This window comes from Hibiscus syriacus, unplaced genomic scaffold (assembly GCF_006381635.1).
Source record: "Hibiscus syriacus cultivar Baekdansim isolate YM2019G1 unplaced genomic scaffold, ASM638163v2 tig00111197_pilon, whole genome shotgun sequence".
NCBI lineage: Eukaryota > Viridiplantae > Streptophyta > Magnoliopsida > Malvales > Malvaceae > Hibiscus > Hibiscus syriacus.
This window is the reverse complement of record NW_024063013.1, coordinates 52,579-124,667: the sequence shown is the minus strand read 5'-3', so window position 1 is coordinate 124,667 and position 72,089 is coordinate 52,579. Positions and strand designations below refer to the sequence as shown.

Sequence of the window (72,089 nt, the reverse complement as noted above, 5' to 3'; positions counted from 1 at the left end):
AGCTCAATAACCATTCTTAATAAAATTCCTAGCCAAGCACTCATAATTTTTTTTATTAATCTTGTGTATGAAACAATATTTATTCAAAGATATCTTTCAATTATTTGACACTCATACCTTGATATTCATGGTTTTCGAACTCAATATCTCAAAGAATGACAACAATTTATTTACTACCAGATCGATTAATTCGTGCAAACACTCAAATATCTTTAAACACTATTAACATTTATTCATTTTATTAAATAAAAAAATAAATTTTAAAATATCATTTTATTTAATTCTTATATTTCTATAATATCAAAATTATTTATATATTTCACAAGCCTAACTATATTTGTGTTATATGTTTTTATATTATAATATTATTAATTTTCTTTTATATTTATTTTTAAAACTAACGTATTGAAACCACGGATGTTTGTATATCATTTAATGTTTTTTTTATTTTTCATTAATATAAAAAGCTTACAAGTGTTATGTGATAGTATCTATTTTAAAGATTATCAATCATTTGACAATTCACGCTCAAATATCCTACAGTTTTGACACTCAAATATGAGACCTTTAAGAATAATAAAAATTCCTTTAGCAATTGATATAACTTAGTTCGTACTACCATTAAATGTTTTTAAAGTGTTTATATTGATAATAAATGATTAGACTCAGGGTCACATTGACGTAGCTTTTGAAAAGTAACTTTTAAAAGTGTTGCACAAAAGTGTAATTTAAAATTCAATTGTTTGAGATTATTATTAAAAACTAAGTTTGAAAAGGTAAAATATATATTATAGACATTATGTTGTAAATTAAAACTATAATATTTAAGTAATATTTACACTTATTAATATTATGATATATTAAATATATCAACTTAAAATATAATTAAATATAAAAATATTTTAAGATAACTCATTAATAATATTTTTATATATTATATATTTTATTAATAAAAATATATATTATCGATACTTTTTAACATATGAATATAAAATTATTATGAAATAATAATTTAAATTCTTGTTTTTGAAAAAAAGAATATTAGAAAAAATATTAGTAATTAAAATAAATTATTAAGTAATTAATTATTTTTTAAGGATGTTAATAGTAAATTATTAAAATAAAATGCAAATACATTATTAAGTGGAGTTCATGCAATAGTAAGGGTAAATTTATAATTTGCTTCCAAATGTAAAATTGAAAATGAAAAAATTATAAATCCTAGCTTTTGTTGTTGGTTTAAAGCCACCATTTTTACCATAATTTTTTTTACCCATTTGGCATTGATTTGGCGGTAAAAAAACATTTTATCCAAGAGTGCTTTTATAAAACCACGTCGAAGTGTACTTGTGGACTCTAATTTTCGTCCGACCACGCATATTATTTTATTATTTTTATGGTATAGTACCTACAAATATATTTATATTTATTTCCATTTCATTTTTATAGGTCTCTAATAGCCCCAACATGCTCCACACGTGAAGCACACGCCACATCAGTTTCCAAGCAGCAATATGGTCCCCCACTTTTCACACAGAGGCCCCCAACGATGGCTCTCCTTCTACGACAACATCTCGTGGCCACATGAGCAGCTCCATCGAGACCTTATACTCCAGTCAGCACCAAATCAATGAAAAAAATCAACAAATCATCACCAGAAAAACTGAATCCCACTAAATCTACTTTTAAAAACCACTAAACCCATTCAAATAACATAATAAATCCCGCAAAATATAGGTTTGATGTAACCTACTCCACCACTAAACTCTCATGCTGGCTGCTATATAAGGAGGGGGAAACCCAAATGCTTGAGGGGGGAGAGAAACACGATGGGGACCAAAAACACATTATCAGTTGAGACTGATTACACAATACCTACAGCGAACCAAAGAACGCAACAACAACCAACAGTAAGATCGAACACACTAAACCGAGAGAGTCATCGAACCCAACACAAAGCAAACAAAGCAGCACACAAAAAAACCACCAAAACAGTTGGCCGAAACCAACCACACCAAAAACGAAAAAAGTAAAACCGTAAAAGGAGAAGCTTTTTGCCTCATCAAGGGTCAACAAGAGCTCCAAGAGTGTGGAGGAACCCTCATCGAAGGGAAAAGGGTACCGAGAAGTGAAAAAGTCGCCGGAAAAATGGTGAGGATCAAACGGTTTTTTGTAGATCTACGATTATTAGTGTTTACTTTAGAGACTTATGGCTCGGTTTCAAGTTCAAGATGACGAGGGGAACATTTTGAGGCAATTTGGGGTTTTTTGGCCGCCAGTGGTGGCGGCAGACGGCGGATGACCACCAGGGTGGTGGTTGGGCTTTGATCAGTCACTGGGGAAAATGAGAGAATTTGAGAGAGTTTAGAGGGTGAGGGTTTTGTTATTTTGAGAGAGAGAGTAAAAATGAAATATTTGGGCCTTTTTTTTATTATATATGACCCGCTGGGTCAACCCGCTTCAACTCGACCCGGAGGGTGAGATCCACGTGTTTTCGAGTTAGAAAGGGGGGTTATTATTTAATCATTACTTTTTTTGTATTATATATTCTATATTGTTTTAATCCTTTTTTCATTTTTATTTCCTTTTTGTTTTATTTCTTTTTTTATTTATTCTTTTTCTTTTTTAAAATAACCTTCTTATTTATTATTATTATTATTATTTTATTATTATTTTACTATTTTCTATTTTTTTTAACTAACTTTTGTTTATCTTTGCCACTTATTTTACTTTATTTTATTATTATATTAATGTATATATATATATATATATTTCCTTTTTTTGGTATTTTTTCCCTTCTCACAATCTAACATCTTTCGACATTTTCATTGGTAATTTCAACCAATCAAGGTAAGCAATTAGAATCAAAAAATTTTAATTCTCGCAAATTAAGATAACCGACAAATTAATTGGTATCGAAAGGGTGATTCAAGGGTGTGAATCCTTCCTTGACCGTAACTGACTCCCAAACCTGACACATTTATGGTAAAACGTAGATTAGGTAAGATGGTGTCCGGCCTACCTAAATATTTTTAAAATGTTCGGTGCCGACTCTAACCCAATTATTCAAGTCGAAGCCCAATTCCGAGGCCAATCGAAAGATGGTTCTGACAGCTTGGCGACTTCGCTGGGGACTGGTAAGTGAGTCAGGCCGAAATTATTTTTCGGTTGTCTTTTTGTGCGAAAATTGTAAATTTAAATTTTAGATTATTTATTCGATTCCAATTATTTACCTTTGATTATTTTTCAAATACATAGTTGTACTAACGTTTTTTTCAATGATTTCATATTTTTGAAATTTTTTATCTCAGGCTCTATACCTAAGCTCCGAACCCTTTTAAGTGGGGGGTAAAAGCGACGCCATCATGAGACTTTATTCTCCATGCGGGCCTAGCAAGTAACATTCGGGATTCATATACCTTATGTCTTCGTGTGAATTTATTCACCGTGCGGGCATGAGACAATGTTTCCTCTCGAGATTAACTTAGTTCACAAAAGCTTGTAATAGGCTTAGGACTAGGGGTCTGGTAAGACCAAGGGGGCACCAGCAAGGAGAACTTGGGTACCTTTCTTTAGAACCTAAACTGGGAGATTACAGGGAATTAGAGCCCACCCCAAAACCTCATTTCAAACCCTAGGCTATCTTGATATTATTTCCTGCTCTATTTCATATTCAAAGCATGTGAACTAGAAATTTATGAGGTTAGGACTTGTTCAAAATCAACTTGCGGGATATAGATCATGTCCGGGTAGGAATAATAAGCATGTGGGGTAGGACTTTTATTTTCATTATTGTTTTGATTATTATCCATACCTCATTAACTATTTTCATTTTTGTTCTCTTTCATTTTACGTTCATCATTTGCATCCATTAAAAGAGGTTTTAATCCAAAAAACATGTTCATTAAATGTAAATAATCTGCATTAATGGATAAAGGGGTTATAATACAAGAGATGAAAAGCTCAGAAATCCAGCTATGGTCAAAGAATACCCAGGATGGACCAAGATTTACACTGTGCACACCAGAAGTCGACTTTTCGAGAGGGGGCAAAGGTTGTAGGGGCAAGACGAGAAAAATTGACTTGGAGAGTCCCTTCAAAGATAACATGTCATTTTTTGACAAATCTAAGAAGCAAGCTTCGGATAGTTCCTATCGATGGAGGGCTCCAATGACGCTTTCATTAGGAACAAGCTCAGCAGAGAGTGAAACCCGGAGATGCAGTCATTCGAGATTTTTTGGAGCAAGCAGCTCATTACTTGCACAGTTTAGCCAAAGGAGCCGGAACGGTTCGACAGGATATTCAACCGATGACAAAAAAAGATGGAAGACGAATTAATTTGTCAGAGGCTGTTTGGGATCTATACCATCAAAATGTTTTTTCTCCTAAGATGTAACACTTTTGTACCCAATAAGGATTATTTATAATAATAGACACATTTTTTGGATCAATGCCTCGAACATTGCATGCATTATGCATTTAAAACATAGTTTTGTATTTTGTTACTTTCATTTCTTTACATTCGCATTAACTAACGAAAGATGTCTCATCAAAAGGGAACAAACACCGGATTTACCTCCACAAGCTTCAGACACGTGTTATCCCCATTCAAACCGAAAGGAAATGGAATCCAGAATTGCTCAACTTGAAGAGAACATGCTAAGGTTACAGAAGGATCTAGAAGAAAAGATAAATTGAAATAGGCAGAGTTCCCTAGATGCAATTACGAAAGGCCAAGAGTCCTTGGTCGATCAGATCATTGCCAAGTTAGCTGGCCTGTGTTAGATAAGTGCACCTGGGGCAGGTTCATCGGAAGGGGTAACTATGTCACCTACCCCGCAAGTAGTTGTCTCACCCAGAATCTTATTAGGAGTTCAAAATAATTTGGATGGTTATCGCATTCTGAAATTTGGGGAAGAAGTCAAAACGACCATTAAACCAGGAGGTAGGTCGAGTGGAAAGCCTTCCCCGAAGAAGAAGGAATGAGAGATCATATGCAAATCAAAACCAATTGCAGTTGTATCATCTTCTAGAGAACCAAGGAGAGAAAATGAGCATTTCGATCCCATTCCCATGACATACATGGAGCTCTACCAACAACTGTTTGACGCACATATGGTGTCACCCTATCCAAAGACACCTCTAAAGCCCCCTACCCCAGGTGGTATGACAAAAATGCGCATTGTGAATATCATAGCGGTGTTTCGGGGCATGCTATTGAAAATTGCCTCGCCTTTAAGAGAGTTATCCAAAGAATGCGCAACAGGAGTTGGATTCATTTCAACAATACAAAATCACCCCACATTGCACATAACCCTCTTCTTAATCATAAAGAGAATGAGGAAAGTGCAATCACTGAGGAAAATGGTAAAAAGGCCAAAACCAAAGTTTCCGAAGTGAAATAACCTCTTGCTTGGGTATGGAGACAAATGATAAATGCGGGGTTTCTTGCACCACATCCTAGCACATCAGATTCCAAAGGTGACAGTCATTGTTGTTATCACAATGAAGATAGACATGATATACAAGAATGTGCCGAATTTAGAGCCTTGATCCAGCTAATGATTGACAGAAAAGAGCTGGAATTTTACGATGAAAGCAATGACACTCCCAAAGTAGAAAGAGTCATGGCAAGTGGGGCATTCTGATGAGTCCTTATTCAATTTTGAGGCATCTTGTTTGAATTTTTTTGAACTTTCTCATATTTGGAACTCGTTTTTGAACTTTCTTTGGATATTTCAATGAATTTATGTGGAGCATTGAATCAACTTTACAACTTGAAATTCTTTTAATATAAACTGAATTAAAAAACTCTGTAAATGATTCAGAGTTACATATATTTGACAAAGTAACATGATAAAAAAGTGACTTTGACTTTACCCATGAAGATACGCTCAAACACCGTACCCTACTCTTGCAAATAACCAATATAACATTTTTCTCTCATAAGGAAATGAAAAGAGGCTTGGTATTTAGATGTGCATAGGTGCGGACAACATGGGGCATCTTTTGTATATGACATTATTATACTTTTTGTTAAAGACGTTCAGTGATGATAATGATCTTCACAGATGGAATAGTTGAGTAAGCAAATCTAGTTTTGGTCAATTGTTTGGAAATTGAGCTCTAAAGATGAGATTTCTTGACTTTAAAAAACATCTAGACTATAACAAGTTCTTCTTGACAAACTTAAGAAATTGGATCCGTATACCCAAATTCTAATATTATATATATACAATAAAGTTTGAGTTGTCCCTCTAAAGAAATTGGTTAAACGCCCCGACTTTATGGATAATATTCAGCTAGCCTGATAAAGGTGATTATAATATATATACAATGATATTAAGTTGTCCCTCTAGAATAATTGGTTAAACGCTCGACTTTATGGATTCAACTAGCCAGACAATGACAAATTTAAATAAGGAGTTTCAGTAAAAATGGACTAAGGGAGTTAAGGAACACCTGTTATAGTCAAATTTACACGAGCACTCAAGAATTTCATTTTTAGACCGATATTTCTGCACTACCTTTGTTAGAGGATCTTCCAAAACTTGAACAAATGAAAGATTTCAGAGAACTGAAATAAAAGGTCTAGTAATTGATAATGATGGTTGCGTTATTTTGTCCGCATCCAATTAAAATGCAAAGCCAAAGAAAAAGCAGGTTGCAATAACCGAAAAAAATGACATTTGTTTATGGATGAAACCTTAGGTCAACCTAAAGCCAACTCATCCACTTGAATATTTTTCAAAGAGTTATAACTCTGAAAGCATTAAAAGAGCTATTGATTCCTTTGATATTCTTTGAACTCATGTTTATGATTTGATTCGATTTGATTGCGAGCCTGAATTAAGGGGCAATATTTTACAGAATTCCTCTATTTTCATATCCTTTTTTCCCATCTAAATAAGAGAAAGGAAAAAACATTTTCAAACATGACAGTCTAAAATGTGAAAGGCTGCAACCTGAGAAGAAAATGGGGCATGATTGATTCCAAGGATCAAGATCGGCAAACAAAGCACGAGACTCCGTCCAAGGCTAATTCATATTACATGCATCTTAGACATACTTAAGAGCATTACATTTATCATTTTTCACATGCATAATTGTTTTTGCAGCTTTCAGAGTCAAGTTTCGACTTCATGACGAAAGATACTCGATTTGAAAGCTCCTTTAAAGATCAATGGTGGTTGCTTTACTCAGCAGTGAGAATCTACACCTTAACCAACTTGACATATCTACAGATCTCATAATCAATTTCAGATGTGTTCAAGAGCCAATTCAGAACGAATCCATATCAGCTTAACTCAAGTAGCAGGTTTCCAGTTAATTTTTTCAAGCCAAATTTTAATTCCACAACGGAAGATATCCAGCTGATAGAATTTATCAGTGGGTTTTCCCGTGAAGGGGAGTCATCCAAAAATCATATTATTTGGTTCAAAGCCGCTCAAAGGAACCACATGAAGAATAATGATCGGCTTAGACCCGTGAAGGGAAGCAATTTTTTTAAAGAAACTATTAGCAGCATAACTCAAGGCTAGAAGGGTTATCTGCCAATAAAAGACCTTCGAGTTTAACTACGCTCAACTCCAAGGCACATCATTTGCAACATAGCTCAAGGCAAGAAGGGATATTTGCCAACAAAAGACCTTCAAGTTCGACTATGCTCAGCTCCAAGGCATATCGTTTGCAACATAGCTCAAGGCAAGAAGCGCTATCTGTCACCAAATGACCTTCGAGTTCGACTACGCTCAATTCCAAGGCACATCATTTGCAGCATAACTCAAGGCTAGAAGGCTTATCTACTAACCAAAAACCTTCGAGTTCGACTACGCTCATCTCCAAGGCACATCATTTGCAACATAGCTCAAGGCAAGAAACGCTATTTGCGAACAAAAGAACTTCGAGTTCGACGCTCAACTCCAAGGCACATCATTTGCAGTATAACTCAAGGCTAGAAGAATTATCTACCAACCAAAGACCTTCGAGTTTGACTACGCTCAGCTCTAAGGCACATCATTTGCAACATAGATCATGTCAAGAAGGGTTATTTGCTAACAAAAGACCTTCGAGTTCGACTATGCTCAACTCCAAGGCACATCATTTACAGCATAACTCAAGGCTAGAAGGGTTATCTGCCAACCAAAGACCTTCAAGTTCGACTACGCTCAACTCAAAGGCACATTATTTACATCATAACTCAAGGCTAGAAGGGTTATCTGCCAATAAAAGACCTTCGAGTTCGATTACACTCATCTCCAAGGCACATCATTTACAGCATAACTCAAGGCGAGAAGGGTTATCTGTCAACCAAGACCTTCAAGTTCGATTACACTCAGCTCCAAGGCATATCATTTACAGCATAACTCAAGGCGAGAAGAGTTATCTGTCAACCAAGACCTTCGAGTTCGATCACATTCAACTCAAAGACATATCAAATTTACAGCATAGCTTAAGTCGGGAAAAGCTATTTGTCAACAAAAATTGTCGAGTTCAATCCCATTCAGCTCGACGACACGTCAACCACATGGTGGAGTTAAGAAACTATTTTCCAGTCGAGTTTTTAAACCAAGGTCTTTAAACCGAGAAGAAGACTGGGGTTGACTATAATTTGGCAATGAGAAGCCACATTCTGGACTACGACTTCAGTTCAACATGGACTCGACTTTGCGACAAAGGAACCATCCACAACTCAATTCGATAGGGAATTATTCTTAATTGAAATATCAAAGTCAATTTTTAACTCCACCGACCGAAAATTGTGTCTTTTTATCTTTGTCCTATTTTTTGTTCCACGAAAAAGGATAAATAGGGGCAGCTGTGGAAACTAATTTTTGCCCGACCACGCATATTATTTTATTATTTTTATGGTATAGTACATACACATATATTTATATTTATTTCCATTTCATTTTTTATAGGCCTCTAATAGCCCCAGCATGCTCCACACATGAAGCACACGTCACATCAATTTCCAAGAAGCAATATGGTCCCCCACTTTTCACATAGAGGCCCCCAACGATAGCTCTCCTTCCACGACAACATCTCGTGGCCACATGAGCAGCTCCATCGAGACCTTATACTCCAGTCAGCACCAAATCAATGAAAAAATCAACAAATCATCACCAGAAAAATCGAATCCCACTAAATCTACTTTCAAAGTCCACTAAACCCATTCAAATAACAGAATAAATCCCGTAAAATCCGGGTTTGATGCAACCTACTCCACCACTAAACTCTCATGCATGTTGCTATATATGGAGGGGAAACCCGAAGGCTTGAGGGGGGGACAGAAACACGAAGGGGGGGAAAAAAACATTATCAGTTGAGACCGATTACACAACACCTACAGCGAACCAAAGAACGCAACAACAACCAACAATAAAAACGAACACAGTAAACCGAGAGAGTCATTGAACCCAACACAAAGCAAACAGAGCAGTACACAAAAAAGCACCAAAACAGTTGGCCGAAACCAACCACACTAAAAAACGATAAAAGTAAAATCGTAAAAGGCGAAACATTTTGCCTCATCAAGGGTCGACAAGAGCTTCGGGAGTGTGGAGGAACCCCCATCGAAGGGAAAAAGACACTGAGAAGTGGAAAAGTCGTCGGAAAAAGGGTGAGGATGGAATGGTTTTTTTGTAGATCTACGGTTATTAGTGTTTACTTTAGAGACTTGGGGCTCGGTTTCGGGTTCACGATGACGAGGGGAACATTTTGAGGCTATTTGAGTTTTTCGACCGCCGACGGTGGTGGCCAGAGGCGGCAGCTGACGCCGGATGACTACCGGGTGGTGGCCGGTTTTATCAGTCACCGGGGAAGGGAGAGAATTTTATAGAGTTGAGAGGGTGAGGGTTTTGTTATTTAGAGAGAGAGAGTAAAAATGAAATGTTTGGGCCTTTTTTTTATTATATATGACTCATTGGGTCAACCCGCTTCAACCCGAATTCTTCTTAATTTCACCCTCTGATTTATTGTTATTTCAATTCAGTCCTTTATGTTTATTTTATTTATTATTTAATCAATACTTTTTTTGTATTATATATTCTATATTGTTTTAATCCTTTTTTCATTTTTATTTCCTTTTTGTTTTATTTCTTTTTTAAAATAACCTTTTATATATATATATATATATATATATATATATTCCCTTTTTCTTTTTTCTTATTTTTTCCTTCTCACAATCTAACATCTTTCGACATTTTTCAGTGGTAATTTCAACCAATTAAGGTAAGCAATTAGAATCAAACATTTTAAATTTTAATTCTCGGAAATTAAGACAACCAACAAATTAATTTGAACCAAAAGGGCGATTCAAGGGTGCTAATCCTTCCTTGACCGTAACCGACTCCCGAACCCGACACATTTCTAGTAAAACGTAGATCATATAAGATGGTGTCCGACCTACCTAAATGTTTTTAAAATGGTAGGTGGCGACTCTAACCCAATTATTCAAGTTGAAGTCCAATTTCGGGTCCAATGGAAAGACGGTTCTGACAGTACTGTATCTAGGACTTGTATTTAAAGCACTAATTTATATATTATCAATGAACATTAATATGATATGTTATTATCAGCAAAATAGAAAATGATATTTAAAATTATTAAAATAAATATAATTGTTGTAATTTTGTGTGATTCACTAGAGATGATTAAGCCTTGCATACCTATTTCGTTTTATGTTGAATTGATCCAAAGCTATTTACTGCTCACAAAACAAAGCTTCCCAAATCTCGATGAAGCCCTCCACAATAATTCCATGAAACTCAATCGAATTCAACGAAAGAAAGCACTGCAACAGCTGCTCCAATTCCTCCACTTGGAACATCTGCTTCTCCGTTATCATTTCCATCATTGACCTCTTGAAATCCTCGTACGGATCCTCCGATCTCTTCACCACCGCTACGCTCTCCCCCACCTTCCCTTCCGCCCTCCACGGCGGATCTCCTATGTGTTTCTTTGACCAGAAGGTTCTTGTCTCTTCATCATCTTCCCATTCCTTAGTTTCTTCTTCTTCTTCTTCTTCTTGGTTTCCATGTGAGAGTCCTCAGCCAACTCAAACGACGATGAATCGTCCCAAAGGATCTGGAAGTTGATATTAGTGTTTCGGTCTCGGCATTGGCCTTCACATTCTCCATCTTATTTCTCGTGGCTGATGCTATCTTAGGTGATAAATGGCGTTTCATAACAGAGAAGTCTGGTGTCGGAGGAGGCGGAGCAGGGAGGTTCAGGTTCCGATAGCCAACGCCTAAAGCGGTAGGATTCACCGGAGATAGGCGGCCAATGGAAGGGAATGGAATGTCCGGCAAGTTGGTAGGCTTGATTGATCGACATAATCGGAAAGATAGTAAAAGACGAGAAATTTTGAGCTTGAAACGCTTAGCCATGTCTGAAAATTGGGTGTTTTGTTTCCTTGTTTACGAATTCCTCATGCCTTTAGTGTTGAAGACGATTATATTTATATAAGAGAGAAAAGGCCGGCTTTATAGAAAATAAAATATTAAGTCACGAAAGCTAAATAAAATTGCTGGGATATGGAAATTATGTCTGTACTCAATAATTAGGTAAGTGAGCAATGTAAGAAATTCATCTTTGTAAAATTCTACATAACTGTATCCATTAGGACGATTACCATTTATATACACTGTATCGAATGCATGCACGCACACACACAAATAATAATTTCTAAAAACAAATTAAATCTAATGCATGCGTGCATATCATGCTGTTTAAATCTACATCACTAACGGAGAATAATATAATCAACTTTTGAATATGCATGATGATTTTTTTTTATCCATAAAAATTTGTTGAGTGTTGTTTTAAAAATATCTTGAATGTTTTTTAATAGATGTTGTTAATTAAAACGGGAAATATCCAAAATTTCAATGAGAGTCTATGACTATATCATAAATTAAATATATAATTTAGACATTTCCTATAATATTGAAATTACTCGTTTTAGATCATATAATGACTATTCATGAAAAATGTTAAAAAAGAATAAAAAATAGATACGAACAAAACTAACTATATCGACAAATGAACCACAAAAGGTGATTAAGCTATTGAAATACCATCTAGAATCGCAAATCAGAATCGAGCGTCATCAGAAACTATCCACGAACGTAAAATGACATATCTAAATTCAATATGAGGGTCCATAGTAGGAGAGATCAACAAAATTACAATTAAATGTCATTTTGATCAGTCGTGACGTCGTTAAATCCAATTCTTAGACAACAAAAAATAAAAAAAATGTCAAACGACCGAGAATGAAGACAAAAAAACATACCACAAAAACATAAAAAATATATCAAAAAAATTAGAAATGTTGTTATTAAAAATAAAAAAAAACAATAATTTAATCTATAAATGGCACAAATCCTAAAAAGGAAAGAGGGAGATCTCCTAGGGTTTTCCAAACTTATTTTGAGGTTTTTTTATAAAAAAAATATGAGAATTATCTGTAATTCTAAAATATATTGAATGTGTAAATATACAGATTTAAATTCCACCAAATCTAAACTCTATTGTTTTATTTATTTATGGACAAACCTATGGTTCTCGATAAGTCCGATGGAATCGTTCATATAGTAATGTGAATAATTGATGCATGTTTAAGAGGACCACTTGAATAATAAATTTAGGACGCTTTAATTGAATTTATTAGATATCATTTTAACATTTAAATGAATTAATTATATATTATTTTAATATCTTTCATTTTGGATAATAATAATAATATTATTATATTTAATATATTTTTATAATTATTTTAGCCTTTCCAAATTATAGTTCAATTATTTTTGTAGTATTTTTAGAATCATATTTGTTGCATTAATAAGATATATATAATGGAGATTTTAATTGAATAAAGTAACGATGAGTTTTTTTAGGGTTGATTTATCCACTTTGTTTATTTTTATATCATCGTTATTACTAATCACAAATTAATTAGAGATTATATAGATAAAATTACTTGATTATTATTATTAATTAAAGTTATTTTTTTCTACATCAATTCATATTTTTATATTCCGTAACAATTATACTTGATCATAAAATTTTCATGTGGCTCTTTGAGAGAATTTTAAAATTAAAATTCAACGGAAATACTTTGAAAATACAAAATTAATTTTAAGAGATTGAACCGGTAACAAAAATATATATATAGTATTATATATTGTGTGTTGGTTGTTATTTTGTTATCAAATATGATGACAGGTAATGTGGGAGTAGTTGCTGTAGCTGAACGCCTTGCAGCTAACGGACTTTGCTTTCAAATGCTGACACTAATTGCTTTTAGTAATTTCATCATTATCGTTGGACCAAGAAAACTGAGAGTTACGGATTATTCACTTCTCCACCCCAATTTGATTGAATGATAATAATCAATTAATCATATGAAATTACCTGTCAAACTTATACTTTACTTGACAATTAATATACCTCTAAGAAAATGTTTGATTAGATTATCTTTTAGAATAATATTATTGTATTGTGATATTATTTTTGGGAATGTTATATCACCTTATTTGGTTTGTTTAACAGGAATATAAGATTACAATGTTTAGTTTGAGAAATATAAAATTAATTGAATGTATTTTTTACCAAATTATTATTGTGATATATGTTCTTTTAATAATTTAAATTTTAATATAAATTATAGGTAAAGTACACAGATGGTCCCTCAACTATAGAGTGTTGTTTTGGTGAATCCCTCGACTATTAAAAGTTACACAATAATCACCTGACTATTCATTATGTTCCAAACTCATTCTTTTCCTTTTAAAATGGATGGTATTCTGAGCTGAATATTAATATGATGATTGTGATATGATAAAACTTGATCGCAAAATCTCAAACGACTATTATAGCATAGTCATCATGTTAACGTCCAACTTAAACAACCGTCCAACTTTTTAACAGAAAATGACAAGTTTGGAAGATAGTGAATAGTCAGATGACTATTTTGTAACTTTTAATAGTTAGGGGACTTAACAAAGAAACATTCTATAGTCGAAGGATCATTTGGTAATTTTTAATAGTTAATGAACTTAATAAAGTAATATCATATAGTCGAGGGATCATTTGTGTACTTTATCCTAAATTAAAAGAAGTATAAACGCCTAAAACCCTAAGTCACACTTTTTGCTCTTTAGATATTTTCTTTAGTGTGATTTTCTTTTTCTTCAACTTTGGTTGTCAGGCGACGACATCAGCCTTAGTGTTGATTGTTGACAATCAAATTTATCTTTTATCCTTTGTTTTTTATATTACATATTTGTTTTTCCTTTGTTTCTTTACTTTTTAATAATTCTTCCTTTTGGCTCATTTTCAGTGTTTATTGGTCATTTGGTCATTTTTTTCGTTTAATCATTTTCTCACAGTTCGTTTAATGTCGCCTCGACTACTCAAGATTAAACATATCAATTAACCTGATGATCTTCTCTACTTTGGACCCTTGAATTGGATTTAGATACGTGATTTTGTTTGTGGATAGTTTTCTCACGTCGTTCGACTCTAATTTATGGGTTATCAGTGGCCTTTCAGTAGTTTTAATCTCATTTTATGGTTTGTTTGTCGATAGAGTCAAATCTCTTCATATCTATCTTTGTTCAAGTTTTTTTGGTTGAATTTTAACATTTTCCTTGATTGGTCCTTGTATGATCTTAAGTGACTAGTTTCTTGTGTCAATTATTATAGGAAAATTTCTTGATTATATGTTCAATTTATTGTTATGATTGTAAAATTCATTGTAACTCTAGATATTTCATACTTTTAATAAAAATTAGTCGTTTTTATTTAAAAATATTAAATTACAAATATTTGAAAGAAAATTTATAAAAATATTTTAATTGTTATACTATATAACTTTTGAAAAAAAATAAATTTAACGTTATAATTAATATATCAAATTTATTTTTTTAAATATTTTTCATAAGTATATGCTGAATCAGATTTTGATATAACAAATAAATTGCAAAATTGATTTTAGACATAATCAAATTTATCAAAAATTTATAAAAAAAAATAATTCAAAGTTCAAATTAACTTGAAAAATATATTTTAAATGTTTAAATGTTTTATAGCTTAGTTGAACTTTTTTAAAAACATACTCGATCATTTTCGCACTTTAAAGTCGAGTTTCCAAGTTTTATGGCTCAAATGATCGATCCTTTAGAAAAAGTATTGATCCTTTTAACCAAAGGATCGATCCCCTTGAGAAAGGATCGATCCCTTGGATTCCAGTATGTTTTGAATCTATCCCTCGAGGAAAAGAATCGATCCTTTCGTTGAAAGGATCGATCATTTCCTCTAAAGGATCGATCCCTTTCTGGAATCGATCGAATTATTTGAAAAAGGATCGATCATTTTCAACGAAGGATCGATCCCTTGTGCATTAAATGTTGTTTTTAGTTGTAGATAATGGCTATAATGATCCTTAATGGCTCCAAACAGCTATAAATTGAAGGTTAAAGGTTTCCAAGATTAACAAGAATCATATTGAACCAACCTACCAACATAAAAGTATTGTCTAGTGCTTAATTTGTCAATTATTTTGTTGTAAACACACTTGTGAGCTTTATTGTATGTTTTTCTCAAGTGTGTATTGGGTGAGTGCTTAATTTGTACAAACATATTTGCCTTGTGAGATTTTCTCTTTTTTTTTACTAAATTTGTATTTATTCTTTGGGAGAGTGTGTATTCAAGGTTTTGGGTATAAACCTTAAAGTATATGCAAGGTTACACATTGTCTCTAAAAGTAAGTAAATCTAGTGGATTTGAGAAATCCTTAGTGTGAGGCTAAGGTAATGGATGTAGATTTCGATTTAGAAAGTCAAACCAATCCAAATTGTAGGGAAAAAAGTTTTATTTTTTGATTGCTTCCACAACATCTTTAAAAGGCCAATTCAGCACTTTCCTCTTGGATTTTTTTTTTGTTCGTAAGAGATAAAATTAGTATCAGATCGAGTCTCTATTAAAGGTTGTTTACCATGAGAAGGTCCTAGGAGAGCTCTATCAAATTCCGAAATCAACAGAGAAATATAGCTTTATCCTATGGCTCCTACTACATTAAAGGGTCACTCTACTCTAACCAATGAGATGGAAGATTGGAGTGAAGAAGAAAAGAAGCAGTTCCAACAAAATGAAAAGGCCATTCACATTCTATTTTGTGTATTAGGCCTGAATGAATATGAAAGAGTATCCTCTTGTTCTAATGTTAAGGAGATTTGGGACAAGTTTCATGTCACTCATGAAAGAACCGGTGAAGTGAGGGAAATGAAAATTGATCTTCTCAATCATAGCTATGAGAATCTTAAGATGAAATGAAGACATCAAATCTACGAGAAATAGATTTTTCGTGATTATCAATGGTCTCAAGGGACATGGAGAAATCATCCCTAATGAAAAGCTTGTGAGGAAGATGATTTACTCTCTTCTAAAGTCTTGTTAATAGAAGAAGACGGTGATCATTGAAGCAAATAACCTAAAGTCTCTCAATATTGATGAGCTTATTAGTTATTTGCTCACTTATGAGTTGATGGTAAAATAGGATGAGAAAGAAGAAGAAAAGAAAGAAGAGAAAAAGGAAACAAAAGGCAAGTTGGTGTTGCTTTAAGATCCTCTACACACAAAGAATGCAATTCGGATGAATAAGATAAAGAGATGGCCAAACTCTTTAAGAGATTTAAATGATTCATTTCATCCAAAAATAAAGTGAAAAAGCATGAATTGAAGAAGGAGAAAGAACTCATCATATACTACAATTGCCAAAAATCAAGACATGTGATTGTCCCTAACTAAAGAAGAAAGGATCAAGTAAGCCAAAGCAAAAGGCTTTTGTTGTTACTTGGAGTGATACGCCAACAGCTCCTCATCAGCTCTAGCAGATCAACATGCAAAATGAAAAGGGGTAAAAAATGAGTAACAAAATGTAATTTCTTGGTTTTCATTTTTTAAAAATGAATGGTTTTAAAACCTTGAGAAACGAATTGTAAAGAGCTCATCATCTACTGATTTCATAAAGCAATAAAAACAGAGATCTCTCTCATTTTTAACAACCAATACACAAAGTTTATCTTTTTTTAATTGGAAAAATCATAGAATCATAGATATGAAACACCAAATTTCAGCATAGTCAAAAAAGGTATCAAAGTTTTTTTTATATTTATAACCCATATTCTTTCGTTCAAACAGAAAAATAGGGTAACAAAAGTGAGAGTTTTGTTTACCTGTGTCATTGAGCCGTGTTGTTGTGGATCATGGTGTCATTGGTTGAATGAGAGTAAGGAAGTTGTAGGATTCCAAGGGTCTCATTCGAGAGAGAGAGAGAGTCAAGGAAAATAAAAAGTGGAATAAGCTTTGGGGATAGGTTTTGGTTTTATTGGTTGCTTCTGGTAATGGTCAATTCGTTGAAAAGATGTCGTAGTTCGATTAGTGAGCGATGATCTTTCTTTTAGGAGGTCTCAATCGTGACCAAGAGAGAGCTTAAAGAAGAAGAAAGCTTGAGGCTAAGTTAGTTTGGGGGTTGATTTAGGGTTTCCTAGTGGCTTTCGTGGATTTGGAGTGAGATTGGTCACCATAGTGTGGTGGTCGGTGACATAAGTTCGGTTTTGATGGAGGAGGTTTGGCTGCATGAGGGAAGAGGGATTTGAGAAAGGATAGAGGCGATAAATTTCATAATTAGGGTTAGGGTTTTATATTTGGGTTAAAATGTGAGATATAAAGTTATGATTTTTTTGTAATATTGCACCTATACCCCTAAACATTAACCATGAATTTCCATGTTAGTCATTTATTGGGATTATTTTAGATATTATTTCAAATTATCTATCTTTCTTCTGTTAATTTACCTTTGTGTCTTTGATATTAATTTTTGAAGCAAATAAATGGGATAATTATCATCATCCCATCCAACTTGACCACTTTTTCACATTTTTGTCACCCTATTATGTTCGTTTTATTTTAATTAAAGTGCATGCCCTTAAGATGTTATTTTTCATTTTGTGTTTCATTAGTTGTATAAGATTAAAATCTAGGGATTATTTACTTTTAAGTTCCCCATATTTGTGTGTGTTTTACATTTCGATCATTGGTATTTCATTTTCTTATTTGTTTCCAATTGAATGTGATTCTTTAATTTATTTTTAAATTGGTCATTATTTTAATGTAATTTTGATTCTCTGTTTTTTCATTTATTCCAGTTTAATCATTGTTCATGTTTTTTATTTTGAATTCATTTACTTTATTTTATTTATATGCAATTCAGTCCTTGTATTATTTTTATTTCATTTATTAATTTTTGATTTTTTACATTTTTTAATTTGAGCTTTACATCGTGTTTTTGTGCATTTTGGTCCTTATTTGATGTATTTCAATTTTAGACCTTTAGTTTAGATTCTTTTTAATTTAGTCCTTGGGTCTGGATTCTATATCAAACCCTTAGATTTAAACTTGAAATTTAGCCCTCAGATTTATATTTATCACACTTTAGTCATGAACTTCTTAATTTAGGGAGTAATTTTGAATTGGCTCTCTTCGCATTAACATGCCCCATGGACTATTTCTATTATTCGATTCAATAATTGGTTAAAATAAATTAAAATTAATAATTAAATCTTTATCTTTAGACTCTTCAAGAATTAGACCTTGAACTTTTTAATAGGAGATTTATTTAACATAATTAATTAGGTTATTAATTAAGGCCTCAATGTTAAGTTTAATTTCACTTTATTTCTTTAATTTATGGAGTAATTTGAATTGGATCGCATTAACATTCCCAAGGGACTATTTCGATTATTTGATTTAATAATTGGTTAAAATAAATTAGGGTTAATATTAGAGACTTCATTTCCAGGTTTAGTCCTCTAGGTTCTTTAAATTTCATAATTTGGCACTTTAAGTTAGGAAAGCCTTAATTAACACACCTAGCATAATTAGGTCTTTAAAAGGTTGTCTGGTTGTATCCGAATTTTAAAATAACAAGACAATGTTCATTTATCAAAGAATTATGAGTATATCCTCCACATTATGCTCAGGGGATAACCACTAGCAATTCCCGAAGTAAATCAACATCCTCTTTAAATCCCATAGCATGGTTTCTCAAATTTCAAGGCAATGTTTATTTACTTAGATCAATAGCGAAGCTTTCGCATAACATGCTCAAGGGTGGTTTGTTATTGCTCTAAGTAAACTGATATCCTTTTCCAAGCTTTACATCCTTAATGATTTTTAAATTAAATAAAACATCAAACTCAAAATTTCCAATTTTAAAATATAGGGTAATCGACTAGGTATCAATTTCTAGGCATTGTGGGGGTGCTAATCCTTCCCCAAGCGTAACCGACTCCCGAACCCGATTTCTAGTTTCGCAAACCCAAATTTGGTATTTTTGATATAATAAAATGTTTTTATTAAAATTACGTGATTTTAGATGTTCCATCGCACCTTTTAAAATGATTTGTGGAGACTCCCAATATTTCGTTAAAAATCATTTCAAAAACCCCTATTGTTACAACTAGTTGGTTTTCCCCCTGAAGGGCTCATTTAAATAATGAGCTAAAAAGCCTAGTGTGCTCCTTGCGGTATATAAAAATACAAATAAATACTTTGGTAAAAATCATTTTATAAAACATGGTTTTAAAACATGAACACAACCCCCATTTGAACACCATAATGTATAGTTTCTTCTGAACCATACACCCACATGTACACCCAGTAAGAACCTTATACTGATAGAATAAGGACATACGGTAAGGAGTTACCCTGTGCACAAAGTAGAGGAGCCTATGGTAAGATCTTACATGTCATAGACTAAGCCCGAGATACTTCCTCCAATCATAACCCCAATGATAACAATTATGCATGTATTTGAGTGAAAATAGTAGTTTAATTTATTAAAACATTAAAAATTCCATATACCAGAATCATATACAAAAATATGATAATGATATATCATGTTGGAAGTATACGATAAATCAGATATCATGTAGTCAGAATATTTAATATAATCTGATTTTTAAAATAGTTTAGACAAATAGTCCAAAACAACACTATAACACCAATAGTAACACATATGTCGATTTGAAAAGCCTGGGATGGTAGCTAACTCTTAGGTCTACCTATCACGGTCAATAGTAATGCTGGATCCTACAAATTGGAATAATTGTATAAAAATCATAGTAAAATAAATAATAGGTTGTAATTCAACTATTTATGAAAAACTTACAAGTAGCTAACGAAAAACATGGACAGTACAAATCTCATGGATTGGAAGCATTAGACCTAGTCGACCCTCGATTTGGGGAATCACGAGTACCTTCATAAAAATATAATTTCAAATCAATTCCATAACTAAATCTCAAATAATTATGCAAAAAGGCTAGAAATACTAAGCATTTTCAGTTTAATGGACTCATTTTGGGCTTTCGGATCAAAATTTGACAAAACAGAGCATAAATAAAACTCAGGACTTCGAAAAACTTTAAGAGTTAGTTTCAGAAAAAGTCAACGCCTGTCAACAGTCAAATTCAACATTGGTTAACAGACAATGGTGGTGTTCAATGGTCAACGATGACAATCTATTAACGTGATGATCTTCTCTACTTTGGATCCTTGAATTGGATTTAGATACATGATTTTGTTTATGGATAGTTTTCTCATGTTATTCAACTCTAATTTATGGGTTATTGATTGTCTTTAAGTATTTTAATCCCATTTTATGGTTTGTTTGTCAATAGAGTTAAATCTCTTTGTATATATCTTTGTTCAAGTTTTTTTGTTGATTTTTTAACATTTTCCTTATTTGGTCGTTGTATGATCTTAAGTGAATAGTTTCTTGTGTCAATTAATATAGGAAAATTTCTTGATTATATGTTCAATATATTGTTATGATTGTAAACTTCATTGTAACTCTAGATATTTCATACTTTTAATAAAATTAGTGGTTTTTATTTAAAAATATTAAATTAAAAATATTTGAATGAAAATTCATAAAAATATTTTAATTGTTATACTATCTAACTTTTGAAAAAATAAATTTAACATATAACTGATATATCAAAGTTATATTTTTAAATAATTTTCATAAGTATATGCGGAATCAGATTTTGATATAACAAATAAATTGGAAAATTGATTTTAAACTTAATCGAAATTATCATTTAAGTTCATTAACAACAATTTATACTATGATGTGCAAAAGATCTTTCATAGAAAAATATATAATTTCCTAAGTATAGAAAGTATACAATCGTGTATTGATTTGAACACAAACAACCAAGTCCTAAAGTTGGTTTTATCAATCTCAATAGTTATTTACATTCAAATATAGTCATTAAAAAATCATCATCATTGGGTATCATCAATTTATTCCAAAAATTAACTTAAACCTAACTAATGATATAATAAAAAAATTCTGCTAACAACTATCAATGCAAATGCCTAATTATGAAAACTACCTCCTCTAGACTTGAGGAAGACATTGTCCTCAATGCATGAAAATTAAGTTAAAACTAAGCTAAATGAAATGCAATGACTGCAAGGTACCTTGGCTAAGTCTACTTTGATGGTGGTGGGGTTGTTTTACTCGGCAAATGCTTGACTCGTTGCTTCTTTAGCTTAGTAATGGCTGGTCAGGTTCTAGGGTAGTGGGTGGTAGCGTGTCTTCCTCAAATTCCTCAAGTGGGGAAGTCCAAACATGATCGGTTGTCTTTTTCAAGCGAAGATTGGTAAGAGGTGTTGCAATTTTCTGTGGCATTTGTGAAGAAGGGGGAACATCATCGACAATCTCATCGTTTGTGCCAACAATAAATGAATCTTCTTCATATGTAGGTGTTGTATCCATAAAGGCTTCTTCCTTGGCAAACATGTTTGGAAATTTGTTCTACTAGAAAAACTAATATTAAAATTAAAAAATATAGAAATAAAGTAAAGAAAAGCAAACAAATACACAAAACAAAACAAAAATTTCTCTAGCAAAAATTAAAAAGGGTTAAAGGGATTCTGAATTGATATGGTCGTTTTTTTCGCGTTCAATTGGAGCATCAGTATAGATCAAAATGCCCCACACATATAATAGTTCCACTTCCAGTATATTTTGCTTGGGCATTCGTGTCTTCAATATATGTTCCCCATCTCTTGGCATCTATCACAAGATTTATAGAAATCATGGGTATCCTTTAAGAGTTTAGGCCAATAGAAATCAGATTGTAGGACCTTTACAGAAGTCCTTACTCCTCCAAAGTGCGATTCACATGAAGTTGAATGTCGGTGGAATAGGATCTCTTTTTGTTCTTCTTTGCTATAACATCATTTAATCATTTGGTCAGCAAATACTTTGAAGAGGTAGGGTTCATCCCAATGACAATAACAAACATCGTGCATGAACATGTTCTTCCCTAGCTAATTAAATCAGGAGGAAAAAGACCACTAACGGAAAAATTACAACGTCAGCATACCAAAAAAATGTTGTGGCAAATAATAATTTATTTTCATGGAATTCCTCCTTAATCTCTAATGTATTTCTTAGTTATTTTATAATTTATAACCTAGAAATATGGGCAGCTACATGGTTTTTAATGCCTTTCAAATCAATAATGGTCCAACCTAAAGCCTTTTTGTGTTGACCTAAAATATGAATCAAACTACTATTTTGATCAAGCTTAAGACTACAAAAAATATTCACAGGAAAACTCTCATCAGAACCCAAATAATCATATTCAATGTGTGAAGATAAGGGATTTAACTCTAACGTGGGTGAGTGTATAAGTAAGGGTTTGTAAGGAGTAAATTCAGTGAAATCCAAGGTTTGATTTTCGTACCTAATATAGTTATGAGTAAGCTAGACTGATTATCTCCTTTGGATATTTCTCGTGCTCTTCGCCGTCTTCTTCACAAGCTTCAAGTAACCATCATTGTGCAAAATATTATTGCTACAAAATTTCGCAGCTTCCTCTCCCTTCATGGATTCCACATCTTGAAGTGATCGAGACTTCCTAGAACCATCAACATATTTAAGATTGTTGAAGACATTGATAGTTACCTTTTTTTCATCCACTCATGTTGGTGGGGTTTATCTTTTTGTAGCAATTTTCTGCCTTTCATAATTAGAAACACTTATCAAATCCTCATCCTTGTTCTCCATCGAAGGTGAACTTTCTTTTAAGTCAGAATCTTCATGCATAATCTCTTGGTTGCGTTCTCTGAGCTTCTCCCCCCAAACCTATCTTCATTGTTGATTTGGTTGCTACTCCTTAAGGTGAATGAATGTACTAAAATCCTCCTTTCCTTGAGTCATAGTGACTTTAGTATCACTATCCAGACTACCTTATGGGTGTACACGTAATATTGTAGCAATTTGACCTCTTGGTTTTCTAAAGCTCTCAAGGACGAACTATGACTTTGCAACCATACCCCTTTAACTTTGTGATAATACTCCCTGGCTCTTAATATATGTAGTGTGATCTTGCAATATAGCCTTCGTAGTCACCATAAAATCTTGAAGAGTGGTTTCTAAAGAGTTGGTGTTTGATGAAGATTCTAACCCTTTACTATTATTTAGCCACGACATATTTTGTTGAAAACCTAGGGTTCAGTCATGCTATGATGCCAATTCGAACTGTTGGCATTGTTGGCTCCTTGATTCCCCCATAAAAAAATAGGATTCTAATGCCATTCTGGATTGTAAGTGTTTAAATAGGGGTTGTTGTTGTCTCGATTGAAGTTCCCCCCAAAGTTTCAAACTCATGGCTGTGATAACATTCGCTCACATGGTGATTGCCATGGCTAAGTACACAAGAAGAGCTTGTAACCTTGACTTCTTTCACTTCACTAGGATGTTGGAGATTCTTGAACATGTTGGTAATGGGTGATGATTGAGCTCAAATAGATTCCTTAGCATCGAGCTCAAGTGCTTCATGAGTCTTCCTCCCCATTCTTAGTCTTGAAGAATAAAATTGATAGTCGTTGTTGCTACCCTATCAAGGATATCAAATGCTTCTTCATGTGACTTGTATTCACACCATGGTAGAACATAACAACTTGCACCCCAATCATATTATCCATGGTTGGTGCACTTGCGTAGCAATCCTCTATATTGGTCCCAACACTCATACATTAACTTACCATCAGCTTGATGAAAAGATGCTATGTCATTTCTAAATTGAGTGTTCATTTTGGATGGATTATGCCGTAGCAAAATGTTTTTACACAAGCCTGACTATGATTTTATCGAGCTTGATAGAACTCCTCTAAGACATGCCCTGACTCGTTCTTTCAAAGAATATGTAAATTACTTCAATTTTAACACATCTTTATGCACACCTTGTTGACGAAAGGAGTCACACACCTTTAAAAATGCACAAATATATTACCTTGCATCCTCATGAGGCGCACCACCAAAATGTCCAATCGAGTTCAACAAGTCGAACATCACCGGTTTGAGCTCGAAGTGGGCTACCTAAATTTATGGAGCTATAATCCTGGGGTTGAGATCGTCCAAGGTGGGAGGTAAATAATCTCTAATAGTTCATGGTCTAACTACAACCCCATCATTGCAAATTACTACAATATTTGGAGCTGTAAAATCCTTTACTTGATTTTTAACTCTGTATATGTCTCTTCGAGTATTCTATGGATCATGCAAATCACTTGTCATTAATGAATGCTTTAGCAATTTCAAATGAATACAATACCCGATAGAGTTTGCTAAGGTGTTTCTAGGCTATCTCTAGTATGAAATCTGATAGTGAAAATTCTATGGTAAAACCTCTCAGTGTGAACCCTAGAATGACACTATCAATTAATCCCTACTCTTTTTATTCATTGAAACCCTCTCCTTATCTATAAGGCAGATTTGAACATAACCATCATGATTTAGCTCCTTTGCTCATGTCGATCTAGCCTAACAATCTCGATATTAAGCATATATACTTAAAAAATGGCTGACTCTAGAAAGCTCTTACAATTCTAAGCAATTAAAATATAAAAATGAGCAAAGCATGTATATAAACAGGAAATTCTACAACAAAACATTTAAATACAATACAAATTCATCAAAGATAAACCCAAACAAATTTAAGTTAGTTCATGGATGGGTAATTATCATACATAATCATCCATTTAATACAACCCATGTCTAACAAAAGATAAAGAAAATGAATAACAACTAAAGGAGGAAGAAAACTCTTAAGCTAAGAGCAACCGTGGATTGTCGTGAACCACCTAAGCATCGTTATTTCTCTCAAATGCCAACAAGTTTCATCCTCTTGGAGCTTTAACAATAGAGGAAACCAAGATAAAGAAAAGAAAAAATAAGAGTGGTCACCTCCCACCTTTTCTCTCATATCTCATAAAATCTATTTTTCTTTTTATTATAGGGAATCCTTATCTAATTATAATAAGGGAATCCCTAGGGTTTTGTACCAATATTCCCTTTTTACCCTAGGGATCATTCTCTTTACATGAAGGGTATGCAAGGCTGGCATGTGGTCCCAAAATAACAGGTAAGTAGGGCATTCACGTGCAAACATAAACATGTGGCAACTTTCATAAAAATATCTTCGTCATGCTTTTTCTACTGAGAAATGTTGTCAAAAAACGTTGTAGCAATATTTTCTCTTGATCATCTTCATCAATCCTTCAAATCATCTTATCCAAAATGCTACAATAAATATTTCCCCTCCTTTATTTTCTTCATCTGCACAACACCACAAACACAAGACCTTTTCCTTCAACAACATCAGTTTTAGTACTACAGTAAAACGTTTCCACCATATGTAACTATATGACCTAAATGCAACTAAATGTTATGACAATGGCTTTTAGACAACAATAACCTAAGTAAAAAGGCACGAAATATCGTCTTTTATGGGGTTATCAATGGGTTAATGATTCGGGTGGATTGAGTCAATGGGTCGGGTTGACCCACTTTTAAAAGATCAACCAGCGGTGAACGATCCTCATTCACAGCAGCAGCGCGTAGGGCCACATGTGACGAAATTTTGCTATGAAAAAAATTATGAAAAATTTTCTAAAATTATTTCAAGTATTTTTAAGGCATTTACCAAGCTCGTTTCACAACACTGAACGACGGAGAGCTTGATTATGATACGTTGGAAACTTGTTATTGTTTACCCTCTCTACATGCTTACAAAAAAGAAAACAAAATAACCACTGTTGGACTAGAGATTACTCAAGAATCATGATGGTGTGGCCGATGTTGAAAATGATGCTACAATCGGTGACAAAACGTAGTTTAAAGTTTTCTTGGGAAAAGTTACTAGAAATGGTAATTTGAAGAGAGATAAAATGGGTTTTCAAATTAGTAAAATTTTATAATTTGGGGTTTATAAACCTAACATTTTAGGAAATGGAAAAATATGCCATAGGTCTTTAAAATTTGTTACCTTTTTATTTGGGTTCCAATTTTAACAAAAATTCATTTGGTACCTAAATTTAACCAAAATTTCAATTTAGTCTACAAAATAAGTTAAGAAAATTTTAGCCCCTAAATAGAGTGTGACATTATTTCTAACGATTTATTAAAGTCAATAATGACAAAAGGTTCACATTGTCATTATCATGGTCATAATTCTAATACTTGTCTTATAAAGAAAAGAAAATTTTATAAAATAAGACAAGTATGAGTTCCTAAGGGAACTAGAGGCACTAAAACTGACAATAAAGGACTCAAAGCAACTTGGATATAAAAAATAAGTTAGTGTCTCTTGTAGGTGTGTTGGAGCAATGGTGAGAAATGACAAGCTATTTGGAGGTTGTAAAACACACTAAGGAATAACACTTGAATAAAGGGTGATCTAAGAAATAACCTTAATTCAAGTGGTAACAAGTTTAATTTCTTGCAATTTTGTCTTTATATGATTTTATATTTTTATATGCATGATTGAGTGTCCCCACATAGTGCTCAATTGCAATTAGTTAGGGGAGTTATTATTGCATTAGTTGTAATTTTATCGTCTTATATGCTTATGATGATGATTTTGACCTTAAATTTTAAATATTTGATTGTTTTTGTGAAATCATGTTCTCCATACTTTATATTGATCATATATATTAATTTTAGGAATATGATGTTTAAATGTAGCAAAAACTGAAAATATGCATGTTATGGGTCTTTAGAACCATTTATGTTTGTGTGACTTTATTTGTGCAAATTATGGACTATATTTATTAATAATAAAAATTTGTATAATTTGATGTTTCAAGTTGACATTCATGCACATTTAGTATCCACTAAGTCATTAAAATTAAATTCCTATCAATAATATGACATAAGTTACATCAAATTCGAGTCTAGCATCATCCAATTTGGTACTTGTAATAAAAATGAAATTTTCTAGAAAAAAATATTGATCCCTTTCATTTTCCAGAAAAAAAAGATCGATCATTTTTGCGAAGGATCGACCCCTGTAGGCCAAATGTGCGGGAAAAGGCTGTTTGAAGCTTGTTTTATGCATATTTCATCATCCCAAACCTTATTTCAAACCAAAATTACCCAAAACAATACCAAACTCAAATTGCTTCAAAATCCTTCAACCCTAATCATTTTAAGTGGGTTTTGTGCAAAAATAAATCCTTTCAATTTTTAAAATTCGAACAAAATAGGTTGAGTTAAGTGGTTAGAGAACAAATTTTAAATTGTTTATCACTTGTTTTATTGCAGGGAGCATTACCCATAACCTATTTTTTGTTCAAAAATCTCAAATTTTATCCTACACCCACAAAGTGTTCGATAAAAATCCCCAACTAAAACCACCACCAAAACCATTCGCGCGCATACCATCCTTTTAAGCTCAATATTGGTTTTTAATTCCTCTTAAATGTATTTTTGAGCGTCCTTTAAACTTTATTTTTGGTTTAAAAATATTTTCTCTTAAAAAAATCAAAATACCAACAATAAAAACAATGGCTTCAAATGGACAATCCATAAGCAACAATCAAATTGATTTTTTGATTGACCAATGTTTTCAAAACTCTAAAGCCCATGAGCTATATGATTCTTTTTTTTCATATCGTCTTATTAAGGAAACTTGACAAATTGATTTTGAATTTTTTACAAATTTGGGTTTTCCTTACAAATAAAATTTAAAAGATATGAAACTTTTCACTTTTCTTAACTTTTATGGCCCTACTTATTATTATTTGGTTTGATCTTTTTACTCAAATGCTCGTGTTTCATCAGCTTCTTGTGGTGGCACCACTTATCGAACCATTATTTCTTACCTTATAGGTTACACTGTCACCATTACCATCGACTTCATCGCCCACTCTTTTAACCTTCCTCTTACCAGCGATGATAATGAATAAGGCCCTTTTCCTCCTGATACATACACCACACGTATTGATCCAATGGATGATGGATTGACTATGTAACTGGGACCTATCACAAGAGGCCAGGCCAAGATTATCAAATAAAAACTCCAAATGATAGTCCAAGCCTTTATCAGCAAGGGTGTACATGCTAATGTGCAATTTGAAGAGTTCAAGGAAGGAAACATATAATTCCTTCCCCTATAGTCACTTGGATCATCACAACACAAGTGGAATCTACTCAAGTCCAAAACAGTAGCGGACTAGCTATAACTTTTTGAAAGAATTTCTAACCTTATTTGGTCAACATGTCTTCTGCAGATATGTCAGGCTTCTCTTAGCTTTCCAACGGTGATTAAATCATATCAATCTAATGTCGAGAACTCAATATACACTTATATTAGTGAAGACAACGCATGCAGAAATTCCAATACATGATTTTAAAAATATTACAAATTTTTAGTATTTTTATTAATTATTTGTAATATAATTTAATATAAGATGATGCATTATCTTTTAGTATTAGATTTATTATTTTTTAGGAATTAAGATAGATTTAAAAAAATTATATTTAGTTTATTTTTATTAGGAATTATGATAGAATTGTTATTTTTATTTTTATTATTATTATTATTATTATTTTCAAGCGTTAATCATACTACAACAAGGACTCCTTCACCCTATATAAAGGAAGCTCCTCCCTCCATTCTAAACACATCTTTTCTTTGAATAATAATACAAAGTGAGTGAGTTTTTGCTAGATTTGATTACCTTGTGCCTTCGAAGCTTATTTTTCTATTGAGTTCTCTTCAAAGTTTTTGATAGAGAGATCATCACACTCTGGTTTGCCTTTTTATTGTGATTAGGAGGGTTTGTTAGAGTTGTATTACCGAGTTTGCCTTTTCATTGCGACTAGGAGGGTTCGATAGGACATTTATACATCTCTCTTCTTCTTCTACAAATATATTATCTTTTTTCTCCATTATTGCCGCCCACCTCCATTTGCTAAGTTTAATATTTCCATTACATATTGTTATTTTATCTTTATTTTATCCATTCTTTTATTATTCTTATTTATAATTGTCTTAATCCTTGTTTATTTATCTCAATTTCTAGCAACCCTAATCCAAATACCAACATCCTTTATCGTCGCCCAAAACATCTCATTATTTCCCTTTCGTTCTTTGATCGAGTCTAGAACTTTCTAGGTTTGATTCTTCAAAATAGCAACAAACCATCATTCGATGCCAAATATATATCAATTGGTATAAAATTTGGGACAATTATTGGAAAAAATCAAGAGTTATTGACCGTTCTTGTAAGCATCCATCGCCAAGGTACCCTAACAGAGCTAGTTCGTATAAGATCATCGTTTTCATTTTTTTTTCAATTTTTTCAGTTTACTTTCAATTATTTCTTGTTAATTTTCTATTTTTCATTAAAAATAAAAGGAAAAAGTCAAAAAAAATCAAGAAATAGCAAAAGAATGAATTTAGGGCTAATTTTTTTACATTAACATTATTCATCCTAAGAGGGTTATACAATCCAAAATCCTGGCCAATCAAACATTAATAGACCCTTATGATCCATATTTCAAGATTGTTTGGAAAATTTGATGGAATTTTGAAGAAAGAATTTGGTGCTGAAATTATTCAGATTACAGATAAATCCATTGGAAGACATAAAAAAATTCCATAATTTTTTAAGATCGACAACCCCCTCAAAAAATGTTGCTCAAGTTGATATAGCAAATCAGGGTTTTTCTGGTCTTTGATTCTTATTGCTTTAGGTCCTTTTGTTTTACATTTTCTTTGTTACTTTACATCTTCTAAAACATTCTCTTTTTTTTCTTAGTAGGATTACAAGAGTTTTCATTCTTATTATTCTTTGCATTCTCGTTCATTTTGAGTCATATATTTGCTTGACCTCTTAGAATTTTAAATTTATTGACCCTCTTTTATTTGTGATTGAATTCTGATACGAACATTGAAAAGCTTCTAAGAGAAGAAAGTTTTAAAGACTAAAGATTATCTTTCTTATCTCTCATTTTGTTTCTTCCTTGAAGTGACTTGTGAGGTTTCTCGTTTTCTTTTTCTTTTTCCACTTTAAATTTTTATTTTGAGTGTTTTGATTTCAGGATGGAAAATAAAAATGCACTGAATACTACACTGGAAATACTATTGAATGTCGCAAATCAACAATCAACTCTACTGCAAGGAATTCAACAATGGCTTAAAGAGCTTAACTTGTCCATACGAAAACAACAAGCACAACCAAATGCAATCATTCATCCAAGACAAACTGAAGAAAACCCACACATCAATATTATGTAACCTAGGTGTGCATAACCAAGATTTCAGATTCCATAACTCTTTGATAAACCAAAATTCACCATTTCACCATTCAAAGGAGATCATGATTCAGATTGCTATATCAATTGAGAAAACAAAGTTGATCTTATGTTTTCCTATCACGACTGCCCAATGGAAAAATAAGTTTCACTAATCACCATGGTATTCCAAGGCTACGCTCTCACATGATGGATGCAAACAGGAAAGGCGATACAAGACTAAGATATCACATCTTGGATAGAACTTAAACGATTCGTGCGACACCGATTCATACCAACAACCTACATCCACGACATAAAGCAATGACTTCATCGACTTAAAAGGGAAAAGCTCAGTTGAGGACTACTACAAAGAGATGCAATCTCTATTGAATCATGCAACATCACCAAAGATGAGGAAGAAACTATTTCCGTATTTGTAGCCGGATTGAATTCAAACATAGTTAATCTCTTTGACTTACATGGGTATATACACCTTGAAGAAACTCTATAGAAAGCAATTACAATCGAGACACAACTTTAAAGGAAATATCGTATTGGAGAATCCTTCCAAGGTACATCATCTAATTTCTAAATTACTTCATCTACTCCTACTCTATCTTCTTCCACACATTTTTTCGCAAACAAGAACCCAAGGAAAGAAAAGACTAAGGTGGCTATTAAACACGTGACTGAAAACACCAAAAAATCCTAAACACGAGATATCTTATGCTTCAAATGCAAAGGATATGGTCATGTCAATCACAATTGCCCGAGTCTGAGAAATCTAATGATATACGGAATGGTAATTACTGGTCTGAATCCGAAATAGATTGTCCTGACATTAACGAGAAAGTTGATCACGTGGATTTTGATAGTGATGCCTTTAATGGGAATTGCTTGATTATCCAGCACAATCTGAGCATACAAGTGGTAGATGATTAATATGTGCAGAGAACAAACATCTTTCACATAAGATGCCTAATAAAGGATAAGTCATATTCCTTCATCATCAACAATGGAAGCTGTGTTAATGTGATTATTAGTTATGTGGTGGAAACACTTAAATTGCCTTATCAATGACACTCAAAGCCATATTGCTTACATGGTTTAATGAGAGTTCTAAACTGAAGGTCACAAAATAATGCCTCATTAATCTGAAGATGGGTAAGTATTGTTATGATGTGTGGTATGATGTACTTCCGATGCAAGCATCTCACATTCTTTTAAGACGTCCATGACAATATGACAATGATGTCATTTACTATGGTAAAGCAAACAAATACTCTCTGAACATCCACAGTAAACCATATAGGTTGAGGTCGATTCATCCAAAAGACATTCTTCAAGATCAGAAATAAATTTGTGAGGAGGTTAATGATTTCTTAAAAAGAGGCAAAAGAGGTCTAAACCGATAAAAGCCAAAAACATGACCCATTAGAGGTGAGTGAATCCACTTTAAGAAAAAGAGTGTCACAAAACATCTATGCAAGCACAAAAGACATAAGAGAAACATTTTCCCACAACAAAACTTGAATCCTCATCCGTTTTAAAGACACCATATTTTCAATTTCTACTAACATCACAGATTTGCCTAGTGTTTTTATTTCTCTACTGAAGGACTTTATAGATGTTTTAAGCGATCCACAGGATGGTTTATCACCTAAAAGAGGAATAGAACACCAAATTTAATTATTATGGGATTATCAATTCCAAACAACCTACATATCGATGTAATCCCGAAGAAACTAAAGAGTTGGAACGACAAGTAGAGGCACTATTACAAAAAGGCCACATCTAAGAAAGTCTTAGTCCTTATATTGTTCCAATGATTCTTGTGCGAAATAAATATGGCATAATTTGAATGTGTGTAGATTGCATATCGATTAATCGAATAACAATCAAATACAAGTACCCTATCTCGTGCCTTGATGATATGTTAGACGAACTTCATGGATCATACATCTTCACAAAGATAGACTTAAAAAGTGGTTATCACCAAATCCAAATGAAAGAAGGTGACGAGTGGAAAATGATTTTCAAACCAAAGTTTGGACTCTATGAATGGCACCCCATGCCCTTCAGCCTTACCAATGCATCGAGCACATTCATACGGTTAATAAACCATGTTCTAAAAGAATTTATGGGTAAGTACGTCGTTGTTTACTTTGATGATATACTTATCTACTCACCTTCTCTTGAATATCATGTCAGGCACGTATATTCCATTCTCGAGATACTACGACGAGAACATTTATTTGCTAACATGAACAAGTATGTGTTTTCTAATGATAAACTTATCTTTTTAGGCTTTATAGTCAGTGCACAGGGAATCCATGTAGATGAGGAAAAGATCAAAGATATCTAAGAATGGCCCACACCATCTTCTATCACTAAGGTAAGAACTTTTCATGGTTTAGCGAGTTTCTATCGACGTTTCGTCAAAGACTTCTCCACCATTTCTGCACCTATGATGGAAATAATCAAGAAATCGATCGAATTCAAATAGGGTCCACAACAACAAGAGGATTTGAATTACTCAAAGGTAAGTTATGTTTGACACCCATTTTTCGTCTTCCCGATATTTCTAACACTTTCGAGCTAGAATGTGATTCTTCAGGAATATAAATAGGCGCAATACTCATATAGGAAAAGCAACCTATCACTTACTTTAGCGAGAAGTTAAAAGGAGCACACCTAAACTACTCCACCTATGACAAAGAACTTCGTGCACTCGAAGTGTGGAAACATTATCTTCTTCTAAAGAGTTTGTCATATATATGGACCATGAATCATTAAAATGGTTAAGTGGTAAAGGTAAGTTAAGAAAACAACATGCTCGATGGATTGAATTTATTAAATCTTTCCCTTACATGATCAAATACAAATAAGAGAAACATAACATTGTAGTTGATGCATTATCCCTAAGGTAAGAATAATTACACATATATATGCTACTATTCTGAGTTTTGAACACATTAAAGAACTTTATTCATCTAACCCATATTTTTTTAGATTTACTCACACTTTTTAAAAGGTGGTTTTAACAAGTTTTATCTTGTAGATGGTTTTTTTTTTGTATGAACATGTTATGCATTCAACAAGGCTAATTGAGAGAGTTCTTGGTGAAGGAATCATATTCAAAAAGATTGATGGACGATTTTGGCGTGATCAAAACACTTGATGTGATCAAAGAACACTTCTTTTTGCTGCACATGAGGAAAATTGTAGAAAAAAGTACATGCTTCATTCATCATATGCAAAGAAGAAAAATCTAAGGTAAATCCTAACTGTTTGTATATTCCTCTACCAATTACCTTATTACCCTGGGTTGATTTATCTATGGACTTTACTCTGGGTTGACCTCAAACCAAGAGAGGGCGAGGTAGTATATTTATGGTTTTTGACATGTTTTCAAAGATGTCACGAACCATTCTATGTCATAAAGATGATGACGCAACACATATTGTTGATTTATTCTTCTAAGAGATAGTGAGACTCCATGGCATACCTAGCACAATTGTGTTTCATGGAGACACAAAATTCATAAGCCACTTTTAAAAGGTATTATGGGAAACATAGGTACGAAACTTCTCTACTCGAATACTTGTCACCCTTAAACTGAAGGAAAGATTGAGGTAATCAACTAGATTCTAGGTTATTTACTTAGAACCATGGTAGGTAAGAATACTCATAACTGGGAAGAATGTTTATATTTCGTTGAATTTTCTTACACAAGGTCTATCCACTCCACGTCAGGTTGTTCTCCATTTGAAATAGTTTATGGATTTAATCCACTAACTACATTAGATCTCATTCATTGTCCTTTCGAATAGATTACTGGCATGGATGTGAACAAAAAGTAGCCATTTTCAAGAATTTTCATGCCAAAGCTAAAAAAATGATAGAGAAAACTTACAAAGCAATGTCCCATTGAGTGAACAAATGCAAACTTCATATCACATTTGAACTAGTGAATAGGCTTAAGTACACATATAGAAAGATATATTTCTAAAATAAAGGAAATTCAAACTCAACCCACGAGGTGATGGATCATTCCAAGTACTTGAACTATCAAAGACAATATATACTGCATTGATTTTCCAGGTGAGTATGACGTTAGTGCATCATTTAATGTGTATGACTTTTCCTCTTTTGATGTTTCATATTCATGGACAAATCCTTTTAATGAGGGGGAGATGATACATGCACCACATGCCTCGATCCAAAGGATGATGAACTAACTGTGCGATGAGACATATCACAAGAGGTGCCAGAATTCTCAAAGACAAACTCCAAACGGTAGTCCAAGCCTTTTTTTAGTAAGGATATACACACCCATATGGAATTTGAAGAGTTCAAGGAAGGAAACACATCATGCCTTCCCCATATAGTTACTTGGATCACCAGTACAACATAAGTGGATTCTACTCAAGTCTAGAGCAACAACAAACTTGCGATGACCTTTTGAAAGGGGTATTGATCTTATTTGGTCAACATGTCTTCTATAGGTATGCCAATTTATCTCTCATATTTTCAAAGTTCTTAAATCGCATCAATAGGTTGTCAAGAACTCAAGATAAACTGATTTTAGTGAAGAAAATGTATGTAGAAATTTCTAAACTGGTTTTTGAAAATATTACGATTTTTTAATATTTTTATTGATTATTTGTAATATAAATTAATATAGGATGATGCATTATCTTTTAGAATTAGATTTATTATTTTATTAGGAATTAAGATAGAGTTAAAACAATAGTCTTTAGTTTATTTTTATTATGGATTATGATAGAATTGTTATTTTTATTTTTATTATTATTTTCAAGCATTAGTCATACTACAACAAGGACTTATTCACCCTATATAAATGAGGCTTCTCCAACCATTGTAAACATATATTTTCTTTGAATAGTAATACAAAATGAGTACATTTTTGAAAGAGTTGTTTACCTTGTGTCTTCGAAGCTTCTTTTTGTATTGTGTTTTTTTTACGTTCTTGAAAGAGAGGTCTTCACACTTGATTTGCCTTTTCATTGCTATTAAGAGGGTTGGTTAGAGTCGTATTATCAAGTTTGTCTTTTCATTATGACTCGGAGGGTTTAATAAGAAATTTATCCATATATCTTTATCTTCCACAAATCCATTATCCTTTCTCTCTATTATTGTCACCCACCTCTATTAGCTAAGTTTAATCTTTCCATTATATATCAATGTTTTATCTTTATCTAATCTTATCTTTATTTTATCTATCTCTTTTCTTATCCTTATTTCTCATTATCTTAATCCTTGTTTCTTTATCTCAATTTCCAACAACCGTAATCCAAATACCATCATCCTTTATCACCACCCATAATATCTCATTATTTGCCTCTCGTTCTTTGATCGATCCTAGAGCTTTCTAGATTTGATTCTTCAATAAGAGTAACAATCAATCCTCCGCTGCCGCATCTATTACCTCCCAAGATATGCCTTATAAACAATAAAGCCAACATTTTATCCCTTAACGATCATTTACTTCATCTCATTTTCTTTCATTGCATTCGTGCTCATGGTACAAAATTCTCTACCGTTTGCGAGAGGGACTATTGGTGGATATTTTGCATTCAACATAGTCAGAAGGTTCACCTTGATAATATGATCTTCAATGATGTTGTGACTGTTATCAAATCGAAGTGTAACACCCATAACCCATATATGTCTCGAAATACGAATTATTGATGTTACATCAACACTACAGACATTCATTGATGATAGGTGCTTAAAATTTTTGTTTCATTTTTTAAAACATTTATTTATCAACTTTATAACTTTTTCGTTAATCGTGTAAAATCATAAAATAATATTTGAACGTTCCAAATTAATCAAATTTTATGCAATAATTAGGCAGTTTAGTGTTGTTTCATAAATTATATATAACTGCCTAAACACCTCTTAATTATGAACCCATTTAAAGACAAATCCGATAAAGCAACGAACATATATAATATACATGCCACTAACAAGTCAAAGATAGGATGTCTTACTGATTTTGATATTAGGTATGATTTTCTGAAAGATGCTCAAGAGGCTCTTCACTTCACATTCATTTCTCTAACTGAACCTACGCATGAAAATCATCACGCGCTAAGTAAAAACTTTGTGAGGTAATAATATATAACTAAAGTGATATAAAACATAACTTCCATAAAGTATACAACATAAAACTGTAATTTAAATAAAAACATTAAAACTTTCAAATCGAGCTAGTCAAGCCATTTTCCTCTTGAAAACCTGAAAATCACTATCTCATGATTTTATCAAAAATAATGTAAATCAACATCAAATATCATAAACAACTCATGTTCTTTTCATTCGAACAAATTTCAGAACTTTCATTTCAAATTCCATATTCCTTTCTTTCATATTCTTTTCATAACTTTCACATTTACTTTTATAACCCAATGCATATGTAAGAGAATACAAGGTACGTGAGTCATACAAGTGTGAGCAATAAGCACTTTAGTACTATCATTGTAATCAGAATATGCACTCGAAGTGCATACATATCACTTGCACCAACGGTATTACACATAATGTACACAAATGTACCATAATCATATTCATAATCATAATCATAATCATTATCATAATCATAATCATAATTATAATCACAACCACAACCACAACTATAACCACAACCACAACCACAACCACAACCACAACCATAATCACTCTACCTCATGGCATGCCAATTGTACCTACGACTCTATTTGCAACATACAATAGGATTTCAAATAATATCTTATTCATTTCATAATCAATATTTCTACTTAGAATCATTTGTTTTTTTATATATATTACCATTTCTTTGTTTTCTTCATTTGTAACCCCAAGGCAAAAAAAAACTTGAGAGAATTCTCTCAACCCTTCCCCGGTCGGCAATGTGATAACCACCACTAGCAAGCTCCGGTCGTCATCCGGTCATCGTACTAGCCGCCTCACATAGCGGTTAAAATCCCCAAATTAGTCCAAATCATGCTAAAACACTCGTCTCACCTAGATCTATCCCCTAAGCTCCTATTTCAGGTTAAAAAAACCCCGAAAAACGCATAACTCCAAAAACCAACTAAATGCTTGGGTCTCTCTTACTCCGACCATCGAGGCTCGGCTCACTTTCTCCTCACAAGGTTAGCCCTTACTCTTATCTCTTCTTTTTTCTTTTTTACTTGCTATAAAATACGTTGTTTATATATATATATATATATATTTCTTGTATTTAAAAAAGAAAAAAAACACACAAAAAATATACCTTGAATATTGCTCGTATTTTCCCTGAAAAAACCAAGAGAAAAAAATTCCCATCTTTCCAAAATGGTTTGATTTTTATAAACGAGAATTTATATAGGTTTTACATAAAATAATCAAAAGAAAACCTAATATAAAATTGGGTTACTATTTGTGATGATGTTCTGGATTTTAATCTCTGACATGCAGCTTATCCCTACGGCCGTGACAGTGGCAGAATACTGGAAATGATACTCTGGTGGCAGCAGGGCAGCAGTTGAAGCTGATTACATCTATGAGGGTTAGGGTTATATTTGGTTAGGGTATAGATATGAGTTTGGTCTTGTAATCGGGTCGGACGGTTTAGGTACGGGTTTGGTTTAGTTTAGATTTATGGTATTTGTGGGTTGGTTTATTTTGTTTTGGGTTTGATTTTAGGGTTTAGTTTGATTTGGGTAATGTGCTTAGGTATTTAGGTTTTATTTGTAATAATTTATAATAATAATAATATATATAATAATAAACAAAAAAATTTTATTACAACCGCCCCTCTTTACTTATTGTTGTAGAACGAGAATGAATCAAAGAATAAAACACCATTTTTTTCGGATCAGTCATTGTTCTTCTAGCTGTGAGATCTTTTCATTATGAACTCTTTTCTGGGAATGTCAATCCACTCTTCTACGATGAAATCAAAAAAGTTTAAACAAGTTTTCTCATTATGAAATTCTTCTCCCTTGTCAGGTAAGTTCTTCTCATTACGAACCCTTCTACTGGAAATGTTAATCCACTTCATTCTGTGATGGAAATGAGCTAATGTTGAACAAGTTCTTCTCATTATGAACTTCTTCTCCCTGAACAGATGAGTTCTTCTCATTAATAACTCTTCATTGGAAATATTGAGCCAAGGTTGATCAAGTTCTTCTCATTATGAACTTCTTTTCCCTCATTGGATGAGTTCTCATTATGAACTTTCCACTGGAAATATTGATGCAAGGTTGAAGTTATTCTCATTATGAACTTTTTCTCCCTCGTCGGATGAGTTCTTCTCATTATGAACTCTCCATTGGAAATATTAAGCCAAGGTTGAACAAGTTTTTGTCATTATGAACTTCTTCTCCCTCGTTGGATGAGTTCTTCTCATTATGAACTCTCTACTGGAAACATTGATGTAAGGTTGAACAAGTTCTTCTCATTACAAACTTCTTCTCCCTTGTCGGATGAGTTCTTCTCATTGTGAACTCCCCACAGGAAATGTTAATTGGTTTATCTTCCCTTTGAAGATTTAAAATTGCAAAAGATTATTATATGTTAGTGATTTGGTGTTTGAAATACCTGAAGATATTAATTCAGAGGTCTTCAAATTTTGTTGAGATCCAATTCTTTCAAAATGGAGTCGTGAATTGATTCTTTGCTTAAATCTTCTTCTTCATCGTGGAATTGTGAAATCTTATCTAACGTTGGAATTCTTCCAATTGACGAATTTTCTGTGGAATGGCTCCTCTGCTCTTGAGACTCTGCCACTCCAAACTTGATTTCCTCTATTTGAAATTGGATTGTAATTTTCTCTTCTCGGGGTCACAGATCATTTTCTTTGTTTGGGAGATCTGTAAATGATCATGAATTTATTTATAAAGATATGAATACAATTAAATGTGTCAAAATGTAATGCATTTTTTCAGAAATGTTGTTTTATTTTATTTATGACCTCAAAGTGGAGAACTCGATCTTCCTTCACTTAGCCAATCTCGGTTAGAGCCTACTATAACATTATAACGAAACTTGTCCTATTCAAGCAAGCATTTTATTTTTTGGAAGAGAAATCTAATCAACTCAGATAACTTGTCTTTTCTCTCCTCTTATTTTGTTTCTTCATGAAAATATTAGAAAGAATGCTCTGTCCAATTCTTGTTGTGGTCAGATATATGATCATGACGCCTTTTTGTTCTGACCCAATTGTTCTATCTGAGCTTTTTCTTATGACGTTCTGTTAATTGAAGCATGAATGGTTTGTTTCTCGAAGTAAGCTTGTTTTATCTCTATGTTCTGCCCCTCATACTCCAAGCAGTGAGGTTTGTTCTCAATACATTCTTGATTTGACTCTTACCATGATCTGAACATGATTTGTGTTTCTATTTGTGCCCCAATGTGGGTACTTTCATGTCTCATCTTTATTTGAATGACGAAATTTCAACTCTAAATGGTCATACTCTCACGTCATCCACCAAAAATTGCATCTTGACAGCCAAATAAACATTCTCCTTTGCTCCTTATGAAGTTTTTGAACATCAATGCCAGCTTCAATGGTGGAAAAGATTTCTTATTTTACAGGGTTACTCAGAAGATTGATTCATATATCTGATACATGAGTACCTTGGATCTTTGTTACAATCAGAAAAATCTCAAAATGATCATACCCCTTTCTTAGTAAGGCAAATGTCTGCTCCGTGATTAATTATTGATGATGTCACAAAGAATGTGAAAAGTTTCATTCTTGAGTCTCCTGATCGGTCTGATTTGATTGGTCCAGGGATTGGAGAATGTCTTCCTTGCCCTTGCATCTTATAAGCCTCGTCAGTTTCCTTAGCAATCATCTTTTTTATTTGCCCCAGATCAAAATAACTTGAAAAATGTCTTTGATGGGAATTGACTATCTATCCTTATGAATTCAGCTCATATATGCTATTTCCCGAGTATTAATGTTTTGGGCTACTTTGGGCTCCTTGCTTTAAAAGATTAGTTCAAAGTAATACCAAGAAATTTTTTCTTTTTTTTTAACTATGTTAATCTACTTATAAGATGTTTGTAAAAGAAATCTGGGCTTGACATGAGAAAATTGGAATTTTTACAAAGTCGTGGCAATCATGGAAAGGATAAAAATCAAGAAATAAAGCCAAATGCCTCAAGCATCATTAGCATGAATGTTCCTAAACCAATCGATTTGATATAATTTGGAGCACTGAAGTAAGCTTCTATTTAGAAGATCTCAATTGTTGTCAAAATGTATGTAGATGTAAAGTTCCTTTCAAAATGTTAGGCTCTTATAAATCAATCAACTGAATACAACCTTGAAGCGTAGAGGTGAGCTTGCATCTATAGGACTTCCGAAAATACCCAAAATGTTTACAGTCGTGAAACTCATCCCAAAGTACCAGATACTTTAGAGGGTTTTATTTTCCAGATACCTAACATCAAAATGTATTTTAGCCGCCCTTTTAGGTTTTCAACTCAAACCCTTCATTTGGTTTCAAGACGATTTTTTATGGATTTTTGTCTTGAACCCTTTCAAAAAATTTATTTTATTTTATTTTTCTCTCTTTTATATTTTTTTATTTTTATTTTTATTTTTATTTTTTTTTTTCTTTTTTCTTTTTCTTTTTCTTTTTTTCTATTTTTTCTCTCTTTTATTTCCTTTTCTTTTTTATTTTCTCATCTTCTAAACAAAAGAATACATAATAGTCATTCCACATGATGAAGCCTAAAGCAAGCCACTGGAGAAGAAGGCTACGGCTAATCAACAACTATTCATGTCTATCAATAACATTTGTAAAACCCCAACAAGGTCCGAACACACGTCTACTTCGAAGGTAAATTAAATAAGTCTTGAGTTGTAAAAACCTTCGCAAAATGATGGTTGAAAAGCAACATTTTTTCAACAGAAGATCATAGAACAGTTGACATTTTCTTTCAATCTAGAAAGCTGAGGGACGATAATGACTTCGAGAACAGTAACACCATCTTGACTTGACGATATCTTAGAAGCATCCTCAAGCATCATAAATTGCCCCCAGTGCAAAGTTTCCAAGTGGGCATAGAAAATAAGATCAATGATAAAGATGGCGGTGGTGCTTCTTTGGTACACACATGACAGAGAATGAACTGGTTCCTAGAGATCATCATACGAAAACTCAATCTGATTAACAAAACATGATAACGGGTAGACCTCATGGTTCCAACTCTTATCAAGAAAATTACAAGCCTCAATGACTTGATCTAGTTTTTTTTCAAAGCTTGATTGAACTGAGACCTGTTGACCTTACCCCTGGATATGATTATGCAATCAGGATTCCTCTTCATGAACTTGTATAGAAGTCCAAGAGAATCTCCCAAATGATACCCTCATCCTCATTATCAAACACTCTTTTGAATAGAGAATCTATCATTTCAATCTTAGATGATTGTGTCCATATAGATGTCTAGGTAAAACACAAAAGATGAGCTATGGAGCTCCCAGAAGTTTGTATCGGATGTCCTCAAGCATTTTACCCACTCTAATAACGAGAGAACAATGTCTGTTCTGATTTGTCTCTTGAAACACATCATAGGGAGGGTCTATCATAATTCCTTTCATGAATCCACATCTAATTAGATCTCAAACAAGGCTATTTGTATCACGTCATGCCGAGAAATTAATAACATCCCATCGTTCAATCTTAGTTGGGTTTACCAGTTTTTGTTGTTAAAATTCTATTGCCCATTCCTTGGAAAGAAATCCTCATAATTCCCCACTTTTAACCTTGGTGCAAGAAGAACACGACCTTCCACTTGGGTGAAATTAGTGCTGATAGAAACGCCACATGAACGTAGTATTAGCTCAGCACCATAATTGATCCTCTATAAAGCACTAAACAAGACATTTATTTTTTCTTGAGGTCCTTGTCTTGAGTTTTCAACCAGCGAAGTTCCCTGAAAAGTGGTATTCATAGCTTTTGTATAGAGTTACAAGTACACCAAAGAGAAAAGCTCAATGGGAATATAAGTGTGACGCTTTGACTTGCCAACATTAATGCATGGAAAATCACAAGAATAATACAACTGTATGTTACGATGGTTGACAAAATAATCTCTACTATCTCTTCTTCATTCAAAATCTCGATTTCTTCATGGCGAGATAATATTTGTTCATCCTCATCTTTCCCCATCCTCAATAAAAATACGAAATAAAAGAATGTAAAGAATGATAATGAATATGAAAATGTATAAAATGATTGCCACTTGAGAAATAAAGGAAAACATCTTCAATTGCAAACAACGTAAGATTAACATAGTAGCCCTTCAAAAAAGATTTCTTAATCCTCGCAGGCAAAAGAATAAGATTTGATTCTGAGTATTACTCTAATTTTCATCTAGAAACTACACGGAGATCCTCTGTAGTCCACTTTTCAGTTCTCCTTCAGGGAAACATGGTCAGATTTCAGTACGAATTTTCCAACCTCAGTATCTTCGGGCATTTCACTGACAGACAGCTCTTGATCTTTCTTCTTCTTTTCTTCATCATTCGCTTCCACCAACTGTGGTCCACCATTGACTTTCCCATACTAAAAAGTATTTTTCATATACCCCCAAGGATTATCACATTCTTTCAAGTTGACCTCTTTCTCTTTTTGCTTGTTTAGCTCTTTCTTCCCTCGTTGGGAATTGGGCCAAAATTTTGATCCAAAATGATTTTATTTCAGGATGATAGTCTTGGTTGGGTTTTGAGCAATATTTGTTGTAACTATTGGTGGCGTACCTGTCAGACTCTTTGAAATGTCTATTGCCCCACTTGTCATCATAAAATCTGATATAGGCATCAGAGATACTTCAAGGCTTGACAAATTCGTTCTCATTCCTATGGGCCAGTCTCGGATTACATCCACTAAAACCTTCTTATTTGGATTTCTTCCCTCATTCTCTTGTGATATGTAACCTTTATAGGACTTGACTGGATTAATCTCTGTTGGGAAAGAAATGCTTGGTATTGAATTTTGACCTTCTGCTTCTCTTCCTTGGATCTCTGAATTTCTTACTCTAGAGGATCCTGTAATTTTCCTTCAAGGTTGCTAGAAACGTTAGTTGAACATCTTGAAGTTTCAGTATGGTTTACCCCAAGGAACCTCCTTATAAGACCATTTCTCATTTGGAGGCCACTGTGGCTGGGCATAACGTGATGCAATCAGCCTGACTTTAAGCATTTCAAAATGTGATTTTTTGCATGAAAAATGGAAAGGATGGAACTGAAAACTATGTGATTTCCTTTTACTATCATCCAACTTTCCTGATGGAAGACTAGCTTGCGTTGTCTTTAGAGATAGAGCCTGGTGACCCTTATTTGATGGTATGAAGGGCTAAAACATTGAATTATAGGACTTTGAATCTTTCTTTCTTGGCCAGTATTTGATCTCCTTTCATGCCCCTCTTCCTTGAGTGGAGCTCATTTCTTAAAAGGAAACTTTTACATTTCATTGGTCCTTCACTCATCACTAATTCAGCAATGCCCCCTGGGGCTACATCCAAATCTTGCAGCTGACTTGAGTTACCATGCTCTTTAACAAGTCCTTGATCATGGGTTGCTGTCACGTTGTCCCCACCATTAACGTTCAGAGTCTCATTCACAGTCTTTACAGCTGGATCCTCTAGTGGTTTCTCTCCATGAATCAAGACTGTCACCATGTGCATCAATTTAGACATATGCACTCTTGATTCGGCCTAAAATTTCTTTACATGATCAATCATCTCTTGTTGAGTCTTAACAAGCTGCATTTGAAGTTTCTTGATTTTACCAACCCGTGCCAAAATCTCATTCATGGCTTTTATCTTTCTCTAGGAAGACCAAGTTAGCTCCACTTTGCTTTTTAGAATTTCTGTCATGGAATGCTCTACGAATTATTCCCAAAATTCCATGATTAAATATATGTAAAAAAGGTTTGAAACAAATAAAATATGAATGTGTAATGCACATACAAAAATAAAGATGCAAAAATAAGAGTGAAAATGTGAGATACAAATGACAAGGAATTGATCCTAAAAGTAACGATTCCTTGAACAATTATTGAAAAACTGACAATGTCTCGGTACACTGGGGTAGTGAAAATCTGGTCCATCTGTAAATTGTCTAGCTCCTGCAAACATAGTATGTATCTTCTTCAAAGCTTCTACTTCGTCTCATACTTTTAGAAATATTTCGAGCTGGTTCGTGCTCAGCAGGTAGATTCTGACTTGTCTCCTTAGTATGTAAACTTTCTCTTGATAATACTCGATCTATGTAGAGCACCTCTGAAATTCTTCTAATCCCAGTGAAAGGCATTGTTGTGGCCATTATATTTCAAGAACCTATAAACGATCAGTTATTTAAAGGATCAATACCTTTGAATTATATGTCATGTTCATGCAAAATGCAATAAGACCAGATAAAAAGAAGTCAATGTTAGTAGAAACAAGACAAAAAGAATCAAGTTAGTTGAAATGATTAGTAAAAAATGAAATCTTAGCAGAAATAATTAAATTTGACTCAAAGTTGAGACTGAAAAATAAAGCATACACAGGAAATTAATAATCGTAACCATATGCGTTCTAGTTATCCTAGGCTATCCAATGGCTCTAGCGGGGTAATTTACTAAATTCTCTATATGAGGCTGGGTTATATCAAAGGTTCCCGATCTATCTTTTTTATGATATGTTAAGGTTGACCCCGATTCTAGCCCATTACAGGCTTGCGAATCGGGTTCAGCTCAAGGGATCACACCACTAAAAGTGTACGTTGAATATGATATCTGGATAGGCAACTTAGGGAGCTTTCCAAAGATACTTTATCAGACCCACACAAGGAAGCCCAATGCTCCTCGTGAGGTGTGACGTTTCTCCTTACTTTGGTGAACCGGGTTTGAGCTCGGTTTAGAGTTATGATATGCAACAATCCTAAATATTCACAGAAGTGTAAGCATTAACCAGAGAGAAAATCTATTTTTTTCTTTTGAAAAAACAAAATGATCCGTAAATTAAATAAGACGAACTAATTTCCAAAATCATAAATACATGGTAACCAACTCGTGGCTCCACTCTCAATTTGTTTTAAAAAAACATCCCCAATGGAGTCGCCAAGCTGTCGACACCATTTTTTTCCCGGGTGGGGAAAAGACCGATATCAACTATGGGTTTTTCTATTTAAAGAGTGTTTCAAAATGTGAGGAGTCACTCACAATCATTTAATGTGAGATTGGAACACAATTAAACCTGGGTGATTTTAATAAAACATTTTATTTTTATTAAAATACCAAGTTTTGGGGTCTTCAAAAATTCAGAAATCAGGTTCAGGAGTCGGTTACGCGTGGGGAAGGATTAGTACCCCCACAAGCGCCCAAAAATTGGTACCTAGTTGATTACCCTATATTTAAAATCAAAAATATTGAGTTTGATCTTTATTTAATTTGAAAATCATTAAGAATGCAGAGTTGAAAAGGGTATTTGTTTATTGAGACCGATAACATTCGCTCCCAAGCGTAAATGCGGGAGATCAACTATTGTGCCTAATAATCGAATATTACCTCGTTTTTATAAAGTCATGATGCGGTTTTGAAAATGATGTCGACTTATTTCAGGAATTACCAGTAGTCACCCCGGAGTATTATTGTGGGAGAGATATTATTAATTCCTTAATAAGTAAACAGTGCCTTAGAGTTAAAAATAAAATGCAATCAGACAAAATTTTATTCATCCAAATTAAACTAAAAGTAAATTAAGGCTTTATCTAACCTAAGGTTTCAAATTATGAAAGTTAAAGGACTTAAACGCACAAACCTAGATGTGTAGGTTCTAATATTAATCTTATTTAATTTTAATCAATTATTGAAGTGAATAACCGAGGTGGTCCCTTGATCATTTATGCGAGGGTTGACTCAGAGTATTCCCTAAATTAGGGGGACTATATTAAAACCTATCTAAAATTGTAGGCTCTATTTATCCTATTTAATTATTTCAATGTTAAGCTCTAATTAAGTTTGGGGACTAAATAGTCAAAGGATAAGAAAAACTACACTTATAAGACCTAAATATTAAATTCTAAAACTTAAGGATCTATGTCTATAAATCTTAAAGTTTAAAGGATTAATCTACAATTCTAAGCTCTAATACTAATTAAAAGAAAGGAATTATGCTAAGATAATTTTTAAAATTATTCAAAGATTATTAAATTAAGGATTCGAACAATCAACTCGAGTAATCGGGCATTTTTAGTGAGAAACTCAAATTGAATTGTTCCCTAATTAAACTAAAGTGTCGTCATAATTCCTAAATCTGATTCGAATATTAATCTAATTTAAAAACTAAATCTAGAATTTAAACTATGAAACGAAATAATTAAATCGAATTAAAATAATTAAAATAATAAATAAATAAAAACAGTAAAACAAAATCATAAAATAAACATACATTCAAGGACTTAATTGCATACATTTTAAATTACAAAACTAAAATTAAACATGCAAAGGGGCTAAACTAAAATAAATTGAAACTTAAAGCTTAATTCGAAATAAAATAAAAACAAATAGACTAGTGACTAAAATACAAAACATGTGTAATCTATAAGGACCTAAGGGTAATTTTTCATTTTTAATTAGGCCTAAAAGTAACATATTTAAATAAAAGGTAAAATTACATAATCAAACCTCCTATTTTTTAAAAAATAAAAAGTCACTACTAATAACTAAAATGCAAAAACATGATAAACTTAAAGGAATCTAAATGAAATTAACCCTAAAAAATAAAAATAAAAACATAAAAGGGGGAAAATAACAAAACAGTCCCTATAAGACTAAAATGCAAAGAACACGCTAAAATAACAGGGACTAAACAGTGAATAAACCAAAAATTTAAAGCATGTCAGAAAGGTAAAATAATAATTTTGGTCTCTATAGAGACCAAAATGCAAAAACACGACAAAAATTCAGCATTTAAAACGCAATTAACCCATTAGTCTTTCCTATATATATTACCATTTCCTTTTTTTCTTCATTTATAACCCCAAACCGAAAAAAAAACTTGGGATAATTCTCTCAACTCTTCCCCTCCTCGCAATGGGCCGCTACCCTTAGTCAGCTCTGGTCGCCGTCCAGTCACCGCACCGGCCACCGCACACGGTGGTCAAAATTTTCAAATTGACCCAAATCACCCTAAAACACTCGTCTCAACTAGATCTATCCCCATGAGCCTCTATTTTAGGCTTAAAACCCCAAAAAAGCTTAAAAATAACCCCAAAAACCAACTCGACACTTGGGTTTCTCTCACTCCGACCACTAAGGCTCGACTCACTATCTCCTCACAAGGTAATCCCTTACTCTTATCTCTTCTTTTTTTTTTCTTTTTTACTTGCTGTAAAATACGTTGTTTATATATATTTTTTGCTTGCTTGTATTTCGAAAAGAAAAAAAAGAACACACAAAAAATATACCTCGAATATTGCTTGTATTTTTTTTGAAAAACCAAGAGAAAAAAGATCTCCCTCCTCACAAAATGGTTCGGTTTTTATAACTGAGAATTTACATAGGTTTTATATAAAATAATCAAAAGAAACCCTAATCTAAAATTGGGTTACTATTTGTGATGATGTTATGGATTTTAATCTTTGAGATATAGCTTATCCCTGAGGCTGTGACAGTGGCAGAATGCTTAAAATGATGCTCTGGTGGCAGCGGCGGCATTAGCTAAAGCTGTTACATCCATGAGTGTTAGGGTCATGTTTAGTTAGGGTATGGATCTGGGTTTTGGCCGATAATCGGGTCGAACGGTTTGGGTGAGTCTAGTTTAGTTTAGGTTTAGGGTCTTTGTGTATTTGTTTTTTTTATTTTGGGTTTGGTTTTAGGGTTTGGTTTGGTTTGGGTAATGGGCTCAGGTATTTGGGTTTTATTTTTAATAATTTATATTAATAATATATATATAATAATAAAAGGAAAAATGGTGATTACAGGGAGTGACTACTGGTGATTCCCAAAATAAGTCGACATCCTTTTCAAAATCGCATCATGTTTTCTGAAATTAAGGCAATGTTCGATTATTAGGAACAATAGTTGATCTCCTGCATTTACGCTAGGGGGCGAATGCTATCGGCTTTAATAAACGAATATCATTTTCAACATTACATCTGTAATGATTTTCAAATTAAATAAATATCGAACTCAAAATTACTGATTTTAAATACATGGTAACCAACTAGGTACTAATTTTTGGCTTGTGGGGGTGATAATCCTTCCCAACACGTGTAATTGACTCCCGAACCTGATTTCTGGATTTTTGCAAACCTTAAAACTTGATATTTTGATAAAAATAAAATGTTTTATTAAAATCACTCGGTTTTTATGGTGTCTTAATCACACCTTAAATGATTGGTGGCGACTCCTCACATTTTGAAATTCTTTTCAAAGAGAAAACCCCCGAGTCAGTATCGGTCTTTCCCCGCTTGGGTGAAAAACGATGTCTGCAAGGAAGATTACTTTTTCAGGTTGGATGGAGTTTTCCAATATCATTTGTTGGTGTCACTTAAAGTTTTGCCTAAACCAATTCCTAATGTTTCACGTATACAATGCCTAATGTTTAAATCTTTATTAATTAGTCTTATTTTATACTTTTCATTAATATACAATTATTATGTTCACATTTTTTTGGATAAGTAAATATTTATTATCCAAATGAGCAATGTAGCTACAACAATCATCCCAAAAGGGAGTATAACCAATTACTTACAACAAAAATGGTTAGTTTATACCCCAGTAGTAGCATAAGTTACTGTTAACATTATCTAATCTATTAATGTTTTTGCCTCTAAATTGGATTCGACAAGCTCTTTGATGGTTGACAGAATTTGATCGACTTCTCTGGATCCTCGATGAAAGATTCTTCTATTTTTCTCCACCCAAATCAAATAGATGAACGAAGTCCAAACAAGCTTCAATAAGGAGGAAAGGAGATATTTACCTTTCCATTCATCATAAGCCCAGTTAATCATTGCTTCTCATGGCATGTAAGGTACTCGCAGATGAGAAAGATTAAGAATAGAGCTCCACAAAGATTTAGCAAAGCTGCAGTCAGCAAATAAATGATCCCTTGTTTCAATAGTCTCGTTACATAACACACAACAGCTATCATTGACAATCCGAGACAGTTTTTCCTGAGTGTGAAGTCTGTCCAAGATGGCCATCCAAGCGATCATACTGATTTTTGGAATGTGAGAAGGGAACCATATAATTTTGTGACAAGGTACCTTATTTCTTTTGTCTCTAACAGCTTCCCAAACGTCTTTAGTAGTTTTAGTTCCTGTATTGAGAGTGGGAAGAGCAGTAGATCGAAGTTTCAATAATCTCTTGATGTTCCAGCTGTGAGAAGCTTTTTCAGCCATGTCCTTGAAGTCTTCATTCTTAATTACATAGCAATATAACCAAGCGACCCAAAGAGATCCTTCTCCTGCAAGGATATTACGAATAAGCTGGATCATTCTGGCAGTGTTCCAGGATTTAATGTTCTTCAAACCTAAGCCTCCTTCGGATTTGGGATAACAGAGTCTTGCCCAGCTGAACCTAGCTCCAGATGCTGCTGTTAGCCTTGTTAGTTCCTTTCCATAGGAAACGAGAACAAAGCTGATCAATTTGATTAATAATGGTTTAGGGGAGGATGAATTGTCTACACCAGTAGTTAGCCACACTGTACAAGACTGTTTTGACTAACTCAAGCCTTCCAGCATAACTTAAGAGGTTACCTGACCAGTGATGGATTCTTAGCTTAATTCTGTCAATAAGAGGCTGGCAGTTCTGTTATGTTAGTTTTTAGTGACTAACGGAACCCCCAGGTACCTAACAGGAAGAAGACCTTGCTTGAAACCAAAAATGTTTTTGATAATTTGAAGATCAAGAGGAAATTCCAGCAGCAAAGAGTTCAGTCTTGCTAACATTAAGCTTAAGACCAGACATATGGTAGAAATGATTTAAGGAAGAGATAATTCCAGCAATAGAATCAGGATTTCCTTTGCAAAAAATTAAGAGATCATCAGCAAATGAAAGGTGGGTAAGGCCTATCTTTTTACATTTAGGATGGTATCGAAAATCCCTTTGGCAGTAGCAATATTAAGAGTTTTGGAGAGGAAGCTCATAGCTAGCACAAATAAGATAGGGGATAATGGTCACCCTGTCTAATTCCCCTATGGTCTTTGAAGTAACCAACCAAACTGCCATTTAGTGAATAGAGTACCTAGCTTCTGTAGTAAAACATGCTTCTATCCACCTTATTAAGATACTTGGTAGCCCAATAGCTTTGAGAATAGAATAAATGAATTCCCAATTAAGGGAATCAAATGCTTTTTGAAGGTCAATTTTGAGGGCACACCTTGGGGATATATGCTTCCTTCCATACCCTTTTACTAACTCTTGAGAAAGGAGAGTATTATCAGTTATAGTTCTTTCTTTAACAAATGTATAATGATTAGGATTAATTATTTCTGGCAGCAGCATGGTCTCTTAACAAGAATTTTGGTGATGATTTTGTATAGCACAGAACAACATGAGATTGGCCTGTAATCCTTAACAATGCTAGGGTTATGAACCTTATGAATCAAGGCTATTATAGTGGCATTGAAGGCATGCAAGATGAGTGCTTCTTGGAAGAAAAATCTGATAGCTTTGATTACATCTTCACCTACCACATGCCAGGTGTTTTTGAAAAAGAGCGAGGTGAATCCATCTGAGCCTGGGGACTTGTCATTTCCTTGAATAAAAAGAGCTTCTTTGATTTCTTCATCAGAGACAGTCTTAACAAGATCAGTTGAAATTTCAGCATGCAAGTCAAAGTGGAGTAGACTTTTCAAATAATGAGCACCAGTCTGTTGAATATTAGGGTCAGTTGTACCTAGTTTTAATTTGAAGAACTCTAAGACTTCTAAAGCTATTTCATCAAATGATTCCAGCCTTTTTCCTTGAGAATAATAAGAACTCTAATGGTATCTTTTATTTTTTTGTTGCAATGACAGAGTGAAAGAACTTGGTTCATTTGTCCCCCTCTTTGAGCCATCTAATTTTAGCTTTCTACCTAAGAAACATATTTTAGCCTCTTTAAGGTTAGATAGCTCATTTTGAGCATTAAGTTCTTTATCAATAGGGCTGGATCCTTTAAGAGTTAGGATATGTAATTGTTCCAACTCAGTTCTCTTTAGTTTGACCATAGCAGATAAGTTGTTGTAAAAATTCTTGTTTAAAGATTGTAAGCAAGGCTTTAGACATTTTAGCTTGAGAAACAAAGGTTGCATGGGGTTACCTTGAGAATGTTGCTGCCAGGAATGGGTGACTACATCAAGAAAGGAAGGGTGATATGACCAGAAGTTGAAGAACTTGAATGGTTTGGGTCGGTTAGTGTGGGTCTCTTTGTTTAACCAGACCAGTCATGCAATGGTCAGAGGGACCAGGGGCATAGAATTCAACAAAATACCTCAGCAAAGAATTGGCCCAGGAGGAGTTAATTAAAACTCTATCAAGTTTCCTTGCTAAGAATGCATCTTTTTGTTTATTACTCCATGAGAAGGGTGAGCAAAGTATGGGTGATCTTAGAGGAGGAGGTCATGAGTCACTTCTTGAAAATCCTTCATATCAGTTGATAGATAAGGGTCTAGTAGATCAGAATCAAAGCTTTCAGTGTAGTGAAGACAGGTGTTGAAATCGCCTCATAGAATCCAAGGGAGAGAATTAAGTTGAGAGTCAAGATGTCTAAGACGCTGCCATAACTGCCTTCTGTTAGAGCCATTATTACTGCCATAAATGGAAGCGATGATAAAGGGGATAATGTTGTATCGACACTTGACAGTGATACTTTGATCAGAAGAATTGAAGAGAGAAATGTCAATTCCATTTTTCCATAGCAGCCAGATTCTTCCATTAGAGGCATAATCATAATTTGTAAACGCATTCCAGCTCCCAAAATTAGAATGCAGAATGTTATCATATTTATCAGCTTTAATACGAGTCTCCATCAAACATAGGATATCTACTTTGTAAAGGTTGGCCCTTTGGAGGACTTTTATTTGCTTATGAGGATTATTTAATCCTCTTATGTTCCAAAAGCAAACTATCATTGTAAAGGAGATTTTGATGTTCCTCCTTTTTCTACAGGAGTCTTAGCATTAGCAAGTTGCTCTTTCTTTTTAGACTTATGTTCACACTTTTATTTTAATATAATCACCATAATTCATCTTATTAATTGACTATAAATCATAATCCTTTTAAAGAAAATCAAGATAAACCAATTCGATCCAAATTGTTAATTTAGATTTTAATTTTTATAACTAAATTTTATTAGAGGAAACTCGAATTCTAATTGCTTTTCTTTAAATTGGATTGTATTTTAATTCTAGTGATTAAAGATTATTTGATAATTGAGGTTATTTAATAAGTAAATAATTATTTTAGACAACAATTCTTATAGAATTAGGTTTTTTAGTCACTAAGTAGTAGCGGATCCACCTTCTGTTTAGGGTGGACACATTCCTACCTTGAAATTTGAATTTTCTTTGGTTAGTTACTTATTTTATTGGTTGTGTGAGCCCTGAAATTTTATTTTTAATCACTATATACGAAAATTTTGTGTGAACTAAATTTGCTCTTTCTTTTTAATAATTTAATAATTTGTCATTAAAAAAATAAAAGAAATATTTGGAAATAACACTTTGTATATATTTTATATCAAGAGAAACTTTAGAATTTACCGTGGATTGTTACATCTACTTCAACGAATGAATCATAGCTAATCAAATATACTTATTAATACATTATGCAATATGAAGTATGATCTATTTCTGCACGAACCAAGTTACCTTAGTGGTTAAAAGAATGGTTGTTATTCCTATAGGTCTTAGGTTTGATCACGAGAGAAGTATTTGAGCATTCATTGTTAAATGGTTAGAGAGCTTTTAGAACAAATACTACCACTTGATGTACTACTTTAGGAGAATAATTAAAATAAACAAATATATTGAAAGGAAAATATTATTAAAATAAACAAATATATTAAAATATTATTAAGGAGGTTGATTTTTGGAGCTTTGAGATTAAGGGGTCTTTAAAATTGAGTTTGAGGAAAATTTTATCATTGAGAAGTGAGGCTAGTGGGATGTTTCTGGCTATTTTGAGATCAGCGAGAACGGGAGATATATGGTCTGAAATTACGAGGAGGGATTGTAGAATTGTTTGGCACAAGTTGATATGGTTCCCTTTGCATGTTCCTAAATATGCTATGGTTGCTTGGTTCGCCATCCTTAATCGTTTTGCGACTAAGGATAGGTTGCGGAGAATGGGGACGGATATGGATAGTGTTTGTGCGTTATGTGCTGATGCGGACAAATCCAAAAATCATATTTTCTTTGAATGTGCATTTTCGGTGAGGGTGTGGAGTGTTGTTCTTGGCCTTTGTGGTTTGGATAGATCAACTCTTTCTTGGGATCAAGAGCTGGACTGGGCGGTTTCATGTCTTAAAGATAAGTGTCTCACTGTTAAGTTACTTAAATTGGCTTGGAATGCTTTCATTTACTGTATTTGGGAGGAGTGTTATATGGGATTATTTGGGGGTTCGATCAGGAGCCAATGTGATATTTTTTATTCTTTGAAGGAGATATTTGGTTTCATTCTTTATGGGAGGAAGTTTGATAGAACTGATCCCACTAATGCTAAGCTTTGTATAGAATGGGATCTTCTTGACTGAGTTTTGGAGATTTTTGTAGATACTCTTGTGATTTTGTAGCAGTTTTTCCGCGCATCATTTGGATTTAATACATACATTTTATCCAAAAAAATATTTTTAAAATATAAAATGAATCATGATGAGGTTCTAATACATTTAATTTTTTTTAATAGAAACAACTAGTATTATTAAAAAGTGAATAGAGATTAAGCTATTGAAAGACCACAGAGAACCGAAAATCGAAGCCGGTCATTGTGAGAAATTATCCACGAAAGCAAAATCGTGCATTTCAATCCATGAGTTCATAGTATGGAAGATCAACAATATTACAAATAAATGATATCTTGATCAGTTGTGGTGTAATCAAATCCCACCTTAAGAAACATAAATTGATTTATCCCACCTTAAAATTTAAAAAAAAAAAAAGAGAAAAAAGAAAACTAAAGAACAATAACTAACATCAAGTCCAATGTCATTGTCGACTAAACAAAATCAAAGAAGAAAAAGTTGATTTGTAACTATCTAATAATAAAGTAGGAAGATGTTATTTATAACTATTTAATTTTGGTGAACTAATGGTAATCGTTGTTTTTTTAATAAGGAGAAAAAGAAACTACAAAAACTAGAATAAACTGATCATATTAGCCGTGAATTTCCCCTAAAATCATATATCTGTATAAATTAATCATTAAAAATAAAAAAGTGTTAAACCACATCCCCTTTTTTAGTGGATTGTGATAATAATTTAATGGTGGTTGTTGAGCGTAACTGATTATTATTTTTATTTTTTTTATAGTGCATTTATTAAGATTTTGATACTTTTTTTTTTGCATACATCTTCATATATTTAAGATTAATATTTTTTATTTTTGTATGATTTATTTTTTGTAATTATTATCTTCATTTTTCTCTTTATTCTAGAGTGCGTCATAATTCTAATTTCTTCTATTGTTTTTAATAATAAAATTAAGTTGTCATTATTTAAGAAAAAGGAATACGAAATGAGTGACTTCAATGGTTAGGGATTATTGTTATCCTTAAGATCTCGTGTTTGAGAATCACATATGAACATATATGTGTCAAATGATTACGAATCTTTGAACTGATACTAAATTTTATTTAATTTAAATTAATAAAAAATCATATAAAAAAGATAAAATAGAATAATTTTATTTTAGGAGATAAAAAATAAGTACTCCCTTTATCATGTATTTCATGTCGACAAAACACGTAATTTTAGAAGATAAATGTGATCATATGTAAAATAAGAGAAAAGATAAAATTATCCTTGAAAAAATTATTGATAGATTTGATAGATTTATTTTGATGTGTAAAATAGTAAAGGTAACAGAAAATATAAATTTTGTTATTTATTGAATTTTTTGAATAAAGGAGGGACACAACATAGGAAAATAAAAGAGGGATCAACTAGAGTTAGCAAAAAATGTGGTTTATTGAATTTCTATATTTAATGGATTCAAAGTAAATAACACTACTTTTTTCAGATTAAAATAAAAACTTTTTTTTGAAATAATTAAAAGAGATAATCGTACTATACATCCTCAAACTACTACTCTCATTTTAAATTGGTTCTTAATTTTTAAACATTTTAAATTCACCCCCGAACTATGACTATCATTCCAAATTGATCCATAAACTTTTAAACATTTCAAATTCACCCCCAAACTTTGTAACACCTCAATAACTCCCCCTAAAAATTTCGAAAATTTTGGGATGAAATTAAAATATTCAAAAGTTTAGTGATCAATATAGAACAATGGTCATAGTTTGAGGATGAGTTCAGAATGTTTAAAATTTTAGAGACTAATTTACAATGAGAGTTTAGAGATGAAACTAGAATGTTAAAAAATTTGGAGATTAATTTAGAATGAGGGTCATGGTTTGAGGATGCATAGTGTAATTAACTCTAATTAAAATAAATACGTAATTAAGGTAACAAGAAGAGTATTCAATAAAGTAATATTAAAATATTATATTATTCTTCTAGGAAAAGGATTAAATATTTAGTGTTTTAGTAGGAGTTAAAGATGTGTGCGTATATGAGGGGAAGCTAAGCATCAAGAATTCATATTCTCTTGATGATGCAGAGGGATTCTGGTTCATGGTACTCTATATATGGACGGGTCAACTTATACGAGATCAAATCCCACGAGACTTCGAGTTAGACATCAATAACTCTCGACTTTGCGGCTGGTTGCGTTACTGTAACGCTTTGCTCGATCTCCATCACGATTTTGATCCCACTAAATTCTGTAACATGCTTCACCAAAAGCTATTCGAGGACTCCGTTAATTTCGCCCCTTGTGAACAAGAAATCCTCGAAGATTTCAATGTCGACACCGATTCCAAAATCTTTAACTACATTGACTCGATGAATAGAGCTAATCGCAACAAGAACGTAGATAAGTTATTGATTATTGCGGCATTCGGAGCATTTAAGACTAACCGTGATTCTGATCGTGAATATTACAGCGATGACGTAGATGGTGGGATCGATGAGGATATCGGGTTTGTGCCGGCTACTAAGTCGAGCATCGAAGCATTGGAGAAAGTTTTGGATTTAGGGTTTGGGTTTGAGTGTGTGGTTTGCTTCGGAGATGAAAAGAAGCAAGCTAAACGTATGCCGTGTGGGCATATGGTCCATGACCGATGTATTGAAGAATGGCTGGAAAAGAGTCACTTGTGTCCACTGTGCCGTTATGCCATGCCTACTGATTCATGAATGTTTAGACTTAATCAATTACTATATTTTATTAATATTCAATTATTATGTTTTATTTTAAGTTTGAATTTTAATGTTTAATTATTTTTCATTAATATAAAAAAATGTCATACAAGTAGAGAATATTATAACACACACCAAACAATAATTTCATCAATTCATACCAAACTTAAAAAAAAGCAATTCAAATTAAATATATTCACAAGATTCAGTTTGTTTCATTCTAGTTACCTACACAATCAAACCCTTCGCCTAAATTATCAAGTCTGAGCTTCAATCGAATATAATCTGAAAATGTTGAGTTTAATTTTTTTCGAGCATAAGTTGAGCTCTGAACTTTGAACTTTTCAAATTGAATCAAATTCGACAACACTCAAACTCGATTCGACTTGTTTACAACCCTAGCATAATACCGAATTCAAAACGAGCAATAAGAAAATATGTTCTAGACTCCCTAACAAGAAGTTTAGTAATATGATGTCCTTAGATCCATTGCAGGCTTATACGTCTTATTAATTGACTATAAATCATAAAATCAAGGTAAACCCATTCGTTCCAAATTGTTAATTTAGATTTTAATTTCTATAACTAAATTTTATTAGAGGTAACTCGAATATTATTAATTTAAAGTTCGAGTCTACATGACGAGATATCAAACAAGAAATGCTTTTTGAAGGAAGAAATCTAGTGTTGTTCAACCATCTGAAATCAAGAGTAGGGAGGACGGTAGACTTCACCTAGCGGCTCCTGTTGAAGGCTTCATCGATGAAGATAAACTGCTGGTACTGAAAGACAGTCTTGTCGGATGGTGTAAGAGTTTCATGAAGATAAAAGACATTGCAAAGTGGATGCATATGGATGGAATTCAAGGTCCGAAAATATTGAGGTTAAGTGGGTTAGCAATTTTAATTATTTTCGAAGATGAATTCAGTAGGAATAAAGTTTTAAAGAACAAGTGGATTTGCTTCATTGTTCTTCAGAGAATATCAAATTTGGAAAAAGGGATATGCTCCGCTGCTCTTTAGGGTAGATCAGATTTTGAAAGTTTGATTCACTTCACTACTTTTTAGGGAAGATTGAATCAATTTTGATTTGTTTTACTGCTCTTCAGGGAAGATTGAATAAGTTTTGTTTCGCTTCTCTGCTCTTTAGGGAATATTAAATATGAAAAAAATGACCTGGTCCGTTGCGTTTCAGGGTAGATTAGATCTGTAAAGTTTTTCACTTCACTTCTCTTAAGGAAGGATTGAATCGAGATGGATGCTTCACTTCTCTTCAAAGAAGATCAAATTTGGAAAAAGGGATCTGTTCCGCTGCTCTTCAAGGTAGATCATATCTGATACTTCGATTCATTTTAATGCTCTTCAGGGAAGATTGAATCGAGGCATATTTGTTCCACTTCTCCTTAAGGAAGATCAAATCTGAAAAAGGGATATGCTCGCTGCTCTTTAGGGTAGATCAGATCTAGAAACATTGATTCACTTAACTACTCTTAAGAGAGGATTGAATCGAGGTAAATTTTCTTCACTGCTCTTCAGGGAATATCAATTTTGGAGGAAAATTATAACTTGTCAGTATATATTCACGAATTTGAAAATACCATACCCGAAGGTCAATATTTAAGAAATCTTCGAAAAGTAATTTCTCGTATAAAAGTTCAATCTTCAATTCAATAAACATCAAGTCTGCCATGAATCTCGTGACTTTCCCCTTCTCTATCTTGAAGGTTTTGAACTGCTTAATGAGTTTTTCTTGTCATAAATCTTTAGTTTTCTAGAAAAACTTGTAAAATATTCATCTTGAAAGTGCAACGTATTTGCTATTCTGAACAATGTTCTCATGAATACAGTGATGCGATTCATTTATCTTTACTCCTTTGAAAATGTGAAAAAGGTCTTTAATAAAGACAAAATTAGAACTTTTAATGAAACGACACAAAATAGATAAAGTTAGTTTCTAGAGATACAATCTCATAGAAGATAATGTTGAGGTTTCTAGGGAAGAGATCTTAAGAAAAACCAAATGGTTTCTCAAAATAGATTTTAAAGACATCCTCATGAGAGGAGAAACTCTTCTTGTTTTGATGAAATGATGCCCAGATGCATGTTCATGTAAAATGCATGAATGTGAAGACACAAATAGGGCCAAGACAACAAGGTAACAATTTTCTTTCGATTGTATTTTTTTCTTGGAAATTTAATGTCAGAAATAACGCTGCTCATCCACTTTGAAGAGATATAGCCGCTTTCAGGTAAATTTCTGACTTCTCTATACGAAAAAGTTAAGTTGAATAAGGATAGTACTAATATGTTGAATCCTCTCCGCGAGAAATTCATGTTAAGAATGACATCACTAAAAGGTTGACTTCTCTTCCCAAGAAAGTCAAGAATGACATCACTAAAAGGTTGACTACTCTTTGCGAGAAAGTCAAGAATTACAACAACACTCAAAGGTTGACTCATCTTCGCGAGAAAATCAAGAATTACAACACTCAAAGGTTGACTCATCTTCGCGAGAAAGACAAGGATGACAACACTAAAATATTGACTTCTCTTCACGAGAAAGTCAAGAATGATATCATCAAATGGTTTACTCCTCCTCACGAGAAAGTCAAAAAGGACAACACTAAAAGATTGACTCCTCTTCATGAGAAAGTCAAGAATAACATCACTAAAAGATTGACTCCTTTTCACAAGAAAGTCAAGAATAACATCATTAAAAGATTGACTCCTTTTCATGAGAAAGTCAAGTATGACAACACTAAAACATTGACTCATCTTCATAAGAAATTCAAGAATAACATCACCAAAAGATTGACCCCTCTTCACGAGAAAGTATTGTATGACAACACTAAAAGATTGACTCCCTTTTACGATAAAGTCAATAATATGACAACACTAAAAGATTGACTTCTCTTCATGAGAAAGTCAAGTATGACAACACTAAAAAATTGACTTCTCTTCACAAGAAAGTCAAGTTGAAGCTTCTAGAAAAACAATCTATAGTAAGACAAGATTAAGTTTTCTAAGAGACAAATCCTAAGAATAATAAAGAATGAGGTTCCTTGGGGAACAATATTAAGACAAAACAAATTGAGGTTTTCAGGGAAACAATCTTGATAAAAACAAACAAATTTCTAGATAAACGATCCAAAGAAGGACAAAAATGAATTTCTAGAGAAATCATCCTAAGAAGGACAAAAATAATTTCTAGAGAAATCATCCTAAGAAGGACTAAAGTGAGGTTTCTAAGAAAACAACATTATGGAAAAAATGGTTTCTCAAAATAGAATTTACAAGCATTTTCATGAGAGAAATCAAAATTTATCATGTATGATGAATGTATGATACCATGATGTAAATTCATGTAACATGTATAAATGCATGTTTTCTTGATCTGTGGTGGGAATGGTTGCCCATTCAGTCTTCATTATATCCCTAATTAGGTTATCTTCACTCTTTGTTTGCACTAGCGAGCATCCTTGCAATTCTTAACTTATGACAACTTGTTTTGCTTGTCTCAGCTCATTTTGCCCAAAAAATTGTCATTTTCCCCAGTTTTGATAATGAGCTTCTATGTCTGAGATGCACTTCCCTTTTTCCATGATCTAATCTAATGAGATTGTCTTTTTTGAAAATATTTTTCTTCCTCTTTTAATTTTTTTCAGAATGTGAAAATATTTTGATGAAGATTTTTTTAGAAATGGTGCCCCATACAATGGGATCGCAATTGAAGCAAATTTTAAAACAAGAGTTTAATGAATATCAAACAAGACAACTACTCTTTTAATCTTTCAAAAATCAAAGTTTTGTATACGCTTCATCTTTCTTCATGGTTGCTTGTTTGGTGAGGCTCTGGCAGATAGGGGCAGATGGGTAAGAGTATAGACGGTTGGCGAGGATCTCAGTTTTTTCGGATCAATTTTTTTATTTGATTCAATTTTTTGAGTTTTTTTACTGTTTTTGATTGATTTTTTGGGATTTGATTTGAAACAGGGATTTGGTCGAGCTAAAGTGACCGATGGTGAGAACGACGAAAGTGTAGCTCCCCGGCAGTGGCAGAGATGCGACTCTTCTTCTCCTTGGTGATGACAGGAGAACTAGGGTTTTGAAACCCTAATTGTTTTAGGTTGATTGGTCCCTATTGGTTGGGCTCTAGATCTTTATTGTGGGCTTGTAATATGGTTTTGGGTTTTGTTGTAGTTTTGCTTGAAAAATAAAATAATATAATAATAATAATAATAATATAATTAAAAACCTTAACAAAACGGGTATCTACAACTTATACTTTTATTAATATATAATTATTATGTTTATGTTTGAGTTTTAATATTTAAAATTTATTATAATTTCTTAATTCAAAAACCACATTTTTTAACTTCACAAGATTATAAAAACTCATTGAAAGCAATGTTTTTGATCTTTCCGAAATCAAAGTGAATGATGAATTTATATTCTTATGAAGCATAAAATTTCACAAAAACTTCCTCGTTGAGCAAAAAAAGTATAAAAGGAAGGAGGGAAGGAAAAATCAAACGTTTTTGATTAGTTTAAAGACAGTGAACGGTCGATAGTGAAAAATAAGTACTCCCTCTATCATGTATTTCATGTCGACAAAACACGTAATTTTGGGAGATAAATTTGATCATATGTAAAATAATATAAATGACAAAATTATCCTTGAAAAGTTATTGATAGATTTGACAGATTTATTTTGATATGTGTAAAATAGTAAAGATAACAGAAAATATAAATATTGTTGTTTATTAACTTTTTTTAATAAAATATTTTGAATAAAGGAAGGACACAACAGAGGAAAATAAAAGATGGATCAATTGGAGTTAGCAAAAAACGTGGTTAATTAGATTTCTATATTTAATGGATTCAAAGTAAATAACACTATTTTTTTAATAATAAAATAATTTTTTTTTGAAATAATTAAAAGAGTTGATCGTACTATACTTAACTCTAATTTTAATTGCTTCTTAACTTTCAAACATTTTAAATTCATCCCAAACTATGACTATCATTCCAAATTGATCTATAAACTTTTAAACATTTCAAATTCATCCCCAAACTTTGGAACATCTAAATAACTTCCCCTAAAACATTCAAAAGTTTGGGGATGAAATTAAAATAATCAAAAGTTAACGGATCAATATAAAACAAGGGTGATAGTCTGAGGATGAGTTCAGAATGTTTAAAATTTTAGAGACTAATTTATAATGAGACTCGTGGTTTAGAGATGAAACTAGAATGTTAAAAATTTTGGAGATTAATTTAGAATGAGGGTCATGGTTTGAGGATGCATATTGTAATTAACTCTAATTAAAATAAATACGTAATTAAGGTAACAAGAAGAGTATTCAATAAAGTAATATTAAAATATTATATTATTCTTGTAGGAAAATGATTAAATATTTAGTGTTTTAGTAGGAGTTAAAGATGTGTGCGTATATGAGGGGAAGCTAAGCATCAAGAATTCATATTCTCTTGATGATGCAGAGGGATTCTGGTTCATGGTACTCTATATATGGACGGGTCAACTTATACGAGATCAAATCCCACGAGACTTCGAGTTAGACATCAATAACTCTCGACTATGCGGCCGGTTGCGTTACTGTAACGCTTTGCTCGATCTTCATCACGATTTTGATCCCACTAAATTCTGTAACATGCTTCACCAAAAGCTATTCGAGGACTCCGTTAATTTTGCCACGTGGGAATAAGAAATCCCTGAAGATTTCAAGGTTGAGACCGATTCCAAAATCTTTAACTATATCGACTCAATGAATAGCGCTGATCGCAACAAGAACGTAGATAAGTTATTGATTAATGTGGCATTCGGAGCATTTAAGATGAACCGCAATACTGATCGTGAATATTACGACGACGACGGTGGATTATGAGGAAATTGGGTTTGTGCCGGCTACTAAGTCAAGCATCGAAGGGTTAGAGAAAGTTTTGAATTTAGGGTTCGAGTTTGAGTGTGTGATTTGCTTTGGAGATGAAAAGAAGCAAGCTAAACGTATTCCGTGTGGGCACGTGTTCCATAACCGATGTATTGAAGAATGGCTGGAAAAGAGTCACTTGTGTCCACTGTGCCGTTATGCCATGCCTACTGTTTCATGAATATTTAGATCTAATCAATTATTATATTTTATTAATATTCAATTATTATGTTTAATTTGAAGTTTGAATTTTAATGTTTAATTTTTTTTTCATTAATATAAAAAAATGTCATATAAGTAGAGATTATTATAACACACACCAAGCAATAATTTCATCAATTCACAACAAGCTTAAAAAAAGCATTTCAAATTAAATATATTCACAAGATTCAGTTTGTTTCATTCTAGTTCCCTACACAATCAAACCCTACGCCTAAAATATAAGTCTGGGCTTCAATCGAATCGAATCTGAAAATGTTTTGAGTTTTAATTTTTTCGAGCATGAGTCGAGCTCAACTTTAAACTTTTCGAATTAAATCAAATTCGACAACATCAAACTCGATTTGACTCTTTTACAGCCATACCATAATATTGAATTCAAAAGGAGCAATCGAAGAAAATATGTTTTGATTCAAATTTCAAAGAATTCTGAAGATAAGATTTAAATGGAACCTTGGCTTACATAAAAAATTTGATGTCACAATTAAATGGTCTCTAAAGATCTTATTTCTTGTAGTTGATGGATAGAATAGAGGGTGGAGAGGACAGCTTGTCCAGCGATGTCATTGTCAACTCATTCGATTCAACGGCCGGAAAAGTATCATCGAAAAACCTACTGGTTGTCCCTTCCCTAGCGAGGTCGCTGGAAAACACTTCAAATTGCTGGACGCCTCGTTAAAGATGAAGCATTAAATATCATATGTGTTGGGAGGGAGGGACGCCAATGTTACTGTCGGCTTTGCTGTCGGGAATTCTACCAGTCATATTGGTGAATTAGAACTTATTGGTTCTGGACTCCCTAACAAGAAGTTTAGTAATATGATGTCCTTAGATCCATTGCAGGCTGAAGGGGAAATGCTGGAAAATGTAGAAAGGATCGAATCATCTAATCGGGTCGAACCATTGTGGGACAAGCTCGGCTCAATTAGTTGGCGTAGATAAGGATCATAGGTCCCAAATCAATGGTGCGCAGACTTGGAATGTGCTAAAAACAAAGAAGATCGTCTTTTCTCTAGTACTAGCAGTTCGTAAGCTCCGACAATATTTTCGGGCCTTTCCCATATCTGTGATAACTAATCAACCGCTAAAGAATGTGCTCTAGAGAATCAACTCTTCCGAGAGAATGGTAACATATCAAGTTGAGCGAATTCGGTTTTGAATTCATCCCGAGACACACAAATCATCTCGAGAAACAAGAACTCAAACTTTGGACATATCAGTTTCTCAGGATTTTTTTTCTAGCCTTACCCAGCGAGGAGATCGCCTTACAAGGTTTAAAATGAATAATATCTCAAAAGAGATTTTTGAAGATCAAATATGAAAGAGAGATATATTCTGCTGCTCTTGAGGGTAGATCAGATCTGGAAACTTTAATTCACTTCATTGCTCTTCAGGGTAAATTAAGAACTCAAACTTCGGACATATCAATTTCTCTGGTTTTTTTCTATCCTTACCCAGTAGAGAGATCGCCTTACAAGGTTTAAAACTATACCTCAAAATACAATTTTGTGTCTAAAAAATTCTTTTCTAAAAATAGGTGTCTAACATTTTTTTTCCTTTACATTTTTCATGTTATATTGTGGAATGATAGACTAACAGGGTTCAATATATATAAGCTTGATAGTATGGTAATTTACGAGATAGTGGGTAAGATTTGGTGACATTTCACGTATTTGTTTTATGTCGGGCATATATAGGTACATTACTTTTTCAGGTTGGATGGAGTTTTTCAATATCATTCGTTGGTGTTACTTAAAGTTTTGTCTAAATCGTTTTGATTGTAATGTTTTAATTTTCATATTATGAGATGTTTATAGAAAAATCAAGGGGGCGTAAGTGTTTTTGTAAGAGAATTTTTTTAAGAGTTTTTGTCGTATTACTTGTTTTACGTGTGGTCCTTGTATGGATTCTTTCGAGGATCATTTTCATCCACTTTATGTGAATTTTTTAATAAATACATTATTTTGTTGTGTGCAAAGAAATATAAGAGGAAAGAAAAAGAAAAAAAATGTTGAGGATCAGCTCAAGTCTAATGTCATAATTGATAGGGATCAGCTCAAGTCTAATGAATCATAGCTAATCAAATATACTTATTAATACATTATGCAATATGAAGTATGATCTATTTATGCACGAACCAAGTTACTTTAGTGGTTAAATGAATGATTGTAAATTCCTAGAGGTCTTAGGTTCGACCACGAGAGACTATAAACTATTTGAGGATTCATTTTTAAATAGTTAGAGAGGTTTTAGAACAAATACTACCCCTTGATGTACTACTTTAGGAGAATAATTAAAATAAACAAATATATTGAAAGGAAAATATTATTAAAATAAACATCAAATTATTCTACCAAAGACTCATAGAAGTTTTTCCTTGTGTACACTTCTCAAGGAATTTCTAAGGGTAGGTCAAGCTTTATAATACTAGGCTCATGATATGCTGGGTTCGTTTCTATGGAAAGAGGTACTCGAATTGTCCTTGTAGGTGCCTCCTTGGGCTACCAGACCCTCAATCCTAACCCATGATAGGCTTATATGGATCGAGTTCAATTCGAGAAGGTACACTTCCCTATGTCCGTATAGAGGCGATTACCATCACGAGGACCATAAGGTATGTGCCCCGGGAGCGATTAACTATCTCATGCGGAGGTGAAAACCATCACGAGAGAGTAATTTTTCACTCCCACTTAAGTGGGACGAAACAGAGTTTTAGCTCATGTTATGTAAATGCAACTCTGCAGTGTGTGAGGAAAAATGAAAACAATAAAACAACACAAAACATAGTTCTCAAACCCTTGAACATTTATTTAATCTGAAACATTAGCAAACAAGGCATTACTACTATTTTGTGGTTAATAAAATTATAAACATAAAATTTATTTAAACCAAACAAGGGATCAAAAATTAAATTTGAACGAATTTATAATTCTCATTGCAAAGACAATTAATTAATCAACTAATGGTCTGACTCTCTAAAACAAATTCCCAGCATAATCGCCAAGCTGTCGAAACATTTTTTTACCAAAAAAATTTATTTTTAATTGATTTAAAAAATCTCATCTCGATTAATTTGGGGTTTCCTTTTAAAAATCAAAATGTCGACACCGGTTTTCGTCCAGATATCGTTATTGTTATTGTTATTATTTTATTTTTATTTTATTTTATTTCATTTCTGTGGCAGACCAAATTACAAACTCAACTGTGCCCAAATTACAAAAGGTCATTCAGCCCAAACCCGAAGCCCAACTAGTCCAAAAAAATGTAGCCCAATAGAACATTAAGGGTTTGAAACCCTAGCATCTCCATCAACTTGCGCCACAGCCAGAGCACGCTGCCACTGGTGAAAGTCTCCCGTCGTTGCCACTATTCCGATCACCTGATCCCGTCATCTGACAGCCGTTCAACAGCTCCGTCATCATCATCTCGCATCAACGGTAAATCACATCATAAAAATTCAAAAAAAATAAAAACAAATCAAACATAATCCCGAAAAATCCAGATCTACCATCATCACTCTGCCTCCTTCACCAAATTCTTACGAAACCTATTAAAAAATCACATCTAATCATAAGGCCATACACCTACCGGTAGATCTAATAATTTCCATCCCAAAAATTACCCATAAATCCACATGCAACAACAAAATTGGGGGGTTCAAAAAAAGGGAAAGAACCAGTTTGAACAAAAAATTAACCCATTTGAACAAAAAAACCATTAGAGCTAAAAAAAACTTCGAACAAAAATGACCCACATTTAGGAAGGATTCGACTACTGTTGCTTCACTGGAGCCATAATACATCACCATCGAAGGTAAATCACTTACCTTTGGGTAGTTTGGGTGATTTTTCGTTAGGGGGTTTGGGGAAGTTGGTTTTGGGGTCTAGTTGAGAGAGGGTTAGTTTCGGGGTGCTATTTTGAGTATTCAATTCCCCGTGGCCACCGATTTACGGTGGTCGGGTTTTCTTTGATCTTCCCTCGGTGACTAACAACTAGAGAAGAGGGAGAAGAGCCTTTTGGCTCTCATATTAGGGTTAAAAGAAGAGAAGGGGAATGAATGAGGCAAATGAGGGTTTGGTCATTTTTTGGCTTTGTTTTAGGCTTATGTATTTTGGCTCTCTTTAAGTGACACGGATAAAATGTACTACTCATAAAATTTGAGAACCGAGAAAAAGATCATGTTCTTTTAATTAAATTCACCGAGAACATACTGTTAGATCGAATCTAAGGTCTCGTCTCGATGTATTTAAATAATTGAACATCCTTATTATCATTAATGGTTGGTAAAATAGTTGTATTTGCTTGATGTATGTTTGTTTTATTTTTGTATGTATTTTTAATGGGATTTCTAAAAAAAATAGTAGTTGGATTATTTTTAAGAATTGGAATAGTAATTTTTTTATTTCGATTGGAGGAAGAAATGACTGCTTTTAGGCATGAGAGATCATTTCTTCTCAACTGGAAATAATTAATTATTATTGATTACCGTCTTAAAATTCAAAGAATATGGTTTAATAAAAAAGAAGGTCTTATAGTTCTTTTGTTTTATTGTATGTTATTTATACGCTTAATTTTTGAATTAATAATAAACTTTAGGATGGAATTGTAATATTCCTTTATTTCGATTGGAGTAAGAGTCGACTGCTTTAAGGCATGAGAGGTCGATTCTTCTCGATAGGAAATTAATTAAATATTATGGTGTTTTTGTCCTAAAATTCAAAGAATATTTTTTGTATGAGATCTTGAATTAAATTAAACTCGAATTTGTAAATTTCATTGCAAATACAACTAATTAATCGACTAGGTGCCGATTTAGGGCATTGTGGGGGTGCTAATCCTTCCCCACACATAACCGACTCCCGAACTCAAATTTTAGTAATGCAGACCGCAAATTTGTTGTTTTAATTAAAACAAATATTTTTTTTTAAATGACAAATACTTTTGGGTGCCCAATCACACCCTAATCAAAGATTGATGGTGACTCCTCGAACCACGTTTTATCGTTAACCTATCATCAACAATTATTTCGAAATGAGACCCCTTTTTTCCCTTTCCAAAAAATCATTTCGATGGCTTGGCAACTCTGTTGGGGCCTTTTTTTTAGAATCAGGTTGATAGTCAATTAATTAATTTTCTTTGCAAATGAAAATAACAAGTTCGTTTTAATTTAGTTTTTGATCCCTTGTTTAGTTTAAATAAGTGTTTATGATTTGATTAACTACTAAATAGTTGTACTTATTTGTTTGTTGGTGTTTTCAGAGTAAATATATGTTCAGGATTTTGAGATTGTTTGGTGTTGTTTGATTTATTTTCGCTTTTCCTCACACACTACACAGCTGCATTTGCATAACATGAGCTAAAACCTTGCTCTGTCCTATTTAATTAGGAGTGAGAAACTACTCCCTCATGTGGTTTTCACCTCCGTATGGGATAGTAGATTGCTCATGGGGCTCACGCCTTACGGTTCTCGTGATGGTTTTTCACCTCTATATGGACATAATGAGGTATGTCCCCTCGAATTGAACTCGATCCGAAAGTTTGTGATGGGCCAGGATTGAGGGTTTGACAGCCCAAGGGACACCCACAAGGACAAATCGAGAACCACTTACTTTAGAACCAAACTCAGCATATAGTGAACCTAAAATCTAGATAGAGCCTTACCCAGACCTTATAAGTCCCGTAATGAGAGAATATAAGGAATTTTTTTTGAGCATTTTAATTTTTGTAGTGTAATTTTAATTTTCGAATTAATGTATGTGAACTAGAGATCTTGCGGTTAGGTTCATTTTTTTCCAAACAAGAATGCAAACTAGATGGCATGAGGTTAGGATTTATATGCATGGGGGTAGAAAACATGTATGTGTAGAAATGTTATAAAAGCATGTCATTGTATATACCATGTCGGGTAAGATCTTTTCTTTTCGTGAATATTTTTTTTGCTTTTTTGGGTTAAGTGGTACTAACAATTTCTTTTGTTTTATCTTATTTTTGTCTGTCTTGTGTTTGCATTTGCATTTGCATTTTCACATCGTAACCAAATAGGGTGTTGATTCGTAAGTGATTGACTAAGTAAGGATATTGTTCATAATGAAACAAGAAATTATTAGCCATGTAGTAAAATCCAGGAGATGCAAGGATGTTCAAACGATCCATGAACAAAGATATCTGGTGAATGAAGGAATTTGAAGCTGGTTGAAGACTTCCTTTGAAAGAACCAAAGCCAAGATGTTTCCTCAAGAAATAGATGCAGTCAGATCAAGGACAAGAAAACCCTTCACAAAGGCATAAAGACCACTTCACAAAATGGAGATCTCACGATTAAACCACAAATAATTTAAGGACGTCAGGCGTTGTTAAATGTGATAAAGTAACCCGACAACTTTGGGGTGCAATGCTAGATTCCATGAAGAGTAAGGATCAAGAAAATGAAGTGAATAATCGTAATTTTATTTCGACTAACTATTGTAATGAAATCTTTTTGTCTAAATGAAGGTTGTTCTATGGTGGTTGCTTTTGGGAATTAATACCTTGAGTATTTGCGTTCTCATGACATAATTAAGGTTTTGATTTGTGAGTGGTCATCAGAGTAAAAGGTTTTAATGGTGGACAAAGGGATTCATGATCAAGTAAACTATAACACAACTAGGGAATGTCATATTGCGGAAACTCAGAGAATAGTGGATAGATATGCCCCCAAGGATCGTGTGTCCGACGAAGAGCAAGAGGAGATAAGAGAGATGAGAGATAAAATGTCCAAGATGATGGATAGAATAACTACTTTGGCCAAAGAAAAAGAAACTTAAGCAAATGAAAGGAAAGAGCTCAATGAAAACGATTATGTGATGTCAAATACACATGGGACTACTTTAGAACAAGCTAATCCTAGCCAATCTGAGAAATCATGCACAATCACTATTCGTATCAACAAGTTGTATGGAGACCCCAAGGAAATGGTGACAACTATAGAAGTTCAGAAAGATGAAAATAAGCCATGCAATCAGAACTCATGGGAATTTGAGAGTATAGTTACAACGTCAGGAGAAATAAACCCGAAGACTCCAGTCCAATCCAAACCAAGAGGTGGCTCTCATTTTAATTCTATCCCTATGTCATATAAGGACTTGTATGATAAGTTTTTAGAAGTCCATGAGGTGGCCCGAATTATATGAAATCTTGACAGCCTCCGTATCCAAATTGGTATGACGTCAATGTTCATTTTGAATATCATGCCGAATCTCAAGGACATCCCATTGAGAATTACATAGCCTTCAAGCATCGTGTCCAGCATCTTTTGGATCATGGAATCTTGGAGTTCAAGATGAAAGGTCGAGCTAGTTTGGTAACTGATTGTCTTGTTAGGTTGGAACAAAAAGTGTTCAAAGGAAGGATATCAGTGGGGGCATCCAGGAGGAAGAAGATTTGTTAAAGTATGAAGCTCAAGTTCTTCATTTGAGGAATGAAAATGATAAACTAAATAGAGAGATGAAGCCATGCGTGATGGTTTTCAAATGATCAGTCAAGTCTTTAAAAATATTGGTATAGGAAATACCCCAGAAGAGTGAACAACAGAGGTCCCTAAACTAAAAAATGACATTCAACACTAAAGAAAGAATTGCAAGACACATGAAGGTCGAGCCAAGAAGTTCTCTTATGATTTACATATAGCATAAAAAAGGTGCAATACAACTATTAATGATTTGGGAAGATATCAAGCCAAAAATATGATGTTGAATATGTCCATAGCTAACATGGAAGCTTCATATCAACGCCACAAGCGTGAGATTGATGTTGAGCTAGAAGTCACTAGAGTCAGGAACAAGACATTGATGAGGATTATAGATGATTTTGGAAATATTGCCTAAATATTTCATAACAACGAAGACTTTCTTACGAGGAAAAAATAACAACTTTGTTTACAGCTCTGAGAATTGACACATAAGATGGAGGAAAAAGATAATGCATGAAAAAAACTATGATCCAAGCAAGGAATGTGGCTCACAAGTTGATTGATTTAGCTGGCTTTACAAGAAAATTTAAGCAGATTGACAACTCAACACCAGAACATGAGTGTAAGTTAACTTGGGCTTTTGAAAGAGATAGAGAAGTTAAGAGTTAAAGCTATTCCTTATATGTAAAGTTGTTTGATGTATCAAATCCTTTATATTCAATGAATGTTGTTTTAATATGGTCGCTCTGGAGTGAAACCTTTTGCATACATGAATTTTCATTGCATTTGTTTATTTAAGCATTTTACCTGCATTAGTTATGAAAATATGAAAATAATTTATGGAGGGTTATGTGACAGTAATACCAAGATCATTTATTCATACTCCTTTTTCATCATCATAAAAAAACAAATGGAAACAATGGAGCAATCTCATGAGGGATCACAATATCGGTTACAAGAGCAGTTGGCTGGGTTACAACAACATATGAGGAATCAAGCATCGAGTCTCTACACGATGTATCAAATAAGATTATCCAAGTGACGGTAACCAAGGCTGCCGATAGAGAGAAAATAATTGATAAATGATATAAGTGTTATCAGACTAATACGTTGAGAATGATAACCTTCCCTGGAACTTCACACTCACACCTATGGAAGAGCCTCATTATTCATGATCAATTTGAAAATAAAATTCAAGTGGTTGAGAGAAGCAATTAGAGCTATGAAAACTTTTAATGCTTCCCACAAAGAACTAGAAGCGAGAGAGCTCATCTTGGTCCCGGATTTGGTCACCCCACATGAATTTAGGATGCCTAATTTTGAAAAATATGATGGC

At 33.2% G+C, this 72,089-nt stretch overlaps 1 protein-coding gene and 3 pseudogenes across 1 annotated transcript; 1 reads left to right on the top strand and 3 right to left on the bottom strand.

Moving 5' to 3' along the window:
* The window catches only part of LOC120155561, a 9,194-nt pseudogene extending 4,119 nt beyond the window's left edge, over positions 1-5,075 (bottom strand).
* A 5,630-nt stretch (positions 5,076-10,705) lies between these two features.
* On the bottom strand, positions 10,706-11,428 carry LOC120155560 (annotated as a pseudogene).
* A 30,664-nt stretch (positions 11,429-42,092) lies between these two features.
* LOC120155559 lies at positions 42,093-43,887 on the bottom strand (annotated as a pseudogene).
* A 9,940-nt stretch (positions 43,888-53,827) lies between these two features.
* On the top strand, positions 53,828-54,415 carry LOC120155558. The gene has a single exon (XM_039167089.1). The coding sequence runs from the start codon at positions 53,828-53,830 to the stop codon at positions 54,413-54,415; it is 588 nt and encodes a 195-aa protein (XP_039023020.1).
* The last annotated feature ends 17,674 nt before the right edge of the window (positions 54,416-72,089 follow it).

Coding starts and splice junctions, on each gene's coding strand:
- LOC120155558 (XM_039167089.1), top strand. CDS start 53,828: ATGTTTCTGGCTATTTTGAGATCAGCGAGAACGGGAGATATATGGTCT.